Below are 72,089 nucleotides of genomic sequence, written 5' to 3'. Positions count from 1 at the left end.
TTTTATCAACTGCAAGATAGCCAAGGATATTTGGGATACTATTCAAATTATATGTGATGGAACTGAACAAGTGAGGGAAAACAAGATGCAACTCTTAATACAATAATATGAGCAATTTCACTTTGAAGAAGGTGAATCTCTAAGTGACATTTTTAGTAGGTTTCCAAAACTGCTAAATGCACAGAAGCTGCATGGGATAGTCTACCAAACAAAAGATTCAAACCTGAAATTCCTTAGATCTCTGCCAAAAGAATGGAAGCCTATGACAGTCTCTCTTAGAAACTCGCAAAAGTATAAAGAGTTTACTTTGGAAAGACTGTATGGCATTTTGAAAACCTATGAGCTCGAGATGGAGCAGGATGAGCAGTTGGAAAAAGGAAGAAAGAAGGGTGGATCTATTGGACTTGTAGCTGAACAGGACAGAGGGAAAGAGATGAAGGTTGAAGCTGTGGAATCTCCACCAAACTCAAGAGTTTGTGAAGGCAAGAGCAAAGGGTTAATAGGAGAAGTTGAAGATTGTACCAGTCAGGATGAAATGGAGGATGTAGATGAATATCTGTCTTTCCTATCAAGAAGATTTTCCAAGCTCAAATTCAAGAAGAATTTTGGAGCAACCAAGCAAAATAGAAACATGGTGGCTAAATCTAAATTCAAATGTTTCAAATGTGGCTTGAGTGGTCATTTTTCCAATGAATGCAGAAAGCCCAATTCTGAGAAAAAGAAGTTTGAGCAAGTTGATTATAAAAAGAAATACTTCGAATTGCTCAAACAAAATGATAAGGATTTCCTGACTTAGGAAAATGACTGGGCGGCAGACGAGGAAGAGAAGATGAAGAACCAAGCTATGTCAACCTAGACCTGATGGCTAAGTCAGATGAAATAGAAGTCAGTTCCTCAAGCAATCAAGTAATCACAACAAACCTAGCACACCTTTCTAAAGATGAGTGTAATAATGTAATAAATGACATGTCAACAGAATTATATTATTTGTGTGTTACACTAAAATCTCTCACTAAAGAAAACACAAGAATTAAAGATAATAATCTATTTTTAAGTGAGAGAAATATTGTGTTAGAAACTAAATTCGTTGAGTTTGAAAAATTGAAGTCAGGGTGTAAGATTACCAAAGAGGAATTGACTGAATCTTTGAAGAAATAGGAGATTTTGAGAAAGCAGCTTGAACGAGAGCAAGAGGTAATCAAGGCTTGGAAGTCATCAAGAGATGTACATACCCAAATTGCTAAGGTTCAAGATATAGAATCTTTCTGTGAAGAAGCCTGGAAAAAGAACAAGGAGAAACTGGGTTTAGTGTTGGTGGAAGGATTATCAACGGATGTGGATTCAACGGATAATGAAGATTATCCGTGGAAAGCTAAAAAGAATTATCCATCGAAAGACAGGGAGTCACATCCGTCGATTGAAAGGAAACCAATTAGCAAAGCCAATCGAGCTAAACTCAATGAGAAATATGGATAAGTCTCTAAGAACTTTGTTACAGGAGAATCAAGTCAAGTCAAGGAGAACAAAAGAGTGAACGTGGGGCATCAGTAAATAAGGCAACTGAATGACAGATTGGAGAAAATTGAGGTTAAGGCAGACTCCAAAAGGAAAAATAACAGGAATGGGAAAGTAGGAATTAACAAACATAACAACTACACACCTGATAAATATGCACCTAGAAAAATTTAAGTTAAGTGTGGTAGTGTTAATCATTTGTCTGTTAGTTGCAAATCTTCTATTCCTGCACCCATCTCTGCACCTCCCTCATTTCCCAACATGCCCACAATGGTTATGAATGTTTTTCCTGCACAAAATTTTAATTCACAATTTGTTAATATTCCATTTGCACAAAATCCTTACTATGCTGCATTCAGTATGTCTCAAATGTCATTTAGCATGCCATACTGGAATAACATGTTTACACATATTATGCCATTTCATGTTAACCAACCCGTGCATGATAATTCTACAATTATGAATGGTTTTCAAAGCCCTACTATAATGACCAAGGTTGAATCTCAATCACCTAAGTCAAGTGAGGAAAAGCCTAAAAAACCTATAAAGAAGGCTAACAAGGAAGGACCCAAGAAAACTTGGGTACCAAAATTAACTTGATTTGATTTTGATGTGTGCAGGGAAATATTAAGAATCTTTAGTATCTGGATAGTGGTTGCTCAAGGCACATGATTGGAGATTCTACCCTGCTCACTGAGTTCAAGGAGAGAGTTTGCTCAAGTATTACTTTTGGAGATGACAGCAAAGGGTATACTGTGGGATAAGGCTTGATTTCTAAAGATAATGTCATCATTGAAGAAGTTGCTCTAGTGGATGGACTCAAACACAATCTTTTGAGTGTCAGCCAGCGATGTGACAAGGGCAACTCTGTAACCTTCAATTCAGAAGCCTGTGTTTTTATAGACAAAAAGAACAACAAAGTGGTTCTCACTGGAGTGAGAAAAGGAAAATGTGTATCTAGTTGACTTCAACTCGTCAAGTGCAAATTCTATTACTTGTCACTTCAGCAAAGCAAGTCAAGATGAAAGTTGGCTATGACACAAGAAGCTATCTCATCTGAACTTCAAGACTATGAATGAGTTAGTCAGGAAAGACCTCGTAAGAGGCATTCCTCAAGTTAAGTTCTCAAAGGATGGACTGTGTGATGCCTGTCAAAAGGGAAAACAAATCAAGGCATCATTCAAAAAGAAGCTTGAATCTACAATTGAAGAACCACCGCAACTATTGCACATGGATTTGTTTGGACCAGTGAATGTGTTATCAATCTTAAAGAAAAGATATTTCCTAGTGATTGTGGATGATTTATCAAAGTTCACTTGGACATATTTCCTCAAACCTAAAGATGAAGCTAGTGAAATCATTATCAATCATATAAGGCAAGTCAACAATCGTCCTGATCTCAAAGTTAGAAGAATCAGGAGTGACAATGGAACTGAGTTCAAGAATTCTGTAATGAGGTTGTTTTGTGAATAAAATGGGATCATGCATGAGTCTTCAGCAGCAAGGACTCCACAACAAAATGGAGTGGTGGAAAGAAAGAATAAGTCTCTTATTTAAGCTACAGGGACAATGCTAGAAGAATTAAAGTTACCAACTTATTTTTGGGCAGAAATTATAAATACTGCATGCTACACTTAGAATATTTCTTTGGTCAATCAAGCAAAATGTATGACTCCTTATCAATTGATCAAGAACGGGAAGCCAACACTAAACTTTCTTCATGTCTTTGGCTGTAAATGCTATATTCTAAGGAATCAAACTAAGCAACATGGAAAGTTTGATGCCAAAGCAGATGAAGAAATTTTTGTTGGGTATGCAGTTGGAAAAGCATACAGAATCTACAATCTCAGAACCAACATTGTTATGGAATCTGTACATGTTGTGTTTGATGACAAGAGATTGAAGGACTACAAGATGAAGGTTTCCATGAAAGCCTCAAATTTGACAATTTCGAGATGATCTGTGATGACAGTGATGCTGAAAGTGATCAAAAAATAATTTCTAAAGAAAATGCAGAAAAGTCAGCAACAAATGAAGCATAAAATTCTACATCCGTCGAAAGATAAAGTGCATCATCCATTGAGAGAAAAACTGCATCATCCGTCGAAAAGAAAAATTCAACATCCATTGAGCCATCAATATGAGTTGAAAGTTGTTTGAGATCACACACAGAATGGACCCCAACTTCAAGTCAAAGATCCACAGACTCAGGGGGAGTTTCTTCTTATCAAAACTCATTCACACATCAAGATAACTTTGAGGCCTCTTCATCTAGACCTAATCTACCACAACAAAGGAAATGAACTAGAGATCACCCATTTGAGCTAATTATTGGTGATGCATCTTCAAGAGTACAAACAAGGAAAGCAACTCAAGATGAATGTCTATATAGAAACTTTCTGTCACAGGAAGAGCCAAAGAAGGTAGAAGAAGCTTTGTTGGAATCCTGATTGGGTTTTAGCTATGCAGGAAGAGCTAAACAAATTTGAAAGGAATAAATTATGGAAGCTGGTACCCAAACAATCCGGCTATGAAAAATTCACCTAATGCTTGTATTTGTGAACTGATGAAAATTATCATCGTATAAAAAATGTATCTATCGATCTGTCAATTTTATTGTATTTATTTTTTAGCTTGGGGTTAGTCTTGTTATCAGGCATGAATTTGTGATAAGCAATCTTCTCACAAAATGGGGGAGATTGTTGTGCAAGACATGTCTGTGTAATAATAAGACTAAGCCATATTGACAACCCTAAGATTAAGTTGTTTGATAATCTATTTTGTATTCTGTAATTGTATTCTTTGAGTCTGTTAAAATGTTTAGTAGATTAGACTGTGAGATTTTTCTGTGAACAGTTTCAAGCTAAGGAATAAACTCTGGAAGAAGATCAAGTCCTGATTATGCCTAGAAAAAAGATGTAGAAGATTGGAGTTGAATAATACTGTTCTAGGAAAAATGTCTAAGTCAAGATATCAACAAGTCACAGATCAAGGAATATCGAAAAGTCAATCGAGAAGTCCAAAATGACTTGTAGAGAAGTCCAAAATGGCTTATAGAGAAGTCTCAGAGATATCGACAGGTCAAATGAAGATGTAGAGAACCGGAGATATCGACAAGCCAAATAAAGATATAGAGAACTGGACATATCGACAAGTCAAATGAAGATGTAGAGAACTGGAGATATTGACAAGTCAATTTTTCAAATAGAGATCTCAGAGATATCGATAAGTCATTTCTACCTGTGAAGATATCAGAGATATCGATAAGTCATTTTTACATGTAGAGATCTTAGAGATATCGACAATTTATTTCACATATAGAAAACTGGAGACCTCGACAAGTCAAATATATCTATAGAGAACTCAAGATATCGATAAGTCATTATACTTATCGATATGTCACTTCTCTATAGAACAAATAGAGATCTCGACATACTATCTCAAATTCAGAATACATACAAGTTCAAGATTTAATTAGTCAACAAACAATTCATTCACTGAATTGGAAAGTCTACAAAAGTAGCTTGAAAAATACAAGATCAAGGGCCAAGATTCATTGGACAAAGAATGGTCACATACCTGCAAGATTCTGCAAAGATATGGCAACACCAGAAAAGGAAATAAACAAGGTTGCTTTAGAAATTGATTTAGTATATTTTAGTGCAAGTTTTGTAACCCCGTGTTGCTACTCTATAAAGCATGCACGGGTCCTTAGTTTAGAAGTAACAAACATATCTAGAAAATCTTGTATTTTCTCAAGATAGAAGCTCAGTTCTTATTATTCAAGAACACAGATTTGTAGCAAGACAAACTTAATTAATACAATTAAGTGAGTTTTTGATATTGTGTCTTGTGTGTTTTTACTATCAAGCATTTTATCTCTACAATCTTAAACTGCTTTGTTCATCAATAATCCAAACAGTTTCAAAAGCCAAATATAATCCTGAAATACATTCACCCCCTATGTGTTACATTTTTTTACATTCAATATCTAACACTTTCTTGGCACACTATTGTAGTAGTCACTACCATCACTGTTATCACAACCGAACTGAACTTAGTCCTAATTTCATCAAGATTATGACTACCCCTAAAAGCTACCATAATCAACAATTAAACTCATATATATTATTATGTGAAATGGAAGTTAAAGTACTATACTATAATTTTTAAAAAGGTAGTTTACAAATCATCTAATGAATATAAATAAGAGGTCCAATAGGTTTCTTATAAGTCTAATGGATCGACAAGATCATCTGTACATACATATGAAAACATGAGAGGGAAAGAATTTGCAATTGAGTATAATACCTTTTCTGTCGTGTTGTACAAGAAGAAGCAAGCAAGAAAGATGATTGGATTTCATATATTGTGGTATGTAATCAGAAAAAAGAACCTTAATTTGATGGAAAATAAAGAACAGAGGGGCTTTGCAAGATAATTAAGTGGCGGGAATAAGAAAAATATTCAGCTAGGAGGGGGAAAATATAACCGGGAGATGACGTAGAAATTGCTACAGATCTGCGGTGGTTCAATATATATAGCCAATATTTGGGGTTGGCTAAATTTTTTAGTTAAGGAGAATGTCCCATTGGAGAGATAATTTTTTTACAAAATATGTATAATATTTAAATTTGGTAAGCAATTTAAATTTTTAGCTAAGGGCTTTCTCCCATTGGAGATGCTCTTAGCACATATGGCCAAATAAGAGCCAACTGTTGTAAAATGCTTCACAATTATTGCGGCTTGATTACCAAATCCCACGTGTCAATATTAGTCGCATGTCGATAGGCACCAAGTTCCTGAGTTTCAGATGTCCATATATAGGCATTTGGAACTGATTCTTGATTCTCAGATGTCGACACAAACCAAAGTATAGTGACTTAGATGTCGACTAGAACCAAGGTTTTGGTCAGATGTCGACATAAGTCAATGGCTTTGGCCAGATGTCGACCTAGACCAAGTCCTTTGGCCCTTGATTTCCAGATGTCGACATGAACCAAGATTGGATTCTAGATGTAGACATCAACAAGTTCTTGACTTGAAAACTTTTCTTCCTTTTCTATGTCTTCATTCATCACCTAATTTCAACAACCAATTTTCTTCTGAAAAATAATTGAAGTATTCTACTCTTGACATGTTGACGCCTAGTGCATTAGTCTTGTTCACAGGCGACTAACATAGAATTGAACATCTTGATTCAATTAATTCTTTAGTTGTTTAACATCTTTAGACTACTTCGTCAATTCACTGAAATCCCTGATCTTCAGTACCAGAATCAATTCATTTATTTGACACTGAAAGTTCTTTGACATTTTATTATACATGGAGGCCCAAACCTTGAAATGAACTTTTTTCTATGATGCTATTACGGACTTGGAGCTTTCCATGTTTTGATTCTTTGCATTTATCCAATCTTCTTTCTTCTGAATTCATGTGTTTCATAGTTAATATTATTTACCTGTTTCTTTTTAATTTTGAGTTATATTTCCTCGATTATATATTATGATGGATTATGCTTTATAATATTGTTTTTCACCTACGTAGTATATATTTTTTCAGGTTTGGGTTAGATTTCATTTTTTTGTTTCTTGTTTTTTGCAATTTTAATAATATCAGTTATTATGATTATTTCGTTATTATAATTTATTTTCTGAGTATATCTTATTTATATACTATATAGTAAAATTCTAATTACTATAGCCTTATTTCGTATTAATCTTCAATTAATTAATATTTCAGGTATGAAACCGGCATTTATGCGGGAAAGAAAAAAGTTTGCAGACATATTTTCGAGTGTTTTCTTCTCTGACTTGAAAATTTTATCGTCTAAACGTTTACGATTAACCATACATGTTCATCAATTAGATGATAATTTTCTTGAACGAAAGAAACTCGTTACTCTGAATATTATATTCAAATATAATTTATGGACGTTATCATTATTTATGACAAAAAAAGGAAAAGTGTTTTTCATTAAACTTATGAACATAAAATTTTTTGCTAACTTATTTCTACTTAACATTTTCGCTTTTTCAATAAATTATAATCAATATCTATGTTTTTAAATATTTTTGATTTAAAAATCGTAATTATGAATTAAAAAAAATAATATTTTAAAATTTAACCATAGAAATAAAGTCACGTTGGACTATTTTGGACCCACAAAGTACCCTACTACATCCCTACCTAACACAATACGCCCAACTTACGAGGCCCATTCTGTACTTACCACTAGTATCACCAACCTAAACCCAGAGAATGAATCCAACCCTGGCCGGAAAACCCACCGGCAAAACCCCCCAAACCACGCCGGAAAATCCACATCCCCGTATGGCCCACCACAGACGGGCCCACTCAGAGACCTTCTTTCGCCTACCAGATGATATACTCTTAGATGACATGGACTTGTTTAACCTAGACATTCCATCTCTAGCCATTGATTCTGACGGCCCAGATTGCGAGTCTAAGAGGTCAATAACAGATGGGCCCACTTGTTCTTCTTCAACCCATTTTAGAAGCCTTTCTGTTGATGATGATTTTTTTGATTGTGAGACTTTGAATCAGCAGAGTGGGTTGGTTGAGTATGACAAGAAATGTGTTGGGGTTGATGAGTTGAATCAGCTTTCTTTGGTTGACCCTAAAAGAGCTAAAAGGTATAATCTGTTTTTATATGTGTGTGTAAGAGAGAGACAGAGAGAGGTTTTAGTAAAGTTCAATTTATGCAGTTTGAGTTTTTAGATTGAGAGAGAGAGAGAGAGATAGAGATAGATTTTAGTAAGTTCAATTCATACAGAATGAGTTTTTAAAGTGAGAGAGAGAGAGATTTTAGTAGGTTCAATTTATACAGTATGAGTTTTTAGACTGAGAGAGAGAGAGAGAGATTTTAGTAAGTACAATTTATACAATATGAATTTTTAAATTGAGAGAGAGAGAGAGAGAGAGATTTTGTATTGCATTTAATTGAACTCGAAGAGCTCAAAGGTGTGACCTTTTAGTATTTTTGTATCGAATTTCAGGTATTTTGATTCATGAGTATGTTGATTAAATTGTTGGTTGGAGTGTATATTGATCACATTTATGTACATGTAAGTATAGATTGGAAAGATATGTTGAATTATAGAATATGTAAGTAGGGTGTGGATATGTTGACACTTGATATTGGTGTAGCTGTGGTTAATTTTGGTTGAATAACTTGCAGGATTCTTGCAAATAGACAGTCTGCAGCCCGCTCGAAGGAGCGAAAAGTGAGGTATACTAGTGAGCTAGAGAGAAAAGTGCAGACACTTCAGTCAGAAGCAACCACCCTTTCTGCACAAGTCACGATGATGCAGGTAAAATGGCACTTGTATTTCTAGTCTTTGGCGGAATCTATGTATTTTGTAGAATGTCGCATTTTTATCTAAGAATTAATGTATTTCAGGAGACTTTACATAATCCACATATAGATAATGATTTCTTATTCAGACTTATTAGTATAGGTAAAGCAATGCACCTATTAGTGTTGGTTATTTTGTGTTATCAACCCTTTCAACTGTGTGTAAATCATATAGGTTAACATTGAAAATTTCAGCATATTAGTTCATTGAGTTGAGATGTTCGTAACTACAAGTATTAAAGGGACAGGTGCATGCTTCACTTTAAAATAACACGACGAGAATTAATTTTTCTTGTGCTTATATGATACTTGGCTTCAGCATACATTTTTTAGATTTGGACAAAGTAACTATAGCTTTATTCAAAAACAACCCAAGAGCCATGGTTCTTCACAACTAGTTCTATGAAGCGCCATGGTCCTTGTGAATTTGGTAAAAATTAAATAGGTTATTATACATCACGAGGCTCCTTAAATAAGGTTTCCACCATGCTTCCCATGTTTCCTTCTTGTTTAAGTTTTTATGTCCTTTCTCTTGACCGATCAGTCTGAAAAAAAGAAGTAACATTATCGTTTGGCTTATTAACCTTTTGGCCCTTAAAGTATATGCGTTTGTACCCATGAACCCCTGAACTCTGCGAGCTTACCCTTTGACCCCCAAAGTATGTATTTTCATACCCTTTAGCCATTTTTACCGTGACAGTAAAAAATCGGAAGGGCAAAAAAGACATTTGACCCTCGAGTTGTACCGTTATAAGGGTTAAAAGGTACATTTCTCGTAGCTTGAGGGTGAAAAGGTACACCATAATATACTTCAGGGGCTAACAGATTCATTAATTTAATAAATCTGTTAACGTGCTTTGACTATTTACTATTTAGGCTACTCTTAGGTTCAAAGTCTACAGGATTTTAGAGATGTAAATATTCATCTCTAATATCAATAGTTTTGTGCTAGTGCGAAACCAGGAATGTGACTTAATAAACCTATCTTTACCAGTAGCTTTCCAGTACCCAGCTACTGTTGCTCTGTTGGCTCGTTGTCCACTCTGATACTTTCGATCCCTAGGACAGAAGAAAAACCACTCATTATCGATCGACTCTACCACTGATAGATCCAAGAGTTAGGCTGTATCAGAATGCAGATGACTTTTTAGTTTCCTAACGGGGATGATCATCAAGGATTGCTATGTTGCCAAAAACGAAATAAGAATTTGTGCAAATCAAACAGAGAATGAAGGACTTGAACTAGGGTGGACTCCCTCTCAATCTTAATTTTAAAAACGTGTAGTATGTTCTTATTCGTCACAGACATCAGTTAGAGAACCATTAATTATATTTCATCTTTCACCGTGCTTTTTAGTCTAGTCATTAAAAAAAATCAGCCTCGGATGGTTGTAGAATGTACAACTTCTAAACTAACAAGGGAAGATGGATGCACACTGTTGAAATCAATAAGCCTAGCCTAATATATTGAGCAACATAAAGTTGCAGAAGACATTGTGTGTACCGTAGTTACGAACAGGACAAAACTTAGTAGTGAAGACAACAATTATTTCAAAAACAACCAATACGCACTATTAACATAGAAATTATCCCAAAAAAATCTTAAAGAATAGCAGGCGCACTATTAACATAGAAATTATCCCCAACCGATCATGGCCTGAGTCTACCAGAGAGCTTGGAAGACCCATATTTTGAGTGGATACACTGGCCTCAGGCATCTATTCCCTTCTCAGAGGACGAACTTGAGTACATAAGTAATTTTGATCCTGTTCGTGAATCTGAAATGCTGCGGACTGAATTACCCATGATTCGTGAGGCATGCTTACGGGTTCTGGTACTTTGCACAATTTTTCTCAAAGAAGCAGCAGCTTTTGGGCTCTGCCTTGCTGATATCGGTTGGAATGATTTCGAGATGATTTGGGAGCCATGGAATGAGGACTTGTTTTCGAGGAAAGATTGTTTTGAGGCTGATGAAAGAGATGAGGTTAAGGTTGCAATTGGATATATGTTTTTTGGTAGCCTTATGCGTTTTCATAAATGTACCTTTTCACTCTTTAAGTATCATAAATGTACCTTTTAACCCTTATAACAGTACAACTCGGAGGTTAAATGTCTATTTTGCTCCTCCGATTTTTTACTGTGACGGTAAAAAGGGCTAAAGGGTATGAAAATATATACCCTGGGGGTTAAAGGGTACGCTCGCAGAGTTTGGGGGTTTATGGGTATAAACGCATATACTTTAAGGGCTATAAGGTTAATAAGCCTTATCGTTTACAACAATTTTGACTCGTTACTTGATTATACCTTATTTAATGCAAATTGTAAATTAGGTAATTTACGAATTAGAAATGATTAAATTGTAAACAAAAGTGATTAATTTACAAAATATATTCTCATTTATATATGAGTAAACAAATTGCTTATGACTTCCACTAGTCATGCCCCTTGCTTGTCCTCGTGCCTAGGGAGACCTTTTGCGTTTCTGTTTGCCTCGGAGCTGCTACATAGTCAATTTAATATGCTACAAACCTTGATCTAGTTGTGCACTTTGATGTGCGGCTTAGAATACTTAATATCATCATGTCAGTTGTTCTCTACTCCCTCGGTCTATTTTACTCGGACTTGGCAATAAGTGTCCGTCTATCGGACTCGACAGCATTTTGAAAAATGTACATGTTTTTTGCCTAAAATACGCGTCCAAGTCCGTGTATAAGTGTGGAGTGTTCAACACACTTACTCCAAGGTAAAATGAAGAGTTCAGAGCCCTCTGTTAACACATGTACCTCGGATCCGTTGTTCCCTATTCCTTTGGTTAAAAAATATGTATCTCACTTATGAGTCGAGCTTAAAAGCATGATTATAACAACCTTACCAAGATGTTCAGAGATCAGCTTTTGTCTCTTTTATTTTATGACATAGAAAACTGCAAGAAATTTTATTTTAACTAGTAAATGTATCAAGAAATGCAAGAAAATTGAATTGAAAGAAAAATCAAACTCACATTTGTGATTTACATGTGATGCAGAGAGACACTAGTGGTATGACCATTGAGAACAAAGAGCTCATGCTGCGGTTACAAGCTTTGGAACAACAGGCACATCTTCGAGACGGTATGCATGTGATAATTATCTTATATTCCCTAAAAGTTTTTAAAAGGACTTATGGTATATATATATCATCACCTTCATTTCCCCATTATTTTATGCAAATTTTGAAAAATTATTTAGTACTACTTGGCAGAAAAGATTCAAAGATTATAAAATCTGTAAAAAATTTAAATTCCCATAACTTTCAACATTTTTAAAGTAGGTGGAGGTTAAAAATAGCCTCCCCACTCCTGGTAGTACGGGACTAGGGGGTAAGTTGTGGCTATGTCTGTATTACTGTAGCCTAGTTATACCCTCTTCTCTTCAGAACAAGAGGTTGGGGGTTCGAGAACCTTGGTGGAAGCATGGGTGTGTGAGTATTTAAATTTCTGTAAGTGTTCTTTCTTGAAGAAGAAGAAACCTTTTTCAGTGTATTGTTTATTATAAAGGCATTTATTATGTTTCTTTTGTTGAAGCAGCTCTTAATGAAACATTAAGGGAAGAAGTAAATCGGCTTAAAATAGAAACAGGACAGGTACCACTACCACCTGTTAATGGGAACAACTACAACCGAGCTTTTCCACCTCACTTTTCCTCCCATCCACAGTTGTACAATAACTTCAGCAACCATCAGGATCAGGCTCAACAGCAGCAGCAGACTCCCATGCCTCAGTCAACTAGCAACTATGACGAGGCCCGACACAGGCAGCTACAACCTAACTTCCCAAACTATAATCAAAGAGTTTAATGGCCCCGTCACTCCAGCGATTATGATAAAGCTATTCAAAATATAACTGATTATGTTCAAGGTATCATCTTGAACATGTGTATGTACAGTATGTATATATCTGTTGCATTAGATAATGAAGTATTTGTCAGATAAACAATATGAACCAATCAATTAGTCTTAGTTTAGAAATAATGTTTGGCTTCACCGATACCTGTCTTGATGAATTCAATGAAACAGTTGTCCATATCGAACTTGTATATGTAATAATTTATTTAAATGATATGCACATTTCAAATGATTTTCTAACAGAAGGAAGATCCTTTTGAGTGTTTATAATTTTCCTTACTAATGAGTAATGAAGATGTGTTCCATCGTGTCTTGAAAAGATGAGAACTCTTAGAAATCACACTTGAAATATAGTTTTAGATAATTTATATCGCGCGATGTTAAAGATTCTTTTTTTCGCCTTAAATATACATGTTAACATTCTGTATTTGGGTTTTTGGTAAAGTATGGAGATGAGGAAACGAGTTGTGGCTTCCAAACAAATTTAGAAGCAACTGAGGAATAGAGGGATGACATTATCCATTGGTGATAGAGCTGTGGCCTGCATCACTTCGATAATTTCGATCGTCATTCTACTTTAAATTTAAATTTTAACACATGTTAATGGCAGAAATGAACTTAACTTGTATATAATACAGCATTTGAGAGGCCAGGACAACAAGCTGCAGTACATGTTGATGAAAGTTACTACAAAGGCGATACCAACAAGAGCTTAGAATGTTATATTTGTACCTAGAACAAAGACAATCTAGATGCTTACAATGTATACTATGCTAATAAATTGACAGCAAGCCGTCACTATATGCTATGTTTCTGAGGTATGTTAACAGCAACGACAAGGTAGAATATACACTATTGTAGAAAAATCTAACAAATAATCGCGCATAAATAATGATTATCATCACACACTAGCTAGGAGGTTAAACAAATAATCAGCACTTCCGGATTTTGCATATTTTTTCTCGGAGGAGAAGGGTGATGGCGATAAGCATGGTCATCGCTCTCGTGTTGTTCCTTGTGTTTTTAGTTGCATTATGGAAATTTGCATGGGCTGCTCCAAAGGAGTTGGAAGGAATTCCTGGTAACCTGGGTTGGCCTGTTGTTGGTGAAAGTTCATCATTTCTGTCAGAGTTTTCGAGTCCTCAGGGGATTTACAGCTTCATCAAAAATAGACAAAAAAGGTACTTCAACATTTATCAAGATACATGGCAGTATATAGGCCAACACTAATAATCTTTTATCTGACCTTTTGTGTTAGGTATGGCAAGGTGTTCAAGAGCTATGTACTAGGTAAATATACAATTTTCATGACCGGGAGAGACGCAGGCAAGATTTTGTTGACAGGGAAAGATGGACTGGTTACCTTAAACCTCTTTTACACTGGAAAACAGGTGCTTGGTTCGACAAGCTTGCTCCAACAGTCTGGTGAAGAACATAAGCGGCTCCGCAGATTGATTGCTGAGCCTCTCTCATTTGATAGCCTCAAAAAATACTTTCAATTTATAAATACTTTGGCTGCTGAAACATTAGACCAGTGGCTAGACCGGGAGGTTTTGGTTCTTGAAGAGGCTTCTGCAGTTAAGCTCGTTCATCATGTTTTTGTTATATTAACAGGTTCTACGTCACAAGTAACCTTTTGAGATAAATCGTAATTTTCCTGTTCTGCAGTTCACATTAAAGGTGATAGGAAACATGATTATGAGCTTGGAACCTACTGGTACAGAACAAGACAAATTCCGAACTAATTTTAAATCAATTTCTTCCTCATTTGCATCCTTGCCACTCAAGCTTCCTGGAACTGCTTATGATCGAGGTATTAAGGTATGCTTAAAGATGAACAGAACAAAACTTCGTGTCTGACTAAATTAAAAATAAACAAATCATAAAGGTATGTATTGATATATCTTTTCTTTTTCAGGCACGCGATAGGATGTATGCCATGTTTGATTCAATTATTTCAAAAAGAAGATCAGGAAAAAGTGTACACCAGGACTTCCTGGAGTCACTGATACAGAAACATACTAAAAATGACTCGGGAGAAGATCAAGATGATAAACTGACGGATAAACAGTTAAAGGACAACATACTAACATTGCTCGTCGCTGGACATGATACCACAACTGCAGCACTGACATGGCTCATTAAATTTATTGCAGAAAATCCAGATGTTTTGGAACGTCTCAGGGTAATCAGCGTTCTATGCATAACCAAAAATATCAGATTATTACTACTCGAAATGACAAATCTTATATTAATTTTTCAGAAAGAACACATGGAAATTCTGGATAACAGAAAAACAGGATCAAGCCTCACATGGTCAGAAGTCACAAACATGCCTTACACAACAAAAGTAAGAACCAAAACTGTAATATTTAGTTATGGTGTTAAGATTTCTGTAATATTTAGCTACATTAATATTGTTAATTCTTCCAAATATCAGGTTATTAGTGAAACTCTTCGTATGGCAACAATTTTACCTTGGTATTCAAGAAAAGCTGCTCAGGACTTTCAGATTAATGGTTTACATTCTCAACCAAATGTATCAGTAATGTTCCAGCTGCAACATATATTGCAGACCTTTTTATTCATTTTCAATATTCTTTTCAGGATGTGATATCAAGAAAGGTTGGGCTGTATTTTTGGATGTCGTATCCATTCACCATGACCCTGAAAATTTCCGGGACCCTGAAAAGTTTGATCCATCTAGATTCGATGTAGGCACTTCTCAGCGAATTACTTGACTTTAGTCGTATAACTTCTGTCCGTTTATTAGTTTCAATGTTTATAACCAATTGCAGGCACCCATAAAGCCTTTTGGCTACCTTGGATTTGGAAGCGGACCTCGGATGTGCCCAGGAATCAACCTTGCAAAGCTGGAGCTTTGTATATTTGTTCACCATCTTGTTTGCAGATACAAGTAAAAATACTTAAGGAATAAACGACAATGTATTAATTAACTAGAAGATGAGACCTCATAGCAATACAATTTAAACTGGTCAACATGAAAATGGAATTTTAGATTTTGTCAAGCATCAAATTATTATTGAAACAGCTCTTTTGTTAAAAAGTTTTAGGCTCCTAAAACATGTAAAGAAGCATACAGGGAGTGAATTTTAGTTCCATTATAAACTGTTTCCTTGCCTGCAGGTGGACAGCTCTAGAGAAAGATGACAGTGTCCAACCAACACTAGTCCGGATGCCCAAGAACAAGTTACCTATCAAAGTTGAGGCACTGTGAACAAAATGTTGCAACTGTTTCTGTTTTCTTAAGTAAACATACTGTAAGCAAGGTTTTTTCAGTCTCGGAAATAAGCATGAACGGATCTGCTGCAAGTTATCAAATACGTAGACACGATGTCCGCATGTATGACTGTATGTACATGTTTGTGTCGAGGGAGAAGGACAGGGGCAAATCTTTTGAATTTCCGATAGATGAGCCAAAGCAATATGATAGACTAGCTTCAAGCTGTGGATCATATACTATATGATGGAAATAAGTTATAGTACCACTTAATTGCTATAATTTCCTTTATACATCAAAGCTGTGGCTTCATCATTTTGTAACCTATAAGTACTCTAGAAGGCACTAGCACTGTGTGCATTACTATTCATAATTGACAAGTTTTCAGACATGAATGTGGCTTCCAAACAAGCAGACTATCAAGCATCCCCTCTTTATTTTGACATTTCTCCAGAAACTTATTTACTTGTATCATGATTGGACAACTTCTTGAATTATATTTGACACTGTTGGGATTTTATTTAATCTTAAACCAAGTTAGTTGATATTGTATCTCGAATAATTGATAGTGATTGATTTTGTCTAGGTTTTCCAATAATCATGTTCTAGATTATAGGTTTCCTTGTTATATATTCTCTCAAGTTTTCATATCAAATAGTGGTTAATTCTCAGTGAATGGTAACGACATCAATGATGGACAAGGCAAAGAGAAGATCTTTTGGGTTGGGTTATTCCATGTTAACGGCAAATACACGGCATGATCCATGAAGATGAAATAGAGTATTTATGCAAACTCAAGAGATGTGGTGCTCCATGGAGCAGACAGATCCGAAAGCACCCGTCGATGAGAAAACAGATGAGGTAGCCTTGGTCATGATTTACCAGAGAAGAAAATGGCCAAAGAGGCCTCGGAGACTATCAAGGAGCAGATCGTGTAAAGAAAGTCAAGATTCAGACTTTAAAGACGGAGTTTGACTCATTGGACATGAAAGAGAATGAGCAACTTGACTACTTTTATATGAAATTAAATTAACTTGTCACCAATGTAATGTATCGGAAATATTATGTAATTATTTTTATCAATAAATAATTATTATGTGATTTTATGTGAATTTTGGTGAATTATTTGATGATTGACTAATAATATTGGGATGTTTATTTCTGATAAACTTGAGACATTTTAATTTAAAATTATCCAGAATTAAATTTAGATAATTTTGGTATTTTTCTGGTAATTTTGGATTATTATATGATTTTATAAGGATTTATAGGATTAATAATGATTATTTCACGTAATTATAAAAATTACTTTTTAGAACCAGAAATCGTTCCACTTCAACCGTTTTTGCGCTTTTACAACCCGAAACTCTTCCGAAAACTCCTTCCTAACCTAATCTGATAATTCTGAACACTTTCCGTGTTTTGACTTTTTCAATCCGGAGTACGGTTTGACCTGTACGAGTCCCGGTGTGAAATTTTCGATACGCAAATCATTTTATAGTCCGATAAAAATTCATATTCTCAAAAGGCGAGACATTATTACCTTATTTTTGTATAAATTATTTTATAGGAAGCTCTGTTTTGAGAATTATCCAAATTTGGTATTAAAATCGTATCGTCTTTTCAGTTACTTAGCGGCTAAGTAACCTATTTTCGCATTCGATATGTAAATGTAATTATCGAATTATTAAATAAATAAAATATGTGATGGATCTGTCAGCTATGTGTTGTTGTGGTATTAATTGTTTGTAATTGTTGGATATGGAGATTGATTTTGTAATTAACTATCGAGCTGTATGCATTTAATTCATTTTAAAGTGATTTTATTGAATATTTATTTTTAAAAATGACAAAATTGTTTCTAAAATAATTTTTATTATTTTATAAATTTTATTTATTATTTTTAGGGGTTTATAAAATTTAGAAATCAATATTTTATTAATTATTTAGTTTTAAATGATTTTCTGATTTCATTAAATTGTAAAATCAGTAATTAATTCGGAAATGCTTCAAAAATTATGAAAATTTTATTCTATTAACTTTTAAATATTTTGAGAATTTTAAATTTTTTTCGGGAATCTTCTGGATTTTATTTAACTGCAAGTGCATTCGTTAAATGATAAATGTGGGTCTGAATGCGCATTTCAAAAATAATTTTTAAAATTATAAATTTTTATGATAATTCATTTTAATTATCTCGAGAATTTTTAAATATGTTCGGATAAATTCTCGGGTTATTATTACTCGTAGGTTATTTGTTTAAAATGATAGTTGCGATGCGAATCGAGATAATAACAAAAAGAAAAGAAACAAAAGCCCCAAATTTTCCCCTGCACCCTTTTTCTCCCTCGACCTCACCATTTTTCTCATCTCTCGGGTTTCAATCTCTCTTTTTCTGCGATTTCTCAATCTCTCTCTGAACTTTCTCTCCCAATTCCTTTTTTCTTCCTCAATTTCTCTCCCCCTTGTCTCTCCCTCTTGCCCCGTTTTCCTCATGTTCTCCGGTCGCCGTTTATTCGCTATTCCGGCGAGTCGCCGTCGACTCGGCTTGGTGGCTGGCCTGGTGGCGTTGTTGCGTGCATATACTTATTGGTATATATATATATGTATATTCATATATATATATATGTGTGTATCTGTATGTGTGTGTGCGTGTGTGGTGTATGTGCGTGTGTGGTGGGTGTGCAGTGTTTGTGTTACAGTGTGTGTTGTGTCCCCTGTGTTTCCCTGATTCTGTGATGCTGCCTGATTTTTCTGTCTTTCCCGCCGTGGTTGTGTTTCTGGTTATACGCGTTGAGCGCGTGTTGCTGTTCGATTGGGATTTTATTAATATTTTATTAATTTCTGCAGAAAATTATTGAATAACATTCGTGAAATAAATATTCTGTGCGAAAAATTAGTAATAATTAATTGGTGGAATTCGTATGGAAACCCGAATTTATCGGACACCGACGAATTTTACCGCCGCCGGCGATTTGCCTCGGCGAGCCGACGGTGGGCGATGATGATTTTTATCTGAGTCCTACATTTATTAATTAAATAAATCAGTTCGAGATATTAATTTCAAAACAAAAATTTCAAATAACAATAATAAATAATTGAAATTTTATTGGTATTTGGGAATTGTAAATTGTAGTTGTGGATTGTTGTTGTTGTGTGATTGACGTCGAAATGATTCGACGGGTAGGCCGATAAATAAAGGAAACGCTGGATATATAAAGGTCGAAATGAAATTAGAACGTAACATGTACTTATCGGAGACGTCGAACGAGGATATATAATTAATTTTTACGAAATCTACTTACGTGACATGACGAGATATTTTGTGAATAATCGATTACCCTATTTTCAAAATGACGAATATACGTATTTCCCGAAAATAAATACCGAACCGAGTTTTTAAGATGTAAACCATAATTGTTATGTGTATTTTAATAATATATATAAATATAAGTGGGATTATGAAATCGCGTGGGTAGAAGTGATAGTGGTTTTAAGTTGAGCTTAAGCGACTATCTGAATTAGGGTATTTTAATCCTCTAGGTCTTAGTCGGAAGACCCGAGATTTGACGTTGGACTAGGAACGATCTAGGGATTAGTCGACGAGGTCAGCGAAGTTTCAATCGAAGGACCTGTGTGTTGAGATCGTAGCCATGATAAGATAGTGGTCTAACGATAAAGCCACATGTTCAAGGAAATCCAAAAGTCAAACGATAATAGTGGTTAAAGCTTATTGAGGCACGTATTCTTGATTTTTCTTTTAAAATACTGCAAGTAATCCTAACCTTTCTCCTAAAATACTGCAAATATTTATTCGCTCATATTCTAAGTTCAGAATAGTTAACTGTTTTATATTTCGCTGCAATTACTCTTATTATGCCAGTTCTTTTCATTATTGTTCCTATAATTCGATTGCTCTCTTGAGCAAATACCCATTCGTTCGGGTTATTTGCGAACCCTGATTTGGGCTGTTTTGAAATCAAAATGATTTGATATCAAAATACTTCACGGGCTGGACAGTTATTATGAGGACCAGTGATGAGCTGGATCCTATGGGCCGAAGATGGACCGGACCCCTTTAGGCCATAGTTGCTTGGGTGCCCCATATGTTGGTTAGGTCTATGCAATTGGGTATAGATCCGTACTATCTCCTGACTGATCAGCAGGTTATAGTGCATATGTTGGTTTCTAGTGTCCAGTCTAATTTATTGTTGATCGCCATTAACGACATTCTCTCTCGAATGGTTTTATGATTCCAAAACCGGACAAAACCCTGATTCAGGAGATGAATCGGGAAATCGCTTGTCATTTTTGGATTTTAGTTAAAGGCTGGTGACAGCCAACGTTTATTTGCTCAACTCACTCATATAAATAGAATTGTTTAAAATTGTTTTAAGATTTTGTCCGGAAATTTTTCTTTTGATATTAATGCTGAAACTCGAATTATATACTTGCTGGGCATTTTTGGCTCACTCTTACTTTGTGAATTCTTATTTCTGTCAGAAACAGATAAAGATAAAAGTGAATAGCTGTGATAGACAACAGAAGTTAGAGAAATTTCTGTTGCGAGAGGTTGAAGGTGTTAGAAGAATGTGACAAGAGCATTAGTTCAAAGATATTTACACTTGTATTCTAGTTGTTGTGAGTTGTAGAAGGTTAGATTCTTGTTTCATACCATAACCTGTAAATGGTCCGAATTTTAACGGGTTAATTGAATATTCTTTTATTTTATATAAAGATTGTTTCGTGACACCAAATCTTGACCCCGGATTTGGGTTGTTACAACCAATATACGGGCTCTGGGAGAAATAATGGATAAATCATATGTGGTGAATCACGTCTCCCTTGGAATAATTTGGTGACATGGACACCATATATGTCGAAGAGGCTGCCGGTTCACTTAAAATTCACGATGAATGATTGAAAGAAAAGATAGTAAAGACTGAGTCAAATGATGAACAATTAATTCTCACGGAGGAACAGTGGATCAAGAGGGAGAATGATGAAAAAAACGTATGTTCACCCAAGAGGAATGGCTCAAACGAACAAATAAAGGAGGTACGGACGAATCATCAAATTTTAAAAATCAGGAAGGATGTGACAAAAGGAGAGTGAAATGGTATAACTGCAACATCTATGGTCATTTTGCTGTAGAGTGTAGAAGGCCGAAACGAATTAGAGAATTAAAATAAGAAGTAAGCATGCCAATGGTTGATGATGACTTGACTCAAACCTGTTGTTGGCAGAGTATGAGAAGGACAAACCAGTTGATAGAAGCTTTAGTACGAGTTGACTTAGATATTAGGACGAGTTCCTCGCCGAAGGCAACCAGTTGATGGAAGCTGATGAAGAACTAACGTTGCGCATTTCAAAGTCACCACCGTTGCGAGAAGATTCTTATCACTTATCGGGAGCTGCGCGAGGAATGATATCTACCTTAATAGGGGTAGGTAAGATTAGCAAGAAGATGCGACCCTATTTACAGACAGAACATCGAATCGCGTGTGTGGTTGTAAGCATAACGTCAAGGACGATGATGAAAATATGAAAGACAATGGCAGGCGTTAGCATTGGGTTCGAATTAGGAATAAAATGATATACGACGGTAAATAAAGTTTCGTCAATCAATAAGTGCGAGTAGAATCCAAGGAAAAGTGGAAGAGGAACCAAAGTGGAGAGACCCTTATATGGGAATTCTTTTAATTATGCATTTCATTGGTAAATCATAAAAATAGCAAGTAACTTATATAGTAATGACGACCAAGTATTCGATTTCCAAAACTTTAAAATGAGATTTCTGGAAAAAAATTTCTTAATCAACTTTCAGAGGATTTTTGCATAAAATGAATTTTATAATTTGGTTGTCGAATTACTATTTATGTTCTTGTTATTATAAAAAGAAAATGACCTAAAAAGAAGAATGGAATTAGACTCAGTGTTGTTAATTTGAAGGGCCAAATAGACCCACCGGCAGGGAGAAGGTTTAAAGTCTTCCGTGGAAAAAAATGAAAGTGAACTTGTTGAATAATATCAATAATTGAATCAACATGTTAAAAATATTATTTACTCAATTCATAGAAATTGTTAAAAATTTAACGAAATTCATGATTCGAGCGGTTAGAGGGTAATTGAAGGAAATAGAAGAATCTTCTAGATGATTGGAGAAGAATCGTATTTCTATTGATGAAATTGAGGCGTTGTGTGATCGATGGATAATTTACGCGACACGGATGAAATCTGAAGCCGTGATTTTAAATTTCGGAATGACGCGATTAAAATCAAATTATTGAAGCATTTGGTGTGAAGGCATTTCCAGACAGCATTTCGAAGCAATGATGTGACTTAAACCGTAAACCTGTATCTGAACGATCCTGAAGGAAGATGTAGGAGAAGCATGGAAGGTGATCGACACTGATATTTTTCTTCTAATATGATAGTATATGTTTTCTTGATTCCTGAATACGTATGAGCTTCTTCTGTGGATAAATCATATGAGGCGAAAACGAAAGAAAATTTCTTGTATTCCTTCTGAATTATTTCTCTTCTCAAATTCGTGATTCCTGATTGAGACAACAGTGTTGTGATATAACGCTTTGTCGAAATGACGAAGAGTCGGGTGGGACGCCACCTAATCATGTGTTATATGCCATATAGTATGAAAGACTGACCATTTTGAGTACGAATATGGTTGTCTCATTCACATCTAAATCTTCACTTATTCTTCTTCCTTCAATTTATTGACTTACAGATTCTTCCAACTGTTTGTTGCATTGTTATTCCTTATCCAGTTCTTTTCACTCAAAATCCTATTCACACACTCTCCTCTTGCGTAGAGTCTGTTCTCTGACGATTTCAAAAGAAATGAAATAGTATGGTACGTGGAAGCCTACAACAAACATAGATACGACTGCAAGTCGATAAATGATAGACATTTACGAGCAAGAAAGAATGGATACACCGACAACGTGGTCATGGCAAGGATATCAAATCAGACAGTTGTTCATGTTATGAGGATCTCATCAGTATAGTAGATTGCGTTAACGTGATGCACTTCAAATCAGAGGATTTCGACGCGAAATGAATGGTTAGGGAATCGTACATTAATTACAAAATAAGGAAGTAAAGTTGGGCGCGTCAGACGGAGCAAACGAGTATCGGGACGACAATCAAAGATCAAGGAAATCTTGAAAAATGATTCAGACATGCAATTACTACGTGAAGCATCCCTTCGTCGCGGGAAGATATTTGTCGTGAAGATTCAAGATGGAAGAAATCTTAAATGTAATCGAACTTCGAACGTGTTCTTCAAGAAATTGTGAAGTTCTTTAATTTGAGTAAATAAGCTATGGTGGATTTAATACTCATAACCAGACCAGTGACAAAAGTTCAATACGGAAACATAAGTGGAGATGAAGAAATGGTGATTCGACTATGGAGTCTTTTAAGAAATAATGAGATAACGATTAAGTTTCCATCAGATTACGACGATAATAATGAAAACCGTGCGTGGTTATTAAAAGATAAACATATGAGTTAATAAAATTGAATGTGTATTGTCCAAGATGGATGATTGTTGTGATTGGTTGGCGGATATGGCATAATTCTTAAAAGTAACTGTACCTAATTGGTAATGACAAAAAATAAGTTAAAAGAATCGCAAAGTAAAATCCTTGAAAAACAACAAGATAAATTTTAAAGTTCACTAATAACATTTTGTAATATCCTGAAAGAACTAAGAAAGGTATAATGATATTAATCATTGTTGATTTAAGACCTTAGTCCAATTCTAAAAAGATATATGCTATGCCAGTCAGATGCTGATCAAAGGTGAATTATGGGAATTGATGATTTTGGTTGATGGAAGTGGGTGGATATGATTGTGGAGGATTTGGTTGATTAATGGTGTCGGCTTGAGTCCGACTGGTAGTCAATGGTGTAGGGGAAGTGCTGCCCAAATTTTCAAAAATTTCATATGTTCAAGAATAAAGAAGTATATTGTCATTTTCATCGGTACTCCAAATGATTGCGATCTCGGTTCTTGAGAAAGAATGTTATGATCAAACCGACTTTATGTAATTGGTCTTTGATTCCAGTTAGCTAGTCTTCACTTGGTTTAATTGATCAATTAAAAGAGTTAATTGATTAACTTTACCAACTAATGGTTAGTTAAATGGAGGTCGATTCCAATTAGATTAAGTCAAACACGGACATGATTTTCAGATCCGAAATCAAAGCGATAAGAAATTTGGAAAAAAAGTAATGGCATTAACGTAAATTGAAAGCTTAGTACAATTAGCGTGATGTTACTGCAAACAGGTGCAAGGTTTGATCCAGAAGAATACGCTCTTCGATAAATAAGAGGAACAGGAAGTTACTGGTACATGCTAGCAAGAAGAATATTTTTAAAGAACTGAAGGTTCAAGATAAAGCAAAGGGATTATATCCTCTGCAATAGCGTTCCAGGAAGGACTTGGATGTATACCCATATCGAATGACGAATTAATGAAAGATTTGAATGTACACTTCTTTTGAACAACTATTGAATGGAAGTTGCTGTAAAATAACGGAAAGCTCGCAAATTCAAGCATCCAATAAAAGACGGAGACTGATGAAGTCCGCATGTGAACTCAGGGAAAAGAGATATTGGTCAACGAAGAGAAATCAAACACGCGATCTGTGATACGTTAAGCAAGGCTAAGAAAGTAGCTACCGATGAAATTCGATAATTCTGTTAGTAAGAATTTAAATATTATAAATAACAGCCTTCATTCCAGTATAAATTCCAGAAATGACTTATCCAATAATAAACATATTAATATTACTAAGAAAAAGAAATTCGTTATGTTTAAAAGAGATAATGATTAATGAGAATGGAGAAATAATAAAGAAAAGAAGTGGAATCAAAAGGATGATAAAGAAATTTTATAAAATAATCCAGGAAATGTGCAAGTTGGGAACGTGGGTTGTGCCAGAATTGTCAGGAGAATGAGGTGAAACGCCGATAGTTGGAGATAGGAATTCGTTCCAAAAAGGCGTGCAAACAGGAGTGATTAAACAAAGGTATTAATGGCGAACTGCTAGAGAAGAACGTTATAATGAATCTTATGTCGGAATTCTTTAAAATTAAAGTGAAGTTCCGGAGGTTCGAACGAATGCTTTACCAAGATTATCTCAGGGAATGAGGTAGGATTTTCTCGTCGGATTCTGCACCGAGTCAAGCTGGTGTCAAAAGCCCTGTATCGTATAACTCAGTAGGTATGAACTAATGAGTGAAGGAAAACTTCAGAAATGTTAAATGAAAGAATAATGAAATAAAGAGTGTTTTGCGCTGTGCACAAAAGTGATCATAAGAAAAAGAAAAATGGAGGTATAAAATTACGCGTCGACCATCAGAAATTGTAAACTTGAGGTCACCCTAAAGGCTGTGTTTAGAGTAAGGTACGGGCAGCATGAGTTCCAGTGATATGATGTACCCGTCATTTCCGAGGGTTAAACTAGCATAGTATACCAGGAGTGTTTGGATAGTATAATTGTATTTATTGATAACATCCTCGCTAATTCAAGGACTAAGGAAGACCAAGTTAAATATTAAAAGATATGCTTGCGGAGGGTTGAAAAGTAGCAATTGCATTCTAAGCTTCAAAGGTGTAAATTCTGGTCATAATAGACTATGAGCTACGGAAGCATGACTAATTACCAACCAAGCAAGATCCATTTGAAGACAAATGTCTAAGGTAGGAAAGAAAGAGTGGATGTCACTAAGTTCGCTGGAAAATGGATAAAGGAATTGAAAAAAAAATTAGAAATTGAAGAATAGGTTTTGATCCGTCTTTTGAGTTATGTTGATACTTACTTTGTTGTTAGATATCAAAGGTGTTATTAATGCAGATGATTGATGTTGACTTCAGTATGGAACGTTATGAGCATCAAAGTTCGTATTGATATCTAATCTGATAGGACAATAAAATGAGTATTAGTACCAAGAGACCGGATTTTTGAATGAAGTTCTGATTCATTCCATTCCAAATTAATCTTCTTTCAGAGAGTAAGAGATTCTCGCTCGATGAATATAATTGATAGTGATTGAAAAGAAATTGAATTTTACCACAAAGTTGTGAGTTAAATGCAATTATCGAGATTTTCCTTTACTTTTAGTTTTTGAATAAATATAGAACATTTCGAAGCATCAGGCGTCATGAGCTCAGGATATCGGGCGGAGACAGATAGAATATACAAGAGACCAATTAAGGATTCTCGAATACGATTGGAAACGATCATAGGTCAGGCTAATCGAACAGAAGGAGACATGAAAAGTAGAATAAAATAGCCTGTGAAAATAGAAAGTTCATGAACACGAACTATTAGAATTAGAAAGAAAAGAAGATTATTGTGAATTAAGTTAGCCCTTTTAGACGATGAGATAGATAGAACGATTGTGAATGAGTTGGTCTTGTTGTCACAGGTATCACGAGTTTATAAGACAGTCATGTGTGTATGACTACGAAGAGTAATTTAGCTCCAAATGTATAAAGTAAAGATTGAGTTAGGGGTTGCATGAGCAACTGATAGATTTAATGACGGTAAGAGGCCGTTGAGTTGTGATTAAGGTGATGAGAACTGAGAAATTATAAGAAAGATACTTGGAAAACATCATGGTCTGTTCCTTAGCATGATTCTGAGGACAGAATCCTTTTAAGGGGGGAAGGATGTAACGTCTCAGAAATATTATGTAATTATTTTTATCAATAAATAATTATTATGTGATTTTATGTGAATTTTGGTGAATTATTTGATGATGAATAATAATATTGGGATGTTTATTTCTGATAAACTTGAGATATTTTAATTTCCAATTATCCAGAATTAAATCTAGATAATTTTGGTATTTTTCTAGTAATTTTGGATTATTATATGATTTTATAGGGATTTATAGGATTAATAATGATTATTTCACGTAATTATAAAAATTACTTTTTAGAACCAGAAATCGTTCCACTTCAACCGTTTTTGCGCGTTTACAACCCGAAACTCTTCCGAAAACTCCTTCCTAACCTGATCTGATAATTCTGAACACTTTCCGTGTTTTGACTTTTTAAATCTCGGGTATGGTTTGACCTGTACGAGTCTTGGTGTGATATTTTCGATACGCAAATCATTTTATAGTCCGATAAAAATCCATATTCTCAAAAGGCGAGACATTATTACCTTATTTTTGTATAAAATATTTTATAGGAAGCTCTGTTTTGAGAATTATCCAAATTTGGTATTAAAATCGTATCGTCTTTTCAGTTACTTAGCGCTAAGTAACCTATTTTCGGATTCGATATGTAAATGTAATTATCAAATTATTAAATAAATAAAATATGTGATGAATCTGTCAGCTATGTGTTGTTGTGGTATTAATTGTTTGTGATTTTTGGATGTGAAGATTGATTTTGTAATTAACTATCGAGTTGTATGCATTTAATTCATTTTAAAGTGATTTTATTGAATATTTATTCTTAAAAATGTCAAAATTGTTTCAAAAATTATTTTTATTGCTTTATAATTTTATTTATTATTTTTAGGGGTTTATAAAATTTAGAAATCGATATTTTATTAATTATTTAGTTTTAAATGATTTTCTAATTTCATTAAATTGTAAAATCAGTAATTAATTCGGAAATGCTTCAAAAATTATGAAAATTTTATTCTATTAACTTTTAAATATTTTGAGAATTTTAAAATTTCTTCGGGAATCTTCTGGCTTTCATTTAACTGAAAGTGCATTCGTTAAATGATAAATGTGGGTCTGAATGCGCGTTTCAAAAATAATTTTTAAAATTATAAAATTTTTATGAGAATTAATTTTAATTATCTCGAGAATTTTTAAATATGTTCGGATAAATTCTCGGGTTATTATTACTCGTAGGTTATTTGTTTAAAACGATAGTTGCGATGCGAATCGAGATAATAACAAAAAAAAGAAAGAAACAAAAGCCCCAAATTTTCCCCTGCACCCTTTTTTTCCCTCGACCTCACCATTTTTCTCATCTCTCGGGTTTCAATCTCTCTTTTTCTGCGATTTCTCAATCTCACTCTGAACTCTCTCTCCCAATTCCTTTTTTCTTCCTCGATTTCTCTCCCCCTTATCTCTCCCTCTTGCCCCGTTTTCCTCCTGTTCTCTGTTCTCCGGTCGCCGTTTATTCGCTATTCCGGCAAGTCGCCGTCGACTCGGCTTGGTGGCTGGCCTGGTGGCATTGTTGCGTGCATATACTTGTTGGTAAATATATATATATATATATTCATATATATATGTGTGTATCCGTATGTGTGTGTGTGCGTGTGTAGTGTGTGTGCGTATGCGTGTGCGTGTGTGGTGGGTGTGCGGTGTTTGTGTTACTGTGTGTGTTGTGTCCCCTGTGTTTCCCTGATTCTGTGATGTTGCCTAATTTTTCTGTTTTTCCGGCCGTGGTTGAGTTTCCGGTTATGCACGTTAAGCGCGTGTTGCTGTCCGATTGGGATTTTATTAATATTTTATTAATTTTTCTGCAGAAAATTATTGAATAACATTCGTGAAATAAATATTCTGTGCAAAAAATTAGTAATAATTAATTGGTAGAATTCGTATGGAAACCCGAATTTATCGGGCACCGACGAATTTTACCGCCGCCAGCGATGAGCCTCGGCGAGCCTACGGTGGGCGATGATGATTTTTATCTGAGTCCTACATTTATTAATTAAATAAATCAGTTCGTGATATTAATTTCAAAACAAAAATTTCTAATAAAAATAATAAATAATTGAAATCTCATTGGTATTTGGGAATTGAAAATTGTAGTTGTGGATTGTTGTTGTTGTGTGATTGACGTCGAAATGATTCGACGGGTAGGCCGATAAATAAAGGAAACGCTGCCCGATTTTCGGGAAAATTAATTCCGAAAATACGGGAACGTAGCCTGTACTTATCGGAGACGTCGAACGAGGATATATAATTAATTTTTACGAAATCTACTTACGTGACGTGACGAGATATTTTTTGAATAATCGATTACCCTATTTTAAAAATGACGAATATAATAATTTCCCGAAAATAAATACCGAACCGAGTTTTTAAGATGTAAACACTAATTGTTATGTGTATTTTAATAATATATATTTAGTGGGATTCTGAAATCGCGTGGGTAGAAGTGATATTGGTTTTAAGTTGAGCTTAAGCGACTATCTGAATTAGGGTATTTTAATCCTGTAGGTCCTAGTCGGAAGACCCGAGATTTGACATTGGACTAGGAACGATCTAGGGATTAGTCGACGAGGTCAGCGAAGTTTCAATCGAAGGACCTGTGTGTTGAGATCGTAGCCAGGATAAGATAGTGGTCTGACGATAAAGCCACATGTTCAAGGAAATCCAAAAGTCAACCGGTAATAGTGGTTAAAGCTTATTGAGGCAAGTATTCTTGATTTTTCTTTTAAAATACTGCAAGTAATCCTAACCTTTCTCCTAAAATACTGTAAATATTTATTCGCTCCTATTATAAGTTCAGAATAGTTAACTGTTTTATATTTCGCTGTAATTATTCTTATTATGCCAGTTCTTTTCATTATTGTTCCTATAATTCGATTGCTCTCTTGAGCAAATACCCATTCGTTCGGGTTATTTGCGAACCCTGATTTGGGCTGTTTTGAAATCAAAATGATTTGATATCAAAATACTCTACGGGCTGGACGGTTATTATGAGGACCAATGATGAGCTGGATCCTCTGGGCCGGAGATGGACCGGACCCCTTTAGGCTATAGTTGCCTGGGTGCCCCATATGTTGGTTGGGTCTATGCGGTTAGGTATAGATCCGCACTATCTCCTGACTGATCAGCAGGTTATAGTGCATATGTTGGTTTCTAGTGTCCAGTCTAATTTATTGTTGATCGCCATTAACGGCATTCTCTCTCGAATGGTTTTATGATTCCAAAACCGGACAAAACCCTGATTCAGGAGATAAATCGGGGAATCGCTTGTCATTTTTGGATTTTAGTTAAAGGCTGGTGACAATTAACGTTTATTTGCTCAACTCACTCAAATAAATAGAATTGTTTAAAATTATTTTAAGATTTTGTCCGGAAATTTTTCTTTTGATATTAATGCTGAAACTCGAATTATATACTTGCTGGGCATTTTTGGCTCACTCTTACTTTGTGAATTCTTATTTCTGCCAGAAACAGATAAGGATAAAAGTGAATAGTTGTGATAGACAACAGAAGTTAGAGAAATTTCCGTTGCGAGAGGTTGAAGGTGTTAGAAGAATGTGACAAGAACATTAGTTCAAAGGTATTTACACTTGTATTCTAGTTGTTGTGAGTTGTAGAAGGTTAGATTCTTGTTTCATACCATAACCTGTAAACGGTCCGGATTTTAAGGGGTTAATTGAATATTCTTTTATTTTATGTAAAGATTATTTCGTGACACCAAATCTTGACCCCAGATTTGGGTTGTTACAACCAATATACGGGCTCTGGGAGAAATAATGGATAAATCATATGTGGTGAATCACGTCTCCCATGGAACAATTTGGTGACATGGACACCATGTCTGTCGAAGAGGCTGCCGGTTCACTTAAAATTCACGATGAATGATTGAAGGAAAAGACAGTAAAGACTGAGTCAAATGATGAACAATTAATTCTCACGGAGGAACAGTGGATCAAGAGGGAGAATGATGAAAAAAAACTTATGTTCACCCAAGAGGAATGGCTCAAACGAAAAAATAAAGGAGGTAAGGACGAATCATCAAATTTTAAAAATCAGGAAGGATGTGACAAATGGAGAGTGAAATGGTACAACTACAACATCTATGGTCATTTTGCTGCAGAGTGTAGAAGGCCGAAACGAATTAGAAAATTAAAATAAGAAGTAAGCATGACAATGGTTGATGATGACTTGACTCAAACCTGTTGTTGGCAGAGTATGAGAAGGATAAACCAAACTTAATGTTGGTTGACGAATACAGAGTAACACCTGCATTGTTGTTGAGAACGAAGAAAACATAAGTGAATCCAATCTATGGTATCTTGATAATGGTGCTAGAAATCATATGACAGGTTATAAAACAAAATTCTCGGCTCTAAATGAAAGCGCAACTGGATAAGTCTGTTTTGGTGATGGTTCCATAGTAAAGATAGAAGGAAAAAGAACAATGACGATGATGTGCAAAAATGGTGAAGAACGAGTCCTTCGTGAAGTGTACTATATTCCTAGATTGCGTAATAACATCATCAATTTGGGACAAATGTCCGAGAAAGGAAATAAAGTCATAATGAAAGGAGAATTAATTTGGTTATACGACATATAAGAAAGACTTCTTATGAAGGTGAACCGTTCGTCGAACAGATTATACAAGCTAATGATCAAAATCAGCAGACATACATGCATTCTATCAAAGAAATAGGATGTATCAAAATTGTGACATGCTCATCTGGGACATGTCAATTATCAAGTTTTGTCAATGATGTTGAAAACATGAACGGCAAGGAGAATGTCCAAAATAACTCTACCAAATGATATTTCTAATGGCTGCTTATTGTCAAAGCAGATGAGGAAGAAATTTCCAAAGCAAACCAATTACAACTCTACTAAAGTGCTGGAACTCATTCATGGAGATCTATGCGGACCAATTTCTCTGGAGACTGCGTCAGGTAACAGATATTTTTTTTACTGGTTGATGATTTTAGCATATTTATGTGGGTTTATTTCTTGAAAAGTAAAGATGAAACACTCAGTGCCTTCAAGAAATTTTGTGTTTTAGTTGAAGATGGCCCAGAAAAGAAGGTAAAGATTCTCAGGTCTAACAGAGGAGGGGAATTCACCTCTAATGAATTCAAGTTTTATTGTAAAAAAGGCTAGGATTTAGAGGCATTATCTTCATTAAAATGGAGTAGTGTAGCATCGTAACTATATAGTTGTTGAGATAAAAATGAGTTGTTTAAAGGAGATGCAACTACCAGCAAAGTTGTGGGGGCGGGCTATGAGACACTCAGTTTTTCTATTGAACAGGCTGCCAACTCCTTCCTTGATAAGTCAAAAACCATATGAAGCCTATAGCGAAAGAAAACCTGATTTAAGCTATGTTCGTGTTTTTGGATGCTTGATGCATATGAAAATTCCTGGAAATCACGTGCAAAAGTTAGATGATTGAAGCAAGAAAGTAATCAACTTGGACAAAAAACCAGGAATTAAGGGTTACCGTCTCTATGATCCAGAGAGTAATAAAGTAGACATAAGAAGAGATGAAACATTCGAGGAACAAAAGCCTTGGCCGTGAAACGTGAAATAAAAAAGAGGACGCCAATGAGGTGCAAATATCATTTCCTGTTTCAGATTTACACATGAATGGTGAAGAAGAGTCTGGAAATGCAAATGTGAATAACGATGTGGATGACAACGCATAGAATACAACTACAACGTCTCTGTAACGACTGAGAATTTTTCGACGTAATTAAGTCAATAAAGTATGTTTTATGTGATGTGATTATAATTATGTGATTAAGTGTTGATTAATTGTCTTTGCTGTATATTAGAATATAGGTGCGTAAGTAAAAACGTTCTAATTTAAAGAGTCAGCTTAAGAGTTAAGCTGTGTTGTCGGGCCATCAGGCAGAACGGAACCCGTCCTAATAAGGATTTAAAGAATATAAAATATGGAATATGTGTGATTGAATGAAATAAATGTTTAAATAAAGTATTTCGTCCTAAGTGACGTGTCGGTCGATAATGTTAATGAGAAGCATAATCGAAACGCTGAGCGTCGGGCCGTCAGGTTGAACGTGACCCGGTACGCGTAGAAAAGGGTAAAGATTAAAGAAGGATGAATTCTCTAATCAGACCTGAGTTGTTATATGTTCGTATATGTGTGATCTCTTGTTTGTGTGCATGACTATGTGCTCTGTGACATTTTTATGAATTTAAATGAATTATTTGATATAAATAAAGGTTTATTTAACCTTCGTGCATTTTTATAAAATTATCCGAGTAAGATAAAAATAAGGGATTTGTTTTGTTATCTTCATAATAGTCCTAGAGACTTTTTAAAAAATGATGAATGGATTTATTTGGTGGTCATTACATTTTAAATCAATCTTTATGTGGAAAATGTTATTATTAAGGCGAGCTTGCGAAATTCATATAAAATCAACCGTTCACTCAAAAGTTTATTATGAGTAATGGTTGGAAAGCTAATTTCGAGATCTACGTATTAAAATTGTCACATGCAATAATTTTTGACTTTCCAAGAGAGATATATTTTATATTTGATTTTTATTATATTTGAGTAAAAAAGAAGGATCAAATAAGCATAAAAGGGATTTAGTAGATTATTAAATTGCCCTTGTCCTTGATTGTTTATAAACTCATCTCCCCCCCTTTTTCTATTCTTTCCCGTGCACCCCATTCTCCCCTTCTCTCTTTCTTTTTCACTCCCTCTCGGCTACTCTCTCTCTCTCTCTTTCTCGGCTCCCTCCATCTCTCTTTTCTCTCTCTTGCATGCAACACTTAATCTTCACTCAAACTCAAAGATATTGCTCTCTATAGTTTCTATTCTCGGTATACTTCTCAAATTCCATTTGCATATGAGTATTTGTGTAAGTATTTTGGTGATCATCTCTATGGTAGTGTACAAGGAAATTGATTTCTTGATACAAGATCATAAGAGTAAATTCAAGGAGATTTTATGGTTTAAAACTCGAGAGTAGACCCATTGCGGGCTCTCTTAAGTTCGACCACCATTAGCTATGATTCAAGGAGAGCCGGTGGAGTTTTAATGATGTGTTAATTTGATTTTTTATGCCCTTGCATGTTTGGTTCTTGAAAGATCAAAAAGGGTTTTTGGTATTTTCTTTGAAAATTTAGTATGTGATTGAAAATGGATTGTTTTGATTATTGATGTGTGTGTAAGTCATTTGATGTTTAAGAAATCAAAATTTAAGGTTGCATGTTGGGTTTATAATTCGGCTTTGTGCTAATTAAAAAGGGGAATTAGATTTGATGGCTTGATCTTAGTGTAAACTAAGCCTATTTAGTATAGAAAGTGGTTGCATGTTAGTTTTAAAGAAGAACAAGTAATGCATGTCATTGTTTGATCCTTGAGATTATAGAACATGATTTAGCCGAATAAAAAATGGGTTTAGAAGAGATTGATTTGATGATTAAGTGAATGCATGCATATTGATTGAATTAATTGATTAAGGTTTGAGTCATTGGGTGATGTTTGGTTTTGTGCTTTAAAAATCTTGATGAAAATGAATTGAATGACTAAGTTAAGTTTAAAACAAGTGGGAAATGTGACATACAACTTTGCATGTCAAAAATTGATCCTTGCATTGATGATTTATTGAAAAACACTAATGGGTCATATGATTAAAAGAGAATTAAGTGGACTTTTGTGAGAATATATGCTAATTACTAATAAGAACTTGGTTGCATGACATTGATTGGAATATGCTTGTGTTCGAAGTTGATTCTTAAATGAATATGATTCGAATTTTGGACTAAAAGAATGAAGCTTGTAATATGCTTACCAAAGGAGTTCATTGTGTTTGATTATATGAAAATAAATTTGAGTATATATGATTGTGTTTTATGTGTATGGCCGAATGGAATATAAGTAGAAAAATGGATAAATTGGTTCCTATACCTTGCTAAGTAATTGCATGTTAAATTCTAGGGGATATGTGACTTATTTGTGGTTGTTGTGGTTCGAAATAAAGGATAAAAGAAAAGGAAATAAAGTGGTTTGTTGTCAAAGAGCTCTAAGTGACAGTTATGGTCGCAAAAGATTTAGTCATGAATAAATCATGTACTCGTAAAAGCTATACCGGTATGATTTAAGTTAATTGTTGAGTATATATATATAAGGTGTAAAGGTTAAGGTTAAAGTATATGACGTGTGATGAGCTATGTGCTTATGTGTATAAGCTATATTCGTATACTCGAGTCAAGGGTATAATCGAGCTATCGTATTGAGTGATCGTTCTGGGAACGAGAGTTGAGAGCTCATTAAGATTTTGGTTTTATTGTAGATTCGGAGCGCGAGGGCATTCAGGCTAGGAAAGGAAAGGGTATACTAGGTGGCAGTAGTTCAACCTTCAGGAAAGCAAATTCAGGCAAGTAACTCTTATTACTTGCGAAAATAGTTATAGAGAGGTTATTGTTCATACCATGTAGAGTATGGAACTGTTAATGATTTGAGATATCCCGTTTCGATCTTGATAAACTGTTATTTATAAGCTTACTGATTCAACCCTTTGGTTACCTATCTTTTCTGTTCAAGTTATTTGTTAAGCCATGAACTGCTATAAACCCTATAACTACCTTTGCTAATCCTTTTGTAATGATACCTTATTTCTTAATCACCATATTTCCTACTGATCCCTGAAACATATATTGATCCTTCTAATTTAAGTACCCTGTTATCCTTGATTCAAAAATCCTTAAGAGTTGTTCCTTGCTTATCCTTGAATCACTCCCTAAACTTTGTTTTCTTGGAATTGTGACTTAAGAATGAGTTTCGACTCGAAAGAGTTCGAATGCTTTCATATTCCTGGTAATGATAAAATGAATTTAGAAAATCTATTTTCCAACTTAAGGTTTTCCGAACGAATTCCTGATGGGTTGGATTGGGACGTAAGAGGCTAGTGGGACTAGTCCAGTCATGGTAAGAGGCTAGCGGGGCTAGTCCAACTTAAGGCTGAAATTATGTCGATTGGTACCTTAAAGACCGGATGGAGGTTGGTACGGGCTAATCACCCGTATTATAATAAAATGGAAAGATAAAGGGATCCAATCAAGGGTTCTAATTGATTATTTAAAAGGGAACTGAAACTTTCTATTCAGTAAATTGATTCTTGAAAATGAAAAATGGTTTATATTGTTTTGAAAAGAGTTGATTGTGTTAATTTGAAGCTTAAAGCTCGAGAAACCTGATTTTAATCTATTGATCATAAATTTGATCCCATATAGTGAAATACTGTTGCTTTCCTCTTTCTGAAAGATCTATTCTGATCCTTTAATGATTTGTAATGAATGTCAGCTTTCGTCCTACATTGAGCCTTGTTCCTTGAAAGCCCTACATTTTCCTTCATAACTTTTCCTTAACCCAAAAGCTTAAAATCTGCCACCTAGAACAAATAAAGTAGAAAGCCCTGAGTTTGGTAAAGTATATTGTGGATTTGATATCGTAGAACTGCTTTATAGTTACTTGCTGAGTTTTATACTCATATGTTTTGTTTTAATCTAACCATGTCAGTTAAGCAAGAAGATGGCCAGGCTTAGACGCACTGCTCGTAAGAGCGTACCTGGTGGTCCCTATCGTGTTGAGGGCTTCCGGTTGCCAGAGCAGGTAGTGGTATTTTTGAGTGAGCAAGCGCTTAGAAGGAAATCTGTAAAGATACAATGGGTTATCTGTCGGTTCCCAGCCGGAATCGATACTGTTTATTTAATAATATTTTGGGGTTGTAAGTTATATTTTATGATTGGTAGTTGTAATCTTGTCTCATACTTTATCCTGTTGATCCTGTTAATAGTTAATCAGGGTTTATGCTTATTTAATTATTAGATTAAAGGTGTGTGGGTCCTCATTTCCTAACCCCGAGATTGAGGGCGTCACAGTCTCGGGCTACTATATCAAGACTAAACCTTGACAATCATGTGTTGATAGTGTAGAGCCTAGAAAAATCAGGGTTTTGAGTGAAGTGTATGCCGAATCAAAGAAGGTAGAACTGGACGAGAAGCTATACCTCATGAGAATTGAAGAACCTGCAAACTAAAAACAGGACGTAAAAGATAGCAATTGAAAATAAGTCATGAGAAGAGAGATCAACTTATTGAAGAGAACAAAAATTATGAGTTGACAACTCTACCACCCGGAAGGAGAATTATAGACTTGAAGTGAATATTCAAATTAAAAAAGGGTGCAAATGGTAAAGTCACAAATCACAGAGCATGTCTCGTAGCTAAATGTTATGTCCAAGAGTACAACATTAACTTTGAGAAAATCTTCGCACCAATAACCCGTCTTGAGGCTGTGTGTCTTTTGTTGACACTATCAGCCAAGTATAAATAGGATGTTCATTATCTTGACGCAAAGACGACTTTCTTGAATGGAGAGATCAAGGAAAATGTATATGTCACTCAATTAGAAGGATTTGAAATTGAAGGATAAGAGCACATGGTCTACAAATTGTTAAAGTCTTTATACAGCGTACGTTAAGCACCACATTCTTGGTTTGCCAAGCTCAACTCATATTTGGAAAGTCTGGGTTTCATTCGTTGTCCATATGAACATGTCGTCTACACAAAGAAGGAAGGAGACGAATGCTTAATAATTGTTGTATATGTTGATGACTTATTGGTCACTGGTTCCAATGTACACATGATTAAAGCTTTCAAGAAATAAATTAGCCAAATCTTTTAAATGAATGATTTGGGCAAGTTGAGGTACATCGAGCTCAAACAAGCTGGATACGCAAAAAAAGTACTTGAAAATACGGGGATGAGTGACTGTAATCCTACTAAGTACCCAATGAACCCGAAGTAGCAGATCAACAAGGATGAAGGTGGAAAACCGGTAGATGCAACAAAGTTCAAAAGTATAGTTGGGGGCTTACGCTATTTGGTTCATACTCGGCCGGATATTTCCTCTGCCGTGTTTATAGTTAGCTGATATATGGTACATCTAATAAAACTTCACTTGAATGCAGTAAAAAGGATCATGAGGTACATGAAGGGTACTGTCTACTTCGGACTCATATATTCGAAGGGAGAAGCAAACAACATTTTTACTGGTTTTACGGATAGTGATCTAGCCGGACAGTTGGATGACAGGCGAAGTAGTGGAGGTATGGCTTTTTATCTAAATGATAGTTTTATTTCATGGGTTTCTCAAAAACAATGTTGTGTTGCTCGAGGCTTGTGAGGCAAAATTTATGGCGGCCACCGCTGCAACATGTCAAACTACGTAATGTGCTGAATCAAATTACTCGAAAAAGCATTGGTCCGGTTAATCTATATATCGACAAAATGTCAACTATAAACTTGGCTAAAAATTATGTCTTCCACGATAGAAGCAAATACATAGATATATACAGTATCATTTCATTCGTGAATGTGTGGAATATGTGAAGATAATTCTGAAGCATTTCAGTAGTGAAAAGTAGTGTGCAGACATTTTGACAAAGTCGTTATCGACAATAAATTTTGAGAAAATGCGCAAACTGTTGGGCGTCAAAAATCTTGTCAGACAGATTTAAGATTAAGGGGGAGAAATGTTGAGATTTTATTTAATTTTAAACCAAGTTAGTTAATATTGTATCTTGAATAATTGATATGATTGATTTCGTTTAGGTTTTCCAATAATCATGTCCTATATTATAAATTTCCTCATTATGTATTTTTCTCTTATTATATTATTGTACTCGTTTGCAATAAGAAAAAAAGTAAGTCATTTGATAAGCAAATGTGCGTGATTTGTTTTCTCAAGTTTTCATATCAAACATATTTAATACATATTCCTGGTTGTGAGAATATACAAGAGACATCATATTGACGGACCATAACTTCTTGCACGTTTCAAGACAAAAACATGTTTGGATTTAGTAAGGCCCAGAAATGGTAATGTTAAGCAAGAATTATGGTTGGATGAATGCTGATAGCATTACTAGAAATTTTCCTGCAATAGTTGAGGATCTACCTAACCAGGCAAACTCCAAATAGACGCATTCTGCATAAGCTCGCAAAAACTACCAGTGAGCATTTCATAATAACAGAGTAAAGGGTTGCAATCCTGCATCAAGTAATTTGCATCCTCTACGACATATGTGAATTGATGCATAAAGTTTCCAAATGTACGTAGGTCTTAACTCGAAAAGTATAAATTTAGGAGCCCTTTATTTTCGGGTGCCTGGCTCCGCGCCTGCTAATAGATCATAAGATTCAGTTATTCAATTGGGAGTGAATAAAGGTGGCAAGATTCACCAGGCAACACTCCAGATATATTCTTCCAAAAACACAATTGTTTCATTATGTTCGCCAAAATATATTGCCTTTTGATCCTTCACTAAGCCAAAAAACGTCCCGCCTAGTCTCACAACCTCACTGACCTTTGGACAATTAACAAAAAATAATTAGAAAAACAAAAACAAAAAAGTATTATGAAATTTTACATCCCCATCAATGTTGTTGCAAATTCCTTTCCAATAAATGTAAAATTAGGTCATGACCCACCCACCAAACACTCAATTTTTTTTCTATCTTTCTAGGCTCAGAATGCAGCTTAGATAAAATTATAAATGCCTTAGTCCAAAACTTTAAAAAAAGCTATTGATTTTTAAAAATTATATTAAATCAAATATAAATTGCATTAGACTTACCTTACTCCCGATTTTTTTTAAAAAAAATATTAATTGAAGGATAATAAAAATAGGTTCACTTTCCATCCTAATTGTGGTTCCGAGTTTTAAAATAGAACGAAAGTAAATGCTGATAAATACAAAATTGACATATTTTTACTTAAAAAATAGGAAAAAATACTTTACTTTTTTATGACTGTTTTTTTTTCTTTTGAAACAGAGTAAGCCCCATGTTTAATGGAACTAGTTTACATGAACGGATTTTCTAATGTGTGCCTAAATACAAACAATAAATACTAACTCTTATAAATTTGGTGTATTTTGATTGGTTCTGTAATCATAAATATTGATGGATCCCCTACATTTACAACAACTCCACCAATAAAAATACACAAAATTCATAAAATTTAGCGCTTATTTTGTGGCCTAAAAAGACGGATTTAAGATTTCAAACCAAAGTCTCAGGAATAGACTTTCCATAAACTAAAAAGCTAGAAAAACTGAAAAATGTTACAAACAAGGCCTGGCTAGTTGATAGGCTTTACACTCTTTGAGGATATCAACATCACACTTTATAAACAGAGCATTCTATTTGCTCATCCCACTTTTGCAAAGGTTGATGATGCAGTTTGCCGGGGTCATTATCTTTGCACCGTGTTCTGCAATATACCAAACCCAAGAATATTCAACATGGCCCCAGCCCCGTTGATCGTTGTTCCAACACAAAATGACGTAAATTTTCAAGTAACGAGATCTGTGCACGATAAATTACATGTACATCAAAAATAATGTCATATTTTACGTTTTTCATATTAATAAAGAAAATTATGCATATTTTAAAAAAAAATTCATTTTTTTTGTCAAGTATGTTGGTGCGAAAATTTCCGGAATTCTTTCAGAAACAAATAAGAGCTTATCAAACGCATCAATCCTTTTTTGTCCGAGAAAAACTCTAAAATCATTCAAAATTCAATCCTTTTTTGTCCGAGAAAAACTCTAAAATCATCCATAATTCTTCAATGATCTAATTAATATTTAAAAGCAAAATTCAAATATATTTTGAACAAAAATCATGAGATATTTTATAGAAGAGTTAAATTAGATTCCATTTCTAACTGCCTAACTATTTTCTCTTAGGATTCCCCACGCAAACAAACCTTGCATTTCCCTTTTTCCACCACTTCAATAAATACTCCAATTACACATTTTATACATTTCCCCAATCCTATCCACATAATCTCTCTCTCTCTCTCTCTCTCTCTCTCTCTCTCACATCACGCTTTTTAGACCGTCCTTCTTTTTCTCAACCTTTAAAAGCAGCACAGCACTCCTAATCACAATTATAGCTAGTTCAAACATTTTCCACACCACTTTCTCTCTCTACAAATACACACACTATACCTACATGTAACCGCCTGAGCTTCTCTCTTCCGATCATAAACTCTACTACCGTAACTAACTATACATACATGTCTCTCTAGCTATACACACAAATATACTTACATATACTTACATACACAGAGTATTGTTGTTGCTATGGATTTGATTGAAGGCGTCGGAGAGAGCTCATCGCCGCCGCGAACTGCTCCGAGTTTCGGAGGCTACGATGTTCGAGACGATGTGTTTAATCGCTTAGTTGAGACTGGAAATGAAGAGTTTGTTTCGAATGCTCAGCTTCAAGAAGTGTTGAATTCTCATTTCAATAGCTTGCCTTCTAGGTATAACACTTGCATTTACTCATTTACTTACAATTTTTAAGTTATATTGCGCAGTTAGTTCGTAATTTGCCGAAACTTTTGTAAAATGTGTTTGTTAGTTAGTTCGTATAGCTCGCCTCGAACGTGTTCGCATTGCGTTGGTAATTAGTTTTAGAATATTGTTTTTACCGGTTCGGTTTTTGTTTATTGTTCGCACACCGTTCGCTCACGTAAATACAACACATATTCTGTTATGATTTTGTACAAGCGAATTGGATTAGTATAATAAATGATGTGTACGCATTGTGTCGATAATTAGTTTTGGAATTTTGTTATTCGGTTTCGGTTTTTGTGTATTGTTAGCAAACTGTTCGCACATGTATTCGCATCCGTAAATGCACGCCTTCTGTTATGATTTTGTATAAGCGAATTGGATTTGTATAATATTTAAGGTGCATAATTGATTTACTAGTAGTAGGAGCAGTTTCTTGAATTTGTGGATTCTTATTTCAGTATCTTGCATTTTAGGTATAAGACACAAACACATATCATTTATATAAAATTATATAAGTTCATTAGTCTTCATAATTTTACCTGAATTTCGAGAAATTGTAATGTGTTAGTGATTAGTTTTAGTATGCTGTTTATATGGTTATAGTTTGTGTTTATTGTTCGCACACGTAAACATGTCATGTATTGTAATATTCCTGTCCAAGCATATTGGCTGTGATATGTGTATAATTGTTTAACCAAGAATGCATCCGATATGGTAGGACAAGAATATTACATGAAAGCATATTAAACGCGATCCTAATTTTGTGAATAGTTAGATTCTCACTTCAATAGCTTGCCTTCTTGGCATATAACATGAACGCATCGCGTTTGCTAATTTTCATTATGTATTCATACAATATTTTAAGTTCGATTGCGGTGCCAGTTAACTAGTTTTCTTTATCTGGACTAAACTTTGGAATCATAAAATGTTGGTGATTAGTGATTAGTTAGAGTTCTTATTTATTGTCAGCGTACACAAACACGACATGTATTTTGCAACAAATCTAGTCTAAACAAGTTGGATAAGCCTTTAAAGGATAGTTGATAGTTTTCTCAATATGGGGAATTAGGTCTTTATCTATTACATTGCTTATTTGTTTGTAAATGGAGTACATAGGTTTAAGTTAATGCTGTGTGCTTTAATATATGTGCATATTATACAGTGCATGTTGCAAACAAGTAGTTAGTTAATATCGCGTGGTTTAGTAATTGAAATTTACTAATGTGTATCATTGTCCTTAAATTGCTTTTTCTGTTTGTGTATGGAGTATTTTAAGAGCTTGTGCACTTTAGTTTACCGCTTCTTAATGTAATAATGAGATGCTGGTGAATTTTGAGGATTTATGGTGGTTTTTATTTAGCAGAATAACATTTAGGTTACTCATGGATTTACACATGCGTTGTCATTAATGACTATCACTGTTTTTTTTGTTTTATTGATGATTTATCGTCTTTCTTATTTCAGTTATGCGCTGGATATTAATATGGATAGAGTGGATGATGTTTTGATGCATCACAAGCTTCTTACTCGAGCAAAGAATCCAGATAATAAACTTGTTTTCCATGTTCGTTTTGTTGAGGTACTGCTTTCCATTTGATCATTCTGTAAATATATTTATATTTAGAGCTGACCTGTTTTCCAAGTTAAATTAACAGTTGTACTGCTTTGCATTTGATTATACTGGACATGATACATAATCACTGTTTACTAGTTACATTTTACTTCGATGGTGGAACACCAAGTTTTTCCATTACCGGATGAAGGAAGCTAATAAAGCCTGGGTAGTGTTGACGGATTATTTCTTGCTCAAGATTGAAACAATTGATAAGAAGAACAAGCAAAGTTTAGCTAGAGAATACCTTAAAGCTTGTAAAATGATCTCCATTCGCAAACTTTAGTGCAAGTTCTTCTAACATCCACTTGTTGCACAAATTTTTTTTGGGCGCTCATTCTATACCTGAAAAATACCTTTTTTAACTTATGAAGGCAGCTACTGAAAGCAAAAGTATCACACTGAAACTGGCTTGATGCTCTTGAAGCTCCAAAGAAACACACATGATTTTACTGAGCAAGCCCATACAGATTTTTGCAAAATGAAAATGAAGCTGCTCGAGCTTTGTGGTACTTGAGATAGATAACAAAGCTGAGCATCCTGTTTAAAGATATTCAAATTAAATAAGCCTTTTGTCATGCAAGAATAAAATGGGAATATCTAGAATATGAAGCTACACATTAAAGCATATCCATTGGATTAATGTTTCGTGTCTTTTTATATATTGCGGATTGCGTGCACTTATTTACTTGGAGTTACGTCATTACCTTTTACCGTTCTTTGTGCGTTTCTAGGGTAATGTACTACAATTTTAAACGAGGCTGAGCTTTTCTTCTTTTGAATTTTATCCTCTTATGCCGTGTACTGCATCTTATATGATTTACCACTTCTTAGATGGATTTTATATGACTGCTTAAAAAGTGTCTTGAATTCGGAACTTGGAATTAATGCATCTCTTCTTTTTAGTTTTTACCCCTTTATTTTGAAAATTAAATGTAACAAGTGTCTCTAAATGATAATAAAATTACATACACTTCCACCTTACAATTTGATAACTTGTTTTATGTGATCAATATACATATAGCCGTTCATACATAAAAGGTGTATCTGATTAAAAACTGGATATGATATATTGTACAGAATTACAAAGGCACGTTATTTTGGTAAGATTTGAGCTATTGAGTGTAACTGTTGGTTGCTTCTGGTCCTTCATACTTGATGGTGGTCACATATGTTTGGTGATACTCTAGTTCTACATAACAATTGACTAGATAATGGGAATATAATTAGTAATATAATTTAAAATTGATTCCACCATATGATAAACATAACGAAAGGAGTAGTTAAGGTAAATTACTAGTACTCTATTTGTTCTTATACTTTTATAGGTTACCAAGCGTACTTATGTTTTCCTCTTATTTCATGTCTGCTGTACGGACTTGATTTTGTGGAGGATAGACTTTGAGGATCAGGGCTGGTGCTAACAAGGAAGAACTATCTACAAGTGTTCTACCCACATTGATGCATCGTACAGATGACAAAGAAACTGAAAGAGGAATAATTCCATCACAAAACAGGTGTTTTACTTCTTTCATTTTTGAAAACAATACTTTTGCTTGTTATTTGATGATTATCCAATTTGCGTAGATTGATGTGAAGAAATTGTCTTAGTTATTCAGAGTGTCCCTTATGCTGGTCTCAGTCTGTAAATTAGTCATTGTGCTGTGCCTTTCATCTGTTTCAGTATTATTATATTATGTAGTAACAATTATTAATTTCTCTATTGAGAGACAGGAATTTAGGAATTGACTTTGAACCCTGCTCCAAGCTTGAAGACCTAAATTTGGATGTTAGAAGGAATTCTACTATGAAGGAAGCGCCAACTTCCGAAGAAGTGTTTCGTGGAAGGTATCTTCTGATGAATCAAATTAATATCTTTCTGTTATGGCTATGTAATTTTAATATTTTATGGTGTTTTGGAAATTTGCTGATTTTGATTTTATCTCGAATTAGAAATGTAAGATAACTTTTGCCATGTCATTTTACATATAAGCACAAATTTAGCTAAAAAGTTATAACTATAAGAAATGAAATGTGCGTGTGGGGGGGGGGGGGTGGCGGAATTGAACTTTAAAAAATTTCTGCTTATATTATATGTTGATGACAACTTTTTACTTGCCAATCATTATTAGCTTACAACAAATCTGAAAATATAATGCTTACGGTTACCTACCAATTGATATTGGTAAAACTAACTTTTACCTGCCTGCATATGTTGGTAGGTAAAACGTTGAAGTCAAATAGTTTTTATTGTACTCGTTTCTATAAATGTATTATAAGGTAATTTTTTAAAAATTGGTAAAACTAACTTTACCTGCCTATATATATTGGTAGGTAAAATGTTAAAGTCAGATAACTTTTAGTGAACTCGAGTCAAAGGTAGTTTTATAAATGTAAATTTCCTGACATATGGTCGTATGGAAGCCACTATCACCTGCACACATGCACATACGCGCGCGCACACACACACATATATAATGGATAGCAGGACTCATCAAGGTGATCTAGGATATGACTTCTACAAGCAGATGTAATTGTTCCATCAACTTCTAATATACTGTTGATGCCTTGATGCTCAGCTCAATTAAGGATGACCAACACATTTGAAAAGAGTAGTATATAAAATTTAGAGTTGGAACAGTTGTAAAGTAGGATAATACTAACAGAAAAAAAGCAAACTGTTTCTGTTCCCGTGTTTGGAATTTTGGCCAGCCTCTGACTCATTGGCCAGACATGGTACTTTTCTGTGTGTATATATATATATATATGTATATATGTATATATATAAATCACCACAGATGTGTTTTCAAGTACAGATTAATTTACCCTACAAACTACAAACCAAGTAAATTTATATGCAATTTTAGCAAATTGTATAACCTTGTATCCAGGCTCATTGTATGAAGATCATGTACTGAGAACCGTAATTAGACTGGTAGTATAACATTGGCGAGATATCACATAAGATATCAACTAAGAGATTCGATAATCCATGAAATGCAATAGATTTTGCATACTCAGTTGGTTATTTACAGCATCAGAGCAACTTGAGATGGGTAAATTTAATTTATTTTTATCGTTTTTATAAATCTTAGGTTATTGGGTTTTGTTCAAATAGAGAAGCTTAAATGGATCAAAATCTTTAACACTTATTGTGCTAACAACCCATTTGATGGATTGAAAAGTGAATAACTGGAGCCCATTTTTGTAGCAGCATTCAACTTTAGTGTCTAAATTATCTTTCTTTTGAAAATATTGACAGTAGGAAGGGTTCGAGTTCAAACTCGACACCTCTTCTAATGTGAGTTCTGTTATTATGTTAAGCTGCCAGTTCTTAACTTCTTATAACATTTCAAGGTGTTTGTCGAGCTTCATTTTTCTATCATTTATATAATGTTTTAGGTTTAATTCTCTGAGCATCTTATATGTGTATTCAGTGAATCTTGCATATTCATAAAGGTTGTTGTAGAACTTGACCCTATATACATATATGTACATAAATATAGAGTTGGGCATGTAACTGCTTGATAAGTAAATTGCTGATTTGGCTTGTTCAAGGGAAAAATGTGTTGCACCTGAACTTCGCTTAGCTTGTTGCTTTCCAAAAAGCTCAAGCTTAGCTAGAATTTAAACTGTTCTGAGCTTCAGTAGAGACTAGGATCCGTGCGTATTTTTGGCCAGGCTTGTCCTAGCTTTTAAATAAAAACCCCGAACTTGTTTATCTCCTTTAAAATTGCAGTTGTTGAGGTATCATCTTCGTTAGTGTATGCTTATGAGAAATAGTTTTTTTTTTGTCAGGATATGAGTATAGTTTTTAATGATCTAAATGCAATGATGCTTGATAGGGGTACTTACATCACATAGACTGTCATCAGTGTCATATATAATTTTCTTAAATGTGATGAGGTTGTTTAATGATCTATGACTATGTTAAGAAATTGATATAGCTACTAAGAAAGTTGAAATATGTGATGTACTAGTTACAAAATACAGATGATGTACAATAGAAGGATTGTACTTACAAAATGCAGCTGGTTAGATTAATCAAAGTATTTACTCAATTTTAGTTATTTCAGAGACTAAAGAGCAAGGTCTAAGCTTTTGAACAAAACATGCTTATATATTTCCAAAACATTTTATTTAACTCATAAGCTGTTACAACCATTTGTGTGGTTCTCCCTTTCAGTTATCTTGTGTTTTAAATTGTTTCCTAGGGGCTCTAGTTGATTCTCAATTTTTATTAGTTCTTATATACCAGAATGCGAATAAGCCTCTTCAAGATCCACATCCTTTTCAAGTAATCAATTTCTATGTGCATTAATTTGATAGCCCTTCAATAAAAAATGATTGTTATTAATTTAGCTTTACGTTCTCCCTTTGTCTCTTCTTTCTGTCACCACTCGAGATCGTGCAGACAGGAATCAGTTTTGGTTCATGAAGTTATATTTTCAACAGTTGACAAACCCAAGCTTCTCAGCCAGGTATTCCTGTGGAGTTGGCTATTTGATAAAGTAATTATATTATACTATTGGTCTATTCACACTTTCTTCTTACCTAATCACAAGTACAACAGAACCATACGCCTGTGCATTTTTTGACTTTTTTTCCTATACTTGTGAGGGTCATGAATATGTTGTGATAACGGAGATCATTACTTGATGAATATTTTAAGTACTGGTCAGTGTCTTTTTTTGAAGTTTGATATTTTCATTTATTTTCTCATTTTGACTTTATATCATGCATTTACAATCTCTTTGTGTCAGATGTGATTCTGAATTTAACAAGGAGATGCTAGAAGTTACAGAACTTAAACCAACTAGCGGTTTAGGTTCTAAGTAACGCTTCAAGGCATGGGACTATATTTCACACAGCTTTTCGTGGCAACACAATATGTTTACTCTTCTATGATTTGTAAGCCAAAGCTTTTTGTCCAGCTGAGACTGAAATATAGCAGACAAATATTAATTAAATAGAGTAGACATTTCTATAGGCTTAAAATACTATTAAGGCATTTATCTTGCAAGATGATAAATGTCGTCTGCCAATCAGTCTGATGTGTAAGTTTTTATATCTTTAATATTAGGCATTCTACAAACATTCTTTTCAAATGTTGTCCGTTTTTAGCAATTAGCAAGAGTATTATACAAAAAGTAATATCTACTAGGAGGTCCATGGTTCAAGCCTTAGTAGAGGTACAAAATTGTTGTCCCGAGTCCTGACAGGATGTTTGGAAGAGACTTTGTGTGTGGACCCCAAAGTTGAATGTATTTCAAAATAATATAGTAAATGTACTTGCAACAACTTTCAAAAATAAAGGATATACTATTAACATTTGTAAAATCACTCTTAAATTACTCATTCAAAGTTATAACCGTTTTCTTTTCATCGGTTTTTGTATAGCTTTCGGCTTTGCTTTCTGACATCGGACTCAACATCCGTGAAGCACATGTGTTTTCAACAACTGATGGATATTCTCTGGATGTATTTGTGGTAGATGGATGGCCTGTTGAGGTATATTTATCCTACATCTTATACTAATATACTATTATGTTCCTCGCACAACTTAATATACCTTAATTTAAAGCTCTATTTGGGACTGCTTTGTGTTGTATGGTATGGATTTTTTTAATTTAAGTGTAACTTTTTGACAGTGGACTTTGAAACTTTGGTTATGTTAGAGAAAATTGCTGTGTTATATGATATATTTATTTCGATATTCAATCTATATTAGGAGATGTCATTTTCTATTTGCATGTTCTTGATAACATTGCGCTTATTCCCTGGCGGAATGTCACGTAATAGATAGAATTTTGATTGTTATTCTTAATTTAGGATCTCTGATTTTTCCATTGTTGCTGATTTGCAACGTTGTAAATAGGATACCAATGATTTGCATGAAGCTGTTGATAAAGCGATTGCTAGAAGCGAGGTATGGCCCACCTATACTTTTTGGGTTATTTTTAATGTCGCGTTCATCTGTGGAAAATAGGAGGGTGAATGCTGCATATTGTACTCCTGGGTACTGAACATGAACATTTCTACTGGATTATTGTCAACTATTGTCCTTTTGTTGAAGTATATCATACATGATTGCAAGTATATTATTACATAGATGTCATATTTCGTGGAACTAGGACTGTTTGGCGAGAACTCAGATTCCCTGGATTTGAATAACTGCATCTTCACTGACCTTGTGAAACCTTTGTTTGCATGCGAACAACACATATTTTTAAGTACCGAAACATATTATGTTACCATATCTGTCCTCTTGTGAGTTCAGTACAAATAAAGATTCCCCTTAACAAAATTAGGTTCATCTAGTGCATGAGGCTCCGGCATAAACATGTCCGGAGAAGGTCCCTTTGTACTCAGCTGTACCCTATTTTTTCTTATTAGGCTGTTTCTATGGGCTTGTATAGTCAACCTATTTGAGCACTAGTCGACACTTTTAGTGACCCTTAATTTATGCCAAATCTTAGGGGACTTGTTTTGTGGAACAGGGAGATTAATATGGATTACAAGGACTACTTGAATTCACGTTTGAAATTCCGAGTTAAAATATTTTAATATTGCTTAAATTACAAGAAAAAGGAAGATAATACCCTTTGTTCTCATCACTCCTTGATGTGAGCTATACTCAATTCAAGTTCAATATTCCTATTAGTAAAATTATGATTGGCTTATAACTTCTAAACAGTTTTATGAATTATGCAGTATTATTTTTCTTTATTAAGAACTATTAAGATGCTTATAAATTGTGCCAATAACTGGTTAGTCAGACAGAGAAATAGAGAGAATTGCCTAGTAAGAAGAGATGTTCTCAATAGACAGGCCAGGGACAAAGGATGGAGTTAGATCACTCATAAATCAGATAAATAGAGCGAGAAGAGAGAGATGTTGGAGTTCAGATTTTAGTGAGTTAAAATAGACAAATTGGTTGAACTAGCCCACTTCATGGCCGAAAGATAAAAATAACAATTTTTTAAAGTCATATTTAAAAAATACCAATCTGGGGAGACTATGGCTGAAAATAACGATTCAAATACGCATATATCAGTTGGGCATTAAAAAGATAAAAGATACGCATATGTTAATCGAGTATTAAGCAGAATACGCATAAGCAGATGGGGTAATCCAGTCGTTTTTCACGAAAGATACCCTAACTTAAAATGCTTATCATAAGTACGCATATTATTCCGGGGTATCCCTATACATACATACATACAGATACAGCACATCCATGTCTCTCCACTTTCCTCCATTTCTCCTCTTAGTAGACCATCACAAACACCTCCTTCTAGCTTTCTTTCCCAAACCATGGTCCCAATCGCTAGCCCCATGGTTGATGAAACTTGAGTGATTGAGTATAAAGTGACTTACAAATCAATCAAACGTATATGCATACGGAGGAGTCGGAATCAAGGGGGGAAAGTTTTTTCAACAATTTGTGGCCTTAATTCGCTTAATTACGAGATGTAAAGAGTGCAGGGAGGAAAGGGCAGTACGCATACCTTATCTGGGTATTGAAATGGGTATTTTCAGCCAACTCTCGCGATAATTGGTATTCTTGTTTTTCTATGTTAAAAAAACGTTATTTTTAACATTTTTTCCCACTTCATTCATATTCAATCATCATAAAAAAGTACAAAACTAGTATTTAGAAGTAAATCAACTATCTTTGACTGAATCAGACTTAGTTCCAAGAAATTTTTGCTCTTGACTTTGACAACACTTAAACTTACTACTGCTATAGCTAATCCCTTACATAACTGATAACTGATTATGATCTCTTTCTCTTCGTGATATTACCCACTTATTAAAGTGATTCATGCCCACTTGGAGCTGGGAGCTACTGGAATTATAAACTTCTGTATCAGATATTGTAATTCTGAGGAATAAAATTTAGTGTTTTAACCACCAAATCATGCTTTGCTTCTAGTAGCAATATTCTTGAAATAGTGACGTCTTGGAGGCTTGGACATATCATGCTAAACCCTTGTACTTGTTTATAATCTGATTTAGCTACTGCTGACTCAAGCTCTTTTCCATCTATTCATGCTGTTTTGTTATATTTTTTCTCTGATGAACATTGTCAAGTTGTCTCAGATGGGCAGATTTATAATCTGCACTTTCCAGATCTTGTCTTGGATTTAAAATGAATTTAGTAAGCTGGGCCTCTTTATCTAACTGATCATTACCATGTGTAACATTATTTAGTCTTTCCAAGGAGGTCTTGCTTTCCAACCACTTTCTACATGAACGTAGGCTCGTCCTGATTTTGTGCAGAACTATCATAGTATTCACGATATTGGCTTTCACAGCATAGAAAATAATCCAGTCTACATATTGTCTTCTAAATACTCTATTGATGACTTGTTCCCAGTTTTCAAGCTAGGACTCTCAGAATCAGGAACTTGATTGCCATCTCAAGATTTTCAGAATTTATTGCAACTTTTTTTTTTGGTTATTTATTTTAATATCTTTATTGAATGTTATGCACATGTAATGAGTTTGATACGTATTTCCTGTTGTGTTTGTTCTTGGACAAGATCCATACAATATGATACACAGCCAGTAGTTCTTAAGATCATGTTTAAGCTATTCATCTAAACATAGTTATGCATTTATGTTCTTATATGAATTCCTTTTTTCATTAAAATTTTATATCTGCTTTTTAATAGAATACATGATGTCAGTTAGTTGGGAGTTAAAATAGCTGCACATATTTGAACAAATACTACCATTGAGTGTTTTTGGAAGACAAAGAAGATAATAATATTTAAATAAATTATGTTATATACATAGCTAACAGATGTACATTTAATGTTCTTAGCTCCCCACATATACAGCTATATTATCCTTACAATTTACATATTAATGAGTAAATTATTCTATAGCAATTTTGTGCTTGTTACATCATTGTTCTTCGGCTACTTATACACAGGGAAGATATATTGACTTACTCGGCTTGTGCAACTCCTTAATTTTCTGTGTTGACCCCTGAATACCTGATTAGTTTTCTTCTGATACATTCATCATGTATCGGTATTCTTAGTGTTTAAGAATTACGTTGTATAACTAGGATTTTCAACTTTGTAGCTCTCTTGGTCTGGTTCTTCACATTCTCAGTCAGCTGCACTAGCTCAAGCAAAACCAGGGGACTGGGATATAGATGTAGGAAAATTGAACATTCATGAGAAAATTGCATCGGGATCTTGTGGAGATTTGTAAGTGTTTTTTTTATCTGAACTGGAACTATATATTGTTACCCGTGATTTATATGGTTGTATTTGCCAACCCTAATTCTGGTGTACATGAAAGGTTTCGAGCAACCTACTGTGGTCAGGATGTTGCTGTAAAGGTGCTTAGATCCGAGAATTTGAATAAAACATTGGAAGATGAATTTGCTCATGAAGCAGATATTCTTAGGTATGTAAATTTTTAATAATTTTTCAGAGTTAAATATCTCTTCCCTTCATAAATTAATTAAAAAAAGTACTGCTAAGAAATATTTTCCGAATTCAAAAATTCTTTTACTGTTTCCATAATTTCTTGCCTGAAACCTGGCAGTTGATAAATTTAGTTGGGTTGAACTCGTTATATTTTTAGCAGTCATTTCTTGTTCTCTCCATATTCATGTAAAGTTCATGAATAGATAGCCAGTTCTTGTGCTGTTAATTGTGATTTCTAATTTAATGAGATTTCAGAATATTTTCCAACGAATTTTAGATTCAGTGTTTTATTACTTGTTCGGTAAAGGAGCTTCCGGGATAAATCTATCAAGGAATAATTGGAATAACTTTGGAATATTTCTACACAAAACCTTTAAATTATTCTAGTTGGGTTGGGGCTCAGGGCATATACTATGTTCCGTCAACCAACCCTGTATAATGTCAGTTGCTAATTATTTTTTTCTTGAGTATCTGATATTCTCTTGTTTTCTGCTACCGTCCATAATCCTACATTCACATATATTTCTTAAATACTTGACATACTGCTAAGATTACAGAGAAGGAAAAGGATCTCGTTAATACAATCCTGAACTTCTGACTTTGAGCCAAAGAGGCACATAATTTACTTTCCTTTGTTATTATGACTTTCTGGTATCTCTATACTGACCATTATAAATACAGAGTTTTGCTTATGCAATAGTGTCTCCGTCTCCTTTCATGATTATTAAATGGAGCACGTACTTAAGAATGTACATTAGCTATAGCTACTGTAAAAAAATGTGTAATAAACATAGTTCTTTTATCTCTGAGAATTTGGAAGAGCAGGGTTCCTAGTTATCCTCTCTTTATGCATAAAATTGACTTTGGAGTGAGAGGACCAAAGAAATGTGATCTGAGTTGGCAATAAAGAAAAAGATGACACAGATGTTATCTATTAACTGGCTTCTCCTAACACCTTTGGGATTAGGTGATAAAGTGAGTTAGTCATCCAAAGTTTCTAAATAATTGAAAGGGTATTTCTCGTGCTTATAAGCTGGTCAACCAAGCTTTAAGTTAATTCATAGTTATCTATCTGTCAGTTTACCAACAAAAAAATCATTCACTCTATCCTGTAGAACTCTAGTAGTGATGAATCAACTTTTAAGCCATGTCTGTATTTTTATTTGCTTGCAGGGAGGTCCAACATAGGAATGTTGTTCGTTTTATTGGTTCATGTACAAAACCTCCTCATTTGTGCATAGTAACAGGTATGGGCTTCTGAAGGAGAAGCTGTATTATTTGTTCTGTCCATACGCGGTTGCAATTTTATCTTCTTTATTAACTTTTATCAAGGATCACGATCATGGTTTTAGAAGCTGTTTCTGTTTGAAAACCGTGTCGAATATGAATATTCACAATCCTATGATGTATTTTTGTCCTTTGTATTCTAATGTGCTACAGATTGCATTGCAACTTTTACCTTTCCATTTAAGCAGTTTATCTATTTCTTAAGTTAACAAAATTACTTGACCTCTAATTGATTAAAATTTTAATGTGGATAAAATTAAACATACAGCTTGCTAGGCCCATAAGTATTTGCTTGTATATTGACTGCAAAACATACATATTAAGATGGTGATACTGACAGATATGAATAAAAAACATTGGCCCAATTTGTCTGGTCCTATAAGTGACCTCTAGCTTAAAGTGGCAGCTTTCATGGTCCTATAACTAACTGACCTGTAATTCAGAAAAATTACCTATGTAGTTGGTACTTCTTCTGAGTCACAAGACCAGACAAACATGCCCATAAGAATTGCCAAATATTCCAGTTGAGCTGTCTTTGTGTTTTTTTAATATATATTTTCATGTGCAGTAGGAAGAAATATTATAGTACGTACTGATCAACCAAGCCAAAATGTTAAACTGTGATGATACCACTGAACTATAAGATGCTTGCTTTTATGATTTTATCAAATATTGATCTTCTTTCTCATATTACTTCAAGTATTATGAACTGTGAAGAGTCTTGTTTGAGTAGAATTTTTCTTATGAACTGCATTCTACTCTTAATTTTTTATACATCAAATTTAGTTAACTTCAAGTATAATTCTTATCTCAGGGTGAAAGAACTATCAGTTGATACTTGTTTCTTTTTGTTTTACATGTTTCTTTGCATTTGAAAATGTCCGTCTTGCTTATAAACCTAAAAACTTGTGTTGGTACCTGTAGAGTTCATGCCTGGTGGGAGTCTTTTTGACTATCTGCATAGGAATGATACCAAGATGGAGCTTTCTCAGCTGGTGAAGTTTGCAATAGATGTCTGTAGTGGAATGGAATACTTGCATCAAAATAACATCATTCATAGGGATCTGAAAACGGCAAATCTTCTCATGGATGCTGAAAATGTATGTATTGCAAACTACACATCTGTAATCTCTCTCTCTCTCTCTCCCTCCCTCTCTCTCCCTCTCTCTCCCTCTCCTACTCTCTCTCTCCCTCTCCCTCTCTCCCTCTCTCTCTCCCTCTCCCCCCGTGTGTGTTTTTGTGTTCTAATATAGTAACTCTTACACTGTTCAAATGTGTTCTATTTGATTGAGCTGCACAATAATTTGTTAAAGAGTATAAAATCCTGTTGGGGCCTTCCTCGAACGCCTTAAGGTTTTGGACGGACTGGTTACTTAATTAAAATAGTACCAGAGCTGGATTTAGGCCTCTCTGAAATTTAATTTAATAACTTTTACACTGTTCAAATATGTTTTATTTGACCTGCACAATAATTAACAATTCTAAGGTATGGTGTATAATAAGTCCCTGTGATTAACAGATGACTAATCTAAAACCTTAAGGTGTTAGGAAGGCCCCAACAGGATTCAACACAAATATCCGGTGTTTTATTATTTTCCTAAGAAAGCCTGATTTCAGTTGTAAAATAAAACTAATTTTATATGAAGATAAATTTCTGTTCACAAAATCAGTGTCCTCTTTGTCTGGCATGTGGCCTGCATATAATTCACAAACATTATGTTTTCACAAGTTTGGATTATACTACCATGCTGTATGTATTTTTTAAGATGTTTAATCAAATGCTTCAGAGAAATTATGACCAGTGATTTGATGGAGCTTAAATTAAACTAAATTAACTGACTAGTTGATATGCTATGTTGGGAATTGGGAGAAACATTTTATTTCTGCTCTAGTTACTCTTTTTTTGTACCCCTAGCAAGATCAGGCATATGAAGTTTGCTTCTTTCTGTTGTTTCTCAAGGTTGTTAAAGTGGCAGATTTTGGTATTGCTCGGTTCCAGAATCAAGGAGGGCAAATGACAGCAGAGACTGGAACATACAGATGGATGGCCCCCGAGGTCTGATACCATAGCCAATTTCATACGTTTCCTCAATCTGGTAGATATTTGAGTACATCTGCATCTGTATCAGACTTTTAGTTCTCGTCATATATCATTAAATGCTTCCAGTGAGCTTAATGTAGGCTGTTAACACTGGCTTAGATTTGTATCATACAGTATATATTTCCCTGTTTTGTGAGATTTTTATTTGTTTTTTATTACTGCAGAAGTGTTAAAACTCCGAAAGTCCATGCCAGTGGCTGGTATGCTAAATATGAACTATATAGAGATGCAATAAAGGCATATATCCTTAACAGTGTAGCCTAATAGAATTAAATACACCTCTTCCCTTGCAAAAAAATATCGAGGATTCAAGCCTCAGTGGAGGTGTGTAAATACTTAAAATGGGTGTAATTGACGATTGCCAAATAAATTAAAAACGAGAAGTTATTAGAGGAAATGATTAGCAATATAGATTTTATTCATATATAAAATAAAAATGCCACTACAAATTATTTACTTTACCGTCTAGTCCCACCCATGTGTTCTTCGCAATTCTTTTGGGTGCTAATGTAAATTGGTCAGTGATGTAGATCAACCTCTGCAGCCCCTCATTCTGATGTAACTATGCTGTGCTGCATGAGTTTTGTGATTCTAAGAACATTCATTTTGGTACATCTTAATTGTGCTCTCTATTGTGAAGGTTATGAATCATCTTCCTTACGATCATAAAGCTGATGTGTTCAGTTTCGCGATTGTTCTATGGGAGCTTCTAACAGCTAAGGTATATCTCTAGCCCAGTCTATTGTGCAAAACTGTCAAGTTGCATACAGTTGAGTTGAAGCTAATTCTTTGAACTTATGGATAATATTTACTAATAATGTTATATTTTCTGATGCAGATTCCTTATGATACCATGACACCATTACAAGCTGCTGTGGGAGTGAGACAGGTTAGTAAAACCTTAAATTTTATTATAGGTAACAAAATGCTTTAATTGCTGATAGCCTTTTATGAATAAGCGTCCATCAAATTAAAATTGCAGTCTTGTCTGGATTACAAAACTAACTGTCGAGTAAGGAAGTATGCATCTGACAAAAACGGAATACGCTAGCTAGTATAGTGGCTCTTAAACAATACAAAAAAATCTTGTGAACATGCAACTTTTGGTTTACATTTATGCGAAGACAAGAGTTCTAGATAAGATCAAATTACATATACCACGTGTCAAATATTGATCTCAAATTGCATGCTCTTGTTCCTTATACCACCGCCATTTTTTTGTGACGTTTCTTTGGTATTTAATGTTCGTATGTTAAATATTGTCTCTTGGGCTGTAGTTTTTTGTAAGGACTAAAGTCAAGGGTAATATTTTTATAAATTATAATCCAGGTACTACTGGAACCGGGATTCTTAATTTTAGAAAGGATTAGTCCTGTGCTTGTTTGGTATAGTAGGAATATATACGGAACTGTTCATTGATTGCAGACATATAGTATTACTAATATGTAAAAGTACTTATTTAATGTTACATAGTAAATATTTCATCAGCTGATGGATGGTCTTTTTGCGTGAAGAGTGTTCAAGTCCTTGCAATACCTGGTTGCAGTCGGTATATTATATAATCAGTTGGTTAATGTTTTGGTATCCATCAACAGTGTGTGCACTTCTACGAAACATACATGATACATGAGATGACTTGTATTTTTGTACTGAAAATCTGTGGTCCATACTAATTGCTGAGTTATAAACATAGCCTCGTGTTCCTAATTGTTACCTTGTTGGTGAACCCCCCCACCCCATTTTTCTTATATGTTTGCTTATGCTAGGGTCTTCGACCACATATTCCCAAAGATGCACATCCAAAGTTGGTGGACTTGATGCAGAACTGTTGGGAAAATAGTCCAGGCAATCGGCCTTCCTTTTCAGAGATTAGAATTGAACTTGAGAAGATCCTTCAAGAAAGTGGGGTAAGGACTGGTGTACACTGTAATATTTAAACGCCATATCCAATTTATTCTTCAAATCTCTAAATATAAATCTTGTGTATATTTTCAGGTTCCTTCAGGAGCACCAGATGACAGATGAATGCTTTAGCTGCAACTTACATAGGGTAGATCAGCCTCTTTTGTTCATTACCCTCTCGGTACATAGATATAGAGTTATATCTGGATAGTTAAAAAGAGTAACACAGAAAGGCACAGCAGGACAACTCAAGGGGAGAGAACTATGACTTGTCACAGAGTACTGTCTAAATTCTCTTCAAGAGGGTTCGTAGTCTAATTGCAAGGTGTAGTTGATCAGTTTCTCAATGAGATTTAGGTTTTCTTGCGGACCAAACGGCATATGATACTTTTCTGGTAGATTTCTAACTATATCAGCTGCATGTATATGTTCATTTTGTTAGTTGCGCTGCGAGAAGTTGATTTGTTTTAGCACTTTTGAGTAAAAAAAACAAAATACTAGCATATTCAAAAAATTTGTCCAATTTTAGCACCCATGAAGTGGATTAAGCAAGTACGTTGTGATAATACAGCAACCTGCGGCACTGTATATAAAGAAAGAACCTTAACCACATAGGCATGAGCGAAGTTCGAAAATTTCTGTGCCAAAATGAATCAACTTATAATGGTGTTATATTGGATGCCTTTTTCTTTGGTAAATACAGTATTATTTTGGACAAGTGATTTAAAATTTTGTACCATATATTGGTTCTTTTCTTGATTTTCAATAGGTTTGATGATTACCTTTTGGCATTGAATTAAGTTTTTTACTCCTATATAATGAAATAACTTTTGTATTATATTAAGAGCAACGGTCTAATGACTGTCAGCTCATATCTACACCTGGAAGTAGGAGAAAACCTCAGAATTAATATATATCAATATTTAAGTTGAGATTAGCTCGAACCTGGTAGTTTTGGACCTGGTTTGGTTACACTGTGAACTAAATTTAAGCAACAAAAGGTGCGGGGAACAGCTAGGTTTGGTTCGTAGTTGATTACTTGTACGCGGTTCGGATCGGATCGGTTTTGGGGTAAAAGTCGAACCAAACCGTGAAGAGCGGTTTTAGAAAATTGTCATCCGCAACCGCATTTGCGGTTGCGGTTAACCGCGTCAATTGCGGTTGTGAATTTGCGGTTATTGCGGATCGGTTTGCGGTTCAACAATTTTTTTTAAAATAATTAATAACTTGCAAAAAAATAAATTCTGAATATTAATAAATTCAGGTTTAAGTTACGTCATAAATTTACATTCAAAACAAAATACAAATTAATGCTCCGTGTGGAGCAAGATATTAAAAACATACAAAAATATGGAGGTGAGAGAAAATAAAAAAGAAACGGATAAAAATAAAATTACATGTTAATTATATTTTCTATTTATTTTGGTTATATATCTTATAATGATTGTGAATCTTATGAACGAAGTCTTAACATTAATCTAATATTAGTTAATAAATGTGTATATTTATTAATCTATATGCTATCAACTACATTTTTGGAAATATATTTTATTATAAATATATGTTGCGAGTTGCGAGTTGCGGTTGCGATTTTCAAGAATTTAAAACCGCATCCAAACCGCGAATGAACGGTTTTTAAAATTTAAATCCACAACCAACCCGCGTTTCACGATTATCCGCAAAATACGGTTCGGTTGCGAACGGTTGAACGGTTGGATGCGGTTGAGCGGTTGGTCTGTACACCCCTAGATTAGGGTGTGCGCATTGCGAGCTTGGTTTATTTCGCCATGTTTGATTGAATTGTTTCTGTTCTAATAGAACACACTGGGAACATGCTTGAAAGTAACATGCTTTAAAATAGCATTTTAAGTGGGAACTTGGATTGTAAGACTATAACCAAAAAAAGGAGAATCTTACGAACGTCTAACAAATAAAACATTTTCATTAAGCATATGAACCAACCAAGTGTTGGTGAAATGTTTCAGCTCTAAAGGTCTCCTGGTGTGTGATTAATTATACGAAAAACCTATGAAATATATTGCTATTGAAAATTTGAAATTTAGTTACTTTGACAGTAATTATCCGTTTGGGTCAATTATCATTAATATATTATCCAAGCACACCACAAGAGAACAGGCGATAGTCCAAAGTCAAGAATATACTTTTCTACAATTTTTTGTTAAACTTTGTTTCCCATTATTGTAATCTCCTCTATTAGATGATACGTCCATATTAAACCTTTATTCTCTGCTACTATTCTTACCAATTCATTCTCACAATTCACATACTCTCTCCTCTTCCTCTCTAGAAAACACCAACTTCACCTCAAGTTTTGATCAAGGTATGTACTATATTTTACTTCAATTCTAATACTTAACTATCTCTTTTATATATGTCTCATCACCTTTTCATATTGCAGAAAAACATACAAGCATGTTAAGTTTATATGTCTATATAAGCAAAACACATAACGAAGCTCTGCAGCTTTGTTTATGAATAAAACAGTTGGTAGAACATAGCTTGCCTCTCATGTTCGAGTTTTTACATTGAACTGATGTTTTCTGCGATGGCGAAACCAAAATACCAAAATTTATGTTGTCAAGAGGCTAAAATATTTTAAGATCAAATTTTTATTGACTATCCAGGATTATCGGAACCCAAATTCTAGATCGTGTCACTCCCAATATTCTCATAATTTATAATGGTCACGGAGATAAGTTATTACACAAAAGATTAACCCATGTGATCCATTATTCGACTAATAAATTGATTTTCGTGTGAGAGAGAGTTCTACAATCTTAATAGAAGATTGTGGTAAAAGCCATAAGATTTTAGATGAACCGGCTACTTTACAATTTAATTCAATTCAGGTATCGAATGTCGTCTTGATCTATAACTTTATTTTGTCTATCGCAAACGTTGAGCTAATATTTACATTATGCAACAAAATTTATTTGTAATTTGAAAGTTACTTTATCTTGATGTCAACTCTCCTAAAATGCCACTCACTTTTCTAGCGATTTTCTCTTGAAATGCAGTTTGTTTTAATGGCTGATGGAGAGGATATTCAACCACTTGTCGTTGACAACGGAACTGGAATGGTGAAGGTTAGAGGTTAATAGATAATCGCTTACAATTTTGTTAGTGTGTTATAACATGAGTCACTGTATCTTGCTGCTAAATATCTTGTTTTTGCATTTTTATTTCACAGGCTGGCTTTGCTGGTGATGATGGGCCAAGGTCAGTGTTCCCCAGTATAGTTGGTCGTCCTAGACATACAGGTGTAATGGTTGGAATGGGCCAGAAAGATGCTTATGTTGGAGACGAAGCTCAATCGAAAAGAGGTATCCTCACTTTGAAGTATCCGATTGAACATGGCATAGTTAACAATTGGGATGATATGGAGAAGATTTGGCATCACACCTTCTACAACGAGCTTCGTGTTGGCCCAGAAGAACATCCGGTACTTCTTACTGAGGCTCCACTTAATCCTAAAGCAAATAGAGAAAAGATGACTCAAATAATGTTTGAGACATTTGATGTGCCAGCTATGTATGTTTCCATTCAGGCAGTTCTTTCTCTATATGCGAGTGGTCGAACAACTGGTTAGCATAGTGTTAATCCCTTAAAATTTAGATTTGTTTAATGTACTTGTGACTTCTTAATATTTTTGCACAGGTATTGTACTTGATTCTGGTGACGGTGTCAGTCACACAGTTCCAATTTACGAAGGATATTCCCTCCCCCATGCCATCCTTCGGTTGGATCTTGCTGGTCGTGATCTTACAGATTATCTCATGAAAATTCTTACTGAGAGAGGTTACAGATTCACAACTACTGCAGAAAGGGAAATTGTTCGGGACATTAAGGAGAAGCTTGCTTATGTTGCTATCGACTTTGAGCAGGAGACGGAGACAGCTATGAGCAGCTCCTCCATCGAGAAGAATTATGAGCTTCCAGATGGACAGGTCATTACTATTGGAGCCGAAAGATTTCGTTGTCCCGAAGTCTTGTTCCAGCCATCACTTATTGGAATGGAAGTTGCAGGGGTTCATGAAACGGCCTACAACTCAATCATGAAGTCTGATGTTGATATAAGGAGAGATCTGTATGGAAACGTAGTACTCAGTGGTGGCTCTACTATGTTTCCAGGTATTGCAGACCGTATGAGCAAAGAAATAACTGCTCTTGCTCCTAGCAGTATGAAGATTAAAGTTGTGGCTCCACCTGAGAGGAAGTATAGTGTATGGATAGGGGGTTCGATCCTAGCATCTCTTAGTACATTCCAGCAGGTGCTAATTTCTTCCGTAGAACTGATAATGATGTTCATACGCTGTAATATCTTGCCTCTAATATCTTGATTAAATGTATTGGCTCAGATGTGGATCACCAAGGCAGAGTATGATGAATCCGGTCCTACAATCGTTCACAGGAAATGCTTTTAAATCTCTCCCATGTATTAAGAGCAGAAACATGTTCAAGTGAGTGGTACTCGTCATTTCTGCATAATTACCATTGATTTTCGCATTTTCCAGGGTTTTGGGGAAGTCGCTGGTTACCTGTATTATGTTAAAGTTGGATGTAGTATGGCTTGGAATGTGATTTTGAAGGATATGCTTATGCTATTGAAATGTATACAAGGGTCTTTGTTTTGATTAACAAGACCATGTTCTCTGTAAAATTAGTCAGGCATGTTTTAGACTGTAGTGTCTTCTCAAGGTTGAAACTTGTTAAATGTTGTGTTGTGTTTGCCCAAGTCTTGTAAAATAGTTGGAGTGGAACGAGATAGAGCTTGTACAAAATTTCTGTATACATATTTTTTTAGTCTGGTTACATAAGAGATACCAACTGTATGGAATGAAGTGTGAGCTGGTGAAGTAAAGATGATACTAGTTTTTGTAATGTATTGTAAACGAAAGTTTAATTTTGTTTTTGGTATATATGTATGTATGTATGTAAGAATGAAGCATGGAAATAGATTTCAGGGACAAGAATAGTTGATATTGTGTACATAATGTGTGTCAATATCGAGGGGATGGTGTGTGGCAAATGTTTGCATACATGTGTTAAACACCAAACATTTTATTAGCTGTTGGATGTTTGATCCAATGACTGAGATTAAAAAAATATCTCACACGGATCATAGATAATATCCGGGATACTGACTAATTATATTTTTACCCCCTATACGGACAACAGACATTGTCCGCGATTGGGCTATGATTTTTTGGATTAGAAACACAGGGTTCTTCCGCAGCAAACCCAAACAAAAAAATCAGGGCAACGCAAAGATGAAGACGACGCACATAGGCGAAAGTAAGGGGCAAGTACTGTTATTATCAAGATTTCAGGGCTCCTTCCTTCCTAGCGGGTATGTAATCGATTTAAACCCTTTTTCTTTAACAATTTGAACCATTTTTATTTTGTTGGATGTAATTTTATTTAAGCACATTAATAATTATTTTCATGAATAAATAGCAGTTTTGTTCGATTAACTCCCTGTTAGTTCGATAATATATGTGTATGCATTTCTTGGTTCGATTATTTGTGTTGATTTTAAGTTTTTTTTATTGTAGGTAACCCGCTAAACCGCATTTAAGCGATAAGCTCTGTTTCAGGAGGCATAATCATAAATTCTCCTTCCGTGGGATTCGAACCTGTGACCAAGAGGATAGTTATCCCCTCTTTAACCAACTAGCCAACCCTTACGGGCAAAAAAAATGAATTTTGTTGATTTAGGGTTTTGAAATTAAGGCTTATTAGGTGTTTGATAGTGATAATTTTTATGTTATAATTACACGTATGAATGAGGCAATTTTGGAGTTGCGATACATTTTTGGTAATTATAATTAAATTCGAAATAATGGTATTTAATTAGAAATAAAATAATTTTTATTTGTGATGACATTATAATTCAAAATAATAGTCAATTCTCGTGTAATGTTGAATACGTGGGTTTGAATTTTTGTTTACATTTTTTCCAGGTTGGATAATTTTAATGATTTCAGGAATATGTTACCGGGTCCAAGGCAACATAACATTATTTAGGATAATCGTTATTATTTTAGTGAGGATGTTTGGGACGGTGCATGGAGAAAGGAGTTGGATAGCTATTATGGAAATAAGTCATTGCGGAATTGGAAGTTAAGAAGACTGCATAGGGAGTTATTACCCATGCTCGGGTTTGGGATATTTGCAAACCCCCATGTTAGGTTGGCCACTGATACTAAGGTGATATCCGTTTTGGTAGAGTTTTGGTGACCAAAAACTAATACTTTCTTTATGCAGGTAGGGGAAGACGGCTGCTACGTTGGAGGATGTGGACTTCATTCTAGGATTTCCTGTTCAGGGTGAGGCATTGACATGTGGGCTTAGAGAGAACAAGGCTCCGTATTTTGTTAATTATTAGTTTGAACCTTTGACAAAAGAGGTTGTGGAGTTGGCTTTGTATCGAATTATATCATTTTTTTTGGTTATTTGACAGATATGGTAGAGAGAAACCTGAGAAGAATATGTTGGCTACAGTTATACATAAGAAGGCATATTTGCTATTCTTGATGGGTTGTATCCTCTTACCTATGAACAACATGGCTTTTATTCATGTTCGGTACATCCACTCCCTAGTTAATAAGCGGGAGATTTCTTACTATACTTGAGGTGCAGCTGTGTTAATTCACTTATATAGAGGATTGGAAAATGCTATAAAGAAGGGTAGTAAGGGCATTGTTGCTTGTGTGTGGGTGTTACAGGTTTGGTCTTACGAGAAATTTCCTCGTATTGGTATCCCTGTACGGGACCCCGATCAGGGGGACTATCCGGTTGCTGAGGGATGAGCCTATTCTACTCATCAGGGTATTACAAAGAAGCGCAAGAATGGAGGTCCTCACTCTTCACCATAGTTTACCATTTTACGGGGGTGAGTTTGATAATATTGTTGGTGATGAGGTGGTTTGGAGGCCATATGCTAGATTCGAGGAGGTTATGTACTGAGAGATGATACAGGCACATGTAGCCGGGTGTGGTCGAGTGTCCCTCGTATGCTATAATGTGGTTGAGTGGCAACATCCGGATAGGTTAAGAAGACAGTTTGGTGCTAGTCCCCAAATTTCGAGGGAGCCAATGGACATGGTCGGTTACAGCGGGCTTAAGGAGGCCACATTTGTAGGAGATGATTGGCTTGTTTGGTGGTTTATTGATATTGGCAGTTGGGCCATATTCCGTTCATATTTAGATGAGCTTGTTGATGACACAGTTGGCATTGCTTCTAAGGTTGATTATATGGCGTGTTATGCGGATGTATCTCGTATCTGAATAGGGAAGCCAGATCCACACCCTTAGCAACAGTACAAGACTAGGGAGTTGTATGATAGCCTCGAGGGATATGAAGAATTGTAAGTGTTCTACAATTTTTCATATTTCACATTATACATATTACACGAGACATTATCATATTTCATCTTTCATATATATCATTCTTGTGAAATTAATTCTAAAGTGTATGTTTTTCTTTGTAGATGGTTGTCGGGCTGAATATGTTGAAGCAATTAGATCCTAGAATTTCTGCAGAGTTTGTGGAGGAGTTTGAGAAGATTTCTGGTACCTTCCTTACACCTTTCACACGGTTGATAAAGAAGATTAAAGGACCAGCCTATAGAGCTCCCACATTTGAGAACATCAAATCAGATTCCACTAATGACATTGACATTGCAGCCATTCCTGCTCAGGATGTCATTAACATGATACAACCATCCTAGCATGTGTCTCATCCTCCCCAGAATACTACATCATCTAGTACACCCGTGAAGCTTTCATCCCACACGATGAAAGAAGAAAAGTGGATTATCACGAAGAATTTGAGCATGACAAAGAAGAATGAGATATATGAGGATTAGGGATGGGGCATTGGGATTGAGCCGAAGATCCCGGGCGGTCTTACTATTTAGGGCTATCATGTATATGCGATGCAGAGTCTGGATCCAGGAAGATGGGTTGATGACATGATCATATACATGTATATGGTATTATTCCTTACTCGTGCATCTTAGTTTATAAGTAAATGCATGGATTTAACTTTTTTCTAAATCATTTTTTGTTTCTTTTTAGGGATTGCTAAGAAGCCGGGAGGAGGAGATTCACACTGGAGGTATATGGGAGAGGAAACTAGTCTATTACTTCATGGATCTTTACTTCATGATACTTGGAAAATGACATATGAAGAAAATTATAAAGCATGTAGGATTGGTGAAGATAGCTTGAAGAAGGCATGTCATAAAGCATTACGTAGTTTTAACGGTTTTCCATTGCTAATGTTGGGCTTTCTGTTCTCGAGGCGGACTATATCTTCATCCCATGTTGTGTTATTCAAGATGCGCATTGGGTTTTGTTCATGTTCAATAATAGAGAATTTTAAGGTCTTATTATAGGTTCAATGAATGACGAGCCATCTTATTGAGAGGAAATACGAGTTGTGGTTGGTAATTTTACCTTTTAATGTCTTCTATATAATCCTATATTGTTTTTTAATGCTTTGATCCTGATTTCATTGCAAATTGCAAATTTATTAAAAGATTATAATATATCATTACAAATACTACACTACTAATTATATTAGCTCTTGAGCATTTTTAAGATCTTCTAACAATACCACATTTTCTTTTATGATAGCCTTCCTTCTGACAATAGGTGCACTTCCTTGGAGGCTTCTCTTTTTTTACCAAGCGATTGTATTGGACTTTTGAAACGAACGTCCTTTTTCCTCCTTTTAGTTTGGGACACAATAGGGTCAAGAATTGTTTCATCATGACCACTTGCATTTGGTGCATGAAAATTGCTTTTGTAAGAATTAATTCCATCTACGCTCATTTTTTCGAGAATTGATATTTCTCGATTCATTACTTCAACGACATAATCATACCGTTCTTTAGATGCAATGCTACTTTGACAAATCTCATGGTGAGCATTGTCATGCTATTAAATCAATCAGTTAGGGTCATCTCATGACTTTCTCCAATGTCCAAATCTTAAGACAACACACACTCTATTAGCATGCATTATCCACCTCCGGAATATGAAAGCGCCGAGAATTTCCGAAATTCGCTTCTTAGTGAAAACCGCCAATAGGTGTGTACAAGATAGCCCCGAATGTTCAAACATTCTACACATACACAATCCTGTCGAGTCTACCTTGTCGAATACAACAAAATAAACTTTTTTCCTCGTAGGCTCGGATATGGGCCTATAAAAACCATAATACATATAGACATCCCCTTCTCTCTCCGCCATCTTCACAAGCTTTTCGGTCTTTTTGAAAAAAGTATTTTGAAGCCTCAACCAATTCATCTTGAAATCTTCTAAACATCTCCTTGGTGTAAAGGCAAGAAGTATGATACTCCAATGCGGTATGCATTTTCATGGAACGCTTTAGATTAATCGTGACATAATCTCCTTCCTTCTCCCTCATGAATTGCCTTCCCAATATTTTTTGGGCATTTTCAACAAATTCGTTCAACCCCGTCGCCGAACTCACATAACTATCAAAGAAGAATTCATCCCCTCACTCCTTGATGTACTATTTTGAAACGCAGAAATATGTTCCCAGTATATGCAATTATCCATTTGCTCTTTTACTCATATAACCTCTCTAACTATTCATACTCTTCCAAGTGATACTTAGCCACTAAGGATCCCCATCTAACCTAAAAAATATCTTCAGGTAGGGAATTATAAATACAATCATTAAAGCTCGGATTGAATTCCGGGAAAGATGGATACTAAAAATCTAATTTCTCGGGGAATTTTTGACCTATGTGCCAAGAACACAACAAATGGATAGTATTCGGGTATACATCCGCATGCAATAGCTTGCCATGACTTGATCTTGATCAGTAATTATAGTCATTGGATGCTTATTCCCCACAACTTCAAGCCAAGTACGAAGAATCCACTGAAAAGTCGTTGCAAATTCATTTTGCATTAGTGCAAACCCAACAATCACCAATTGATAATGATGGTTGACTCTGGTAAAAGGGACAAATGGCATGGCATATCTATTTTTTTGATAAGTCGTGTCAAAAATAATATTGTGCAAGACATGCATGTACTATAACAAGACTAAGTCAAATTGACAGCCCTAAGTAAGTTGTATGATAATCTAAGTTTGAATTTTGTATTGTATCACTTAAGTTTGTATAAATATAAATAGATTAGACTGAAGTATTTTTCTGTAAACAGTCTCGAGCCTAAGAATAAACTCTGGAAGAAGATCATGAAGATCATGCCTCAGAGAAAGTGTTAAGAAGCTTAAAGTTGAATAAATCTGTTTTGGGAAAAACATTCTAAGTCAAGAAATTTACAAGTCACAGATTAAGTGTTATAGAGAAGTCATTCGAGAACTCCAGAATGACATATCCAGAAGTCAAGAAAAGCTTATAGAGAAGTCTTAGAGATATCGAAAAGCCAAGTTGAAGACATGAAAATTGGAGATATCGACAAGTCATTTATATAGTAGAGAACTCTGAGATATCGACAAGTCAAAATAGTAGTAGAGAACTCAGAGATATCGATAAATTAATTCTACATGCAAAGAAATGGAGACCTAGATCTCGATAAGTCAAGATTATACTCGAGAACTCAAAGATCTCGACAAGTCAATCTCACATTTGAGAACTCAGAGACTTAAGTCACAACAACTATAGAGTAATAAGAGATCTCGATTAGTCACTATACTTATCGAGATGTCAAGTTCTCTATATACCAAACTGGAGATCTCGAGGTAAACTCAAAGTACAAAATTCAGACCAGTTAAATATCCAAGATTATCAATCAACAAACAAATCAAATAATTATTTGAAAAGTCTACAAAAGCAGCTTAAAGAGTACAAGATCAAATGCCAAGATTAACTGACAAAGTAAAGTCATAGACATGCACGAGTTGCAAAGATACACTAAGCCAGAAATAGAAAGTTTTAGTTAACTTAAAGTAGGGTTTAGTACATGCTATTGCATGCTGTATAAAACCAGTGGTTACTGTTCTATAAAGTAAATATTGGATGCTTTATTTCAGAAGCAACAAATAGATCTAAATTTCTTGTAACTCTCAAGAGAGAAGCTGAGTTCTTAACATACCAAGAACCCAGAAATTTGTAGCAAATGCTAGCTTGATTTTTATATAAAATTAAGTGAGTTTTGAAAGATAGTATATTCATGTGCATGTTTTATTAATCCTGTTAAAGCATATTATCTCTATAAGACAGATTACTTTGTTCACCATTTATAATAGTTCAAAAAGCCTTTAAAATTGTTCAAAACACATTCACCCCCCCCGGTGTTATATTCATTACCCAATAAGTGGTATCAGAGCGAAATATGTAAGCAAACAGATTAAAGATCGCGGAAGAATGAATACACAGAAGCTGAGCAGTATCGAAATTCCCACCTTTGGCAGATCTAACTATACATCATGGAAGAAGAAAATGTTGTTGTTCATCAGGATGGCCAATCCATTATACATTCAGATTCTCAAGAATGGGCCTTTCACTCCCATGATAAGAGTTGAGGAATCTACAGATGGGGACATGGTCATTACAACACATTATATCCCTAAAGATCCTTCAGAATATAATAAAACTGAAAAATAAAAAGTCTCTCTGAATAGTGGCTTGCAGCTGATTTTAATAGAGTCACTTGGAAATGTAATGTACAACAATATTGTCAACTGTGACACAGCCAAACAGATCTGGAAGAAAATAGAAATATTATGTGAAGGAACAAAGGAGGTTCGGTCAAACCAAAGGAAGATTCTAGTTTCTCAGTATGAAGGGTTTATGGCTAAACCAAAAGAAGGAATCACTGAAGTTTTTGAAAGGTTCAATAAATTGATAAATGACTTGCAGCTATATGATAAATATTATGTAGCTGAGGAGGTTAACCTAAAGTTTCTGCTAGCTCTTCCTGACCATCTTGAACAGAAAATATCAGCCATTAGAAAAGGAAGAGATTTAAGCAGAATAACTTTGGAAGTTTTATATGGAATCTTGAAAACTTATGAACTTGAAATGTTGCAAAGAAAGTCATTGAAAGCACACCATGGTCATGTTGTTGATGGATCAAGTGCTTTGATTATCAATGACAGAGAAGAAAGTGAAGATGAGAAAGATGATCAAGTTCCAGTTATTCAAGCTATGGAATAAAAGAACAAAGGACCTCAAAAGCATGTTGTATTGGAACTGGAGGTAGATAAATATTATACCTTGGATGAGCTAGATGAAATGGATCAATCCATGAATTACTTGGCTAAGAAATTCTCGAACATAAGAGTCAAGAAGCCAAGGTTTTTCAAAGGCAAGGGATAATCTTCTAACAGCAATAATTGGAAACCAAAAGCTCAGTACAATTCAGCTAGCAAAGGTGGCTACAAAACAGAATTTCTGGATAGATTAAAGATAAGGTGCTTCAACTGTGATGAATTGGGTCACTTTACTACTGAATGTAGAAAGCCTAAAAAGGTGAAGAAAGACAAGGCCTATCTTAAACTTGAAGCAAAGTATGAAGCTCTCTTGAAGAAGCAGTCTGGAAAAGCTTATATTGCAGAAGGAAAGAGTTGGGATGATACTGATGTTGATGATGAGGATGAAGAGGTTGAAAGCTATGCACTCATGGATTTTGAGCATGGAGAAGCATCCACTTCAAAATCAAAGGTACCAACTCTAACCACTATTGATTTAAATGCTAGTAAATATAAGGAGACTGTGTAAAAGATGAGTATGGAGATGTTTCATATACACACTAGCTTAGTGGCAGCTACTGAGGAAGTCAGTAGGCTGAAGCTAATGAGAAGCTTTAGAGTGAGAAGCAAAAGATGGATCTACTACTTGTGGAGCTTGAGTCAGTCAAGCAAGAAAATGAATATTTGAAAAATAAGCTAAAGTGTGCCAATGAGATTAAAACTGTGTTAAGAGAAAAGGTTGAGAAGAATGAAGTGAAACTGCAATCATTCAGGAATGCATCTGAGTTGGTTGGTCAGTACTATGAGAAGAACAAGCCATGTGCTAACATAGCTATTGGTCTTGATTATGATGCTTTGAATATCATCAAGAAAGCTGTAGGTGATAAAGGAAAAATAATAGAAAATGAAGATGTCCCAGCTATGCTGAGAAAGGTAGGTTCACCTATGTTCAAAGCATGTGAAGTAGATTTCAGTGAAGAAGAGTTGATCATAAAGCAAGAAATTGCTGATGAAGATAATGAGAAGAAAAATGCAGAAACAACTCCAATTTCCAAAACTGAAAAGAAGCCCATGGTCAATCAAGATTCCAAGACACCTGTCAAGGAAACAAAAACTGAAGATGCAAGAAGGAAGAAGAAGAATAAAAATGGAAATATAAAGATAAACAAAAGAAATAATTATGTTGCAGATGCAGCAATAAAGCAATGCTAAAAATATGGCTCTGTGAATCATCTAACTCACCTTTGCAAAAAGGTTGTTAGTAAGCCAGGAGTGGGAGCATGCAAATACAATGAAGTAAAAACTGAAGATCCCTACTCATTCTGTGACAAGTTTGATTGCATACCTTGCAACATGAAAGTAATGACAAGTTGCCACAAGCTGAGAGTTGATCTCAAGGAAATCAATATTGAATCCTCAGCTAATAAGGGCAATGCACATCTTTCAATGAACTCTATTTTTTCTGAATCATCAAACTCTACCTCTATCAAATCTGTTAACAAGAAGAAAGTACCTATCACTTTTTGGGTTGCTAAACACACTTAAACTCATTGTGTGCAGGGCAAAAAAAGAAAGTCATATGGATCATAGATAGTGGATACTCAAGACATATGACAGGTGATACGGCCCCGCTATCACAGTTTAAGGAGAAGGTTGGCCCATTAATGACTTTTGGAGACAACAACAAAGGCTTCACAATGGGATATGGCAAATAGATCTCTGGAAATATTGTCATTGAAGATGTAGCATTGGTAGCTGGTCTTGAAGTAAATTTTCTTAGTGTCAACCAATTTGCAGACAAAGGTTTCAAGATTTTATTTAACAAAGAAGAATGTACTTTTATCAGCAAGAAAACTGGTGAAGTTGCTCTGAAAGGAGCAAGGAAAGGAAGCTTGTTTGTTTCAGACTTAGACTTGGCAAATGAGGATGGAATTTGTTACTTCTACACCAAGGCATCTGTAGAGCAAAGCAAGCTATGTCATAAGAAGCTGTCTCATTTAAATTTCAAAGCAATCAATACTCTAGTTAAAAAGGAGTTAGTGAGAGACATGCCTAATCTAGAATTTGCTCAAGATGAAGTCTATGATGCTTGTCAAAAAGGAAAAATGAAAAGATCAAGCCACAAAAGTAAAACTGTGAATTTTATAAGTGCGCCTCTGCAACTTATTCACATGGATTTAGTTGGACCAGTTAATGTCTAGTCAATTTCAAGAAAAAGATATGCACTAATAATGGTGGATGACTACTCAAGATATACATGGGTAGAATTTATGCACTCTTAAGATGAGACTCCACACATCATAATTGAGCACATCAAGAAGATTGAGAAGCAGGCTGAAGATCAGAATTGTGTGAAAGGATTGAGGAGTGATAT

At 34.8% G+C, this 72,089-nt stretch overlaps 4 protein-coding genes and 1 long non-coding RNA gene across 9 annotated transcripts; all 5 read left to right on the top strand.

Moving 5' to 3' along the window:
- Window positions 1-7,718: 7,718 nt before the first annotated feature.
- On the top strand, window positions 7,719-12,953 carry LOC141700488 (transcription factor VIP1-like). Its single transcript, XM_074504233.1, has 4 exons — window positions 7,719-8,171; window positions 8,717-8,849; window positions 11,919-12,003; window positions 12,459-12,953. Exons 1-4 carry the CDS (start codon window positions 7,777-7,779, stop codon window positions 12,725-12,727), a joined length of 882 nt encoding a protein of 293 aa, XP_074360334.1. The 5' UTR covers window positions 7,719-7,776; the 3' UTR covers window positions 12,728-12,953.
- Window positions 12,954-13,085: 132 nt separating this feature from the next.
- Window positions 13,086-16,462, top strand: LOC141700487 (abscisic acid 8'-hydroxylase 3-like). The gene is made up of 9 exons (XM_074504232.1): window positions 13,086-13,956; window positions 14,034-14,352; window positions 14,444-14,596; window positions 14,694-14,960; window positions 15,039-15,125; window positions 15,216-15,294; window positions 15,383-15,489; window positions 15,574-15,692; window positions 15,923-16,462. The coding sequence occupies exons 1-9, from the start codon at window positions 13,754-13,756 to the stop codon at window positions 16,011-16,013; spliced, it is 1,425 nt and encodes a 474-aa protein (XP_074360333.1). The 5' UTR covers window positions 13,086-13,753; the 3' UTR covers window positions 16,014-16,462.
- Window positions 16,463-40,637: 24,175 nt separating this feature from the next.
- On the top strand, window positions 40,638-58,104 carry LOC141700483 (serine/threonine-protein kinase STY46-like). 4 transcript variants are annotated; one of them, XM_074504226.1, is made up of 16 exons: window positions 40,638-41,104; window positions 42,603-42,717; window positions 44,149-44,267; window positions 44,485-44,598; window positions 47,156-47,261; window positions 48,151-48,261; window positions 48,629-48,679; window positions 51,850-51,977; window positions 52,072-52,179; window positions 53,376-53,449; window positions 54,414-54,589; window positions 55,450-55,545; window positions 56,231-56,311; window positions 56,429-56,479; window positions 57,357-57,497; window positions 57,586-58,104. In XM_074504226.1, exons 1-16 carry the CDS (start codon window positions 40,923-40,925, stop codon window positions 57,613-57,615), a joined length of 1,683 nt encoding a protein of 560 aa, XP_074360327.1. In that variant the 5' UTR covers window positions 40,638-40,922; the 3' UTR covers window positions 57,616-58,104. The 4 variants fall into 4 exon arrangements, with proteins under 4 accessions (XP_074360327.1, XP_074360328.1, XP_074360329.1 ...); XM_074504227.1 differs by having other exon boundaries at window positions 40,639-41,104; window positions 47,165-47,261; XM_074504228.1 differs by having other exon boundaries at window positions 40,639-41,104; window positions 47,156-47,231.
- A 1,583-nt stretch (window positions 58,105-59,687) lies between these two features.
- On the top strand, window positions 59,688-62,430 carry LOC141700484 (actin-7-like). Of its 2 annotated transcripts, none has more exons than XM_074504230.1 (5): window positions 59,688-59,833; window positions 60,531-60,599; window positions 60,704-61,097; window positions 61,171-61,784; window positions 61,872-62,430. In XM_074504230.1, the coding sequence occupies exons 2-5, from the start codon at window positions 60,540-60,542 to the stop codon at window positions 61,935-61,937; spliced, it is 1,134 nt and encodes a 377-aa protein (XP_074360331.1). In that variant the 5' UTR covers window positions 59,688-59,833; window positions 60,531-60,539; the 3' UTR covers window positions 61,938-62,430. The 2 variants fall into 2 exon arrangements, with proteins under 2 accessions (XP_074360331.1, XP_074360332.1); XM_074504231.1 differs by having other exon boundaries at window positions 59,754-59,833; window positions 60,531-60,606.
- A 1,057-nt stretch (window positions 62,431-63,487) lies between these two features.
- On the top strand, window positions 63,488-65,994 carry LOC141700486 (uncharacterized). Its single transcript, XR_012566376.1, has 5 exons — window positions 63,488-63,704; window positions 63,781-63,842; window positions 63,977-64,883; window positions 65,007-65,510; window positions 65,596-65,994. It is a non-coding gene; the product is annotated as an uncharacterized LOC141700486 (long non-coding RNA).
- Window positions 65,995-72,089: the final 6,095 nt, after the last annotated feature.

This window comes from Apium graveolens, unplaced genomic scaffold (genome assembly GCF_009905375.1).
Source record: "Apium graveolens cultivar Ventura unplaced genomic scaffold, ASM990537v1 ctg2406, whole genome shotgun sequence".
NCBI classification, from domain to species: Eukaryota; Viridiplantae; Streptophyta; class Magnoliopsida; order Apiales; family Apiaceae; genus Apium; species Apium graveolens.
Note: the sequence above shows the minus strand (reverse complement) of the source record. Positions and strands in the feature narration are given on the sequence as shown.

What these genes read in the sequence shown, in the direction of transcription:
- LOC141700487 (XM_074504232.1), top strand. Translation starts at nt 13,754, where the DNA reads ATGGCGATAAGCATGGTCATCGCTCTCGTGTTGTTCCTTGTGTTTTTA. An exon ending in TTCTTGAAGAGGCTTCTGCA is followed by an intron (nt 14,353 to 14,443) that starts GTTAAGCTCGTT and finishes CCTGTTCTGCAG; the next exon opens with TTCACATTAAAGGTGATAGG. An exon ending in ACATGCCTTACACAACAAAA is followed by an intron (nt 15,126 to 15,215) that starts GTAAGAACCAAA and finishes TCCAAATATCAG; the next exon opens with GTTATTAGTGAAACTCTTCG.
- LOC141700484 (XM_074504230.1), top strand. Translation starts at nt 60,540, where the DNA reads ATGGCTGATGGAGAGGATATTCAACCACTTGTCGTTGACAACGGAACT. An exon ending in ACGGAACTGGAATGGTGAAG is followed by an intron (nt 60,600 to 60,703) that starts GTTAGAGGTTAA and finishes TTTATTTCACAG; the next exon opens with GCTGGCTTTGCTGGTGATGA. An exon ending in TGCGAGTGGTCGAACAACTG is followed by an intron (nt 61,098 to 61,170) that starts GTTAGCATAGTG and finishes ATTTTTGCACAG; the next exon opens with GTATTGTACTTGATTCTGGT.
- LOC141700483 (XM_074504226.1), top strand. Translation starts at nt 40,923, where the DNA reads ATGGATTTGATTGAAGGCGTCGGAGAGAGCTCATCGCCGCCGCGAACT. An exon ending in GAAGAAGTGTTTCGTGGAAG is followed by an intron (nt 44,599 to 47,155) that starts GTATCTTCTGAT and finishes TCACCACTCGAG; the next exon opens with ATCGTGCAGACAGGAATCAG. An exon ending in CATGAAGCAGATATTCTTAG is followed by an intron (nt 52,180 to 53,375) that starts GTATGTAAATTT and finishes ATTTGCTTGCAG; the next exon opens with GGAGGTCCAACATAGGAATG.
- LOC141700488 (XM_074504233.1), top strand. Translation starts at nt 7,777, where the DNA reads ATGAATCCAACCCTGGCCGGAAAACCCACCGGCAAAACCCCCCAAACC. An exon ending in GACCCTAAAAGAGCTAAAAG is followed by an intron (nt 8,172 to 8,716) that starts GTATAATCTGTT and finishes AATAACTTGCAG; the next exon opens with GATTCTTGCAAATAGACAGT. An exon ending in CACAAGTCACGATGATGCAG is followed by an intron (nt 8,850 to 11,918) that starts GTAAAATGGCAC and finishes CATGTGATGCAG; the next exon opens with AGAGACACTAGTGGTATGAC.